The following is a 72,089-nucleotide window of genomic DNA, read 5'->3' as shown; positions in this document are numbered from 1 at the left end:
TAACCTGCCACATCCTTCCTCACTGTCAACAACTCCTCCGACTTCCGTATCATCCGCAAACTTGCTCACCCAACCTTCTAACCCCTCTTCCAGGTCATTTATAAAAATGACAATCAGCAATGGTCCCAAAACAGATCCTTGCGGAACACCGCTAGTGACGGCACTCCATGAAGAAACTTTGCCATCAACTACTACCCTCTGTCTTCTTCCATCCAGCCAATTCCTAATCCAAACCTCCAACTCACCCTCAATGCCATATCTCCGTATTTTCTGCAGTAGCCTACCATGGGGAACCTTATCAAACGCCTTACTAAAATCCATATATACCACACCTACCGCTTTCCCCTCATCAACCTCCTTCGTCACCTTTTCAAAGAATTCAATAAGGTTTGTGAGGCACGACCTGCCCTTCACAAAACCATGCTGACTATCCTTGATCACATTATTCCTATCCAGATGTGCATAAATCCTATCCCTTACAATTCTCTCTAAGACTTTGCCCACAACAGAAGTGAGACTCACCGGCCTATAGTTACTAGTCACCGGCCTAAAATTACAGTAACCTGAGATAGATCCCATCTGATCCAGGGGATTTGTCCATCGTAATAACCTCGAGTCTGCCCAACACTTCTTCCCTACTTATGTCAATGTGAACCAGACTAATCAAAATTCTATGACCAATTTCAAGATAAACCATGTTCCTCTACTCCGTGAACTGACGCCAAGTAATCATTCAGAATCTCACCAATTCTCTCAAGTTCGATACACAGCCTTCCTTCAATAACCTCTTGTGGACAAATCCTTTCTCTAGTTACCTGCTTGCTTCTTACATAAGAATAAAATGCTTTCAGAGCCTTCTTAATTCTGTTCGATAAAACTATTTCATGGCACATTTTAGCCCGCTTGCTTCCTCGTTTAAGACTGGTCCTCCTCTTCCGATCGTTGTGTAGTGCACGTTCTGTTATTAGCTGCCTCGACCTTATGTACACATCCCTTTTCCTCTTGGCAAGTCGTACATTTTCTCCTGTTATCCACGGTTCGCAAATCTTGTCATTCCTATCCTTTGTCTTCAACGGGACATGCCTATCCTGCACTATCTTCAACCTATCTTTGAAGCCTCCCACATATCAAATGTGGACTTCCCATCAAATAGCTATGTCAAATCCACATTTCCGAGCTCCTGCCAGTTTTGATATAATTGGCCTTGGCCCAGTTTAGTACTCTTCCATTCGGACCTCTCTCATCTTTATCAACTAGTATTCGAAAACTTACAGAATTCCGTTCACTGTTCCCAAAGAAATCTCCCACTGAAACTTCTACCACCTGTCCTCACTCGTTCCCCAGTACCGGGTCCAATATGGCCCCTACCCTCGTCGGACTATTGACATACTGCTCTAGAAAACTCTCCTGGACTCTTCTTACAAGTTCTACCCCATCCAGACCTCTGACGCTAAGTGTATCCCAGCCAATGTTAGGAGAATTATAATCTCCCATCACCACAACCCTATCGTCTCCACGTCCTTCCATAATCTGACTACGTGTTTGTTCTTCCACCTCACGCTCGCTTTTGGGAGGCCTGTCATAAAATTCCAACAGTGTAAGTGCACCCTTCTCAGCTCCACCCATAATGGATCACTAACCAAGACCTCCATAATGTCCTCCTTTAGCACAGTCGTGATATTATCTCTGACCATCAGTGCAACTCCACACCCCTTTTACTTCCCTTCCTCTCCTGTCTGAAGCGTTTATATCTGGAACATTTAGTTGTGAATCATCATGCCCATCCTTGCAACTAAGTCTCTGTGATTGTAATAACGTCATAATGGAGGAGAAAGTGAGGTCTGCAGATGCTGGAGATCAGAGCTGAAAATGTGTTGCTGGAAAAGCGCAGCAGGTCAGGCAGCATCCAGGGAACAGGAGAATCGACGTTTCGGGCATTAGCCCTTCTTCTCCTGAAGAAGGGCTTATGCCCGAAACGTCGATTCTCCGATAACGTCATAATCCCAGGCACCAATCGAAGCCCTAAGTTCATCTGCCTTACTCCTTGAATTAAATTAGATGCATTTCAAGCCACCAGTTATTTTGTGTTCATCTGCTCTCTGCCTACTCTTCCTTTTATTAATGCTATCTTCATGGTTCTTACAGTCTGCAATCTCCACCTCGTTGCCTACTTGTTTTCGCCTCTGGTTCCCAGTCCCATCCACATTGGTTTAAAACCTCCCCAACAGCAGTAGCAAATACTCCCTCAAGGACATAGGCTACGTTCTGGTTCAGATGTAGACTGTCCATTTTGTATTAGTCCACCTTCCACAGAACCCCTTCTTTTTTTTCATTTCTACGCTGGCTAGCACGTGGCATTGGTAGTCATTCTGAGATCACTACCTTTGAGGTCCTCCTCTTTAACTTCTCTCTCTGAATTCTTCTTTCAGGACTTCATCTCGTTTTCTAATTATATTGTTGATGCATAAATGCACCAAGACAACTGGCTGTTCAGCCTCCCCTTTTAGAATGTTCTGCAGCCGATCGGTGACATCCCTGACCTGAGCACCTGGGAAGCAACATACTGTCCAGGATTCCCGTTTTCGGCCACAGAACCACCAACATACTCCCTTCGATATAGAATCCTCTATGACCATGGCCCTACGAGTCTTTTTCCCGTCCTGCTGAACAGTACTGCCCGCCACGGTGCCATGATCTTGACAATTGCTGCCCTCCCCTGGTGAGCTAACTCACCCAACAATATCCAAAACGGTATACCTGTTTTGGAGGGAGATGACCACAGGGGACACCTGCACTGCCTTCCTACTCTTTTTCTAGCTTTTGGTCACCCACTCACTGCCTCCCTCAGCAATACTAACCTGCGGTGCAACCCAGTTCAATAAACGGGCTATCCACGACTTCCTCAGCAATGCAGATGCTCCACAATGAGTCCATCAGCATCTCCAGAGGTGTCATGCGGTCTAACAAGAGGTGCAGCTGGACACCCTTCTTTCAAGTGTAACAGTTAGGAACATCAGGCACGTTCCTGAGCTCCCACATCAAGCAAGAGGCACATGCCACGGGTCTGAGGTCCCCTGCCATTGTAAGCTTAGCTTTATGAGATAGAGAAGAACAGGAGAGAGAGAGAGAGAGAGAGAGAGAGAGAGAGAGAGAGAGTTGAAAAGGAAGGAGAGAGGTGAGAGAACATAGAATTTAGAACATTACCACAGTACAGGCCCTTTGGCCCTTGGCGTTGCTCTGACCTGTGAAACCAGTCTAAAGCCCATCTTTCCTGCAGTATTTCGCAAGATCGCTCAATGGTTAACATTGATGCCTCAAAGCGCGAGGGACCCACGTTTGATTCCAACCTCAGGCGACCATATGTGTGGAATTTGCGCATTCTATGCATGTCTGTGCGAATTTCCTCCCGGTCCTCTGGTTTCCTCCCACAATCTAATGATGTACAGGTGAATTGCATTGGCCAAGCTGAATTGCCCATAGTATCGGTTGTTAATCAGGGGTAAGTATAGGGGAATGTGTCTGGGTGGGTTACTCTTCAGAGGGTCAGTGTGGACTTGATGCACCAAAGAGCATGTTTTCACAATTTAGGCATACCATTTCTGGTTGCGTTTTGAAACATGTGTCTATCCAATACCCAGTTGGATACCTTTAATATTGGTGAGTCCACACCTGTTTCAGGCCGACTGTTCTACGCAGCTACTATTCTCGAAATAAAGAGACTACCTCTGACATCTGTCTAAAATCTATCACCCCTCAAATTTAAAGTTATGTTCCCTCATGACAGCCATCACCATCCGAGGAAAAAAGTTCTCACTGTCCAACCTATCTCAATCTATGATTATCTTTATGTCTCAATTTAGCCACCTCTCAACATTCTCTCTAAGGAAAACAAGCTCAAGTTGTTCAGTCTTTCCTCATAAGACCTGCACTCCATAGCAGACAACATCCCAGTATATATCCTCTGAATCTTTCCAAAGTTTTACATCCTTCCTATAATAGAACATAGAACATAGAACAATACAGCGCAGTACAGGCCCTTTGGCCCTCGATGTTGCGCCGATCCAAGCCCACCTAACCTATACTAACCCACTATCCTCCATATACCTATCCAATGCCCGCTTAAATGCCCATAAAGAGGGAGAGTCCACCACTGCTACTGGCACTGCTACTTCCGATAATGTGGTGATCGGAACTACACGCAATATTCCAGCCTAGCGGATCAGAGCTTTGCCCAGCTACTGCATGACCTCATGCCTCCAAAAGTCAATTCCTATACGAATAAAAGTAAACACAATGTCTGGCTTCTGAACAACCCTATAAACCTGGGTGGCAACTTTCAGGGATCAATGTACAGGAACACCAAGATCTCTCTGTTCATCTGCAACGCCAATGGTCTTATCATTATCCTAGCACCCTTCGTTACTGTTACTCCTTCCAAAGCGAATAAACTCACACTTGTCCGCATTAAACTCAGTTGACACCTCTCAGCCCAGCTCTTCAGTTCATCTATGTTCCTGTCTAAACTATAACCTCCTACGGCTCTGCCCACAGCTCCATCCACCTTAGTTTCATTTGCATGATTATTAACCAATCCTTCTACGCCCTGGTCCAGGTCATTTGTGAAAATGACAAACAGCATTGGACCCAAAAAGATCCTTGCGGTACACCACTAGTATTTGAATTCCCCAGGATGAACGTTTCCATCAACCAGCTCCCTCTGTCTGCTTTCAGCCAACCAATTTCTCATTCAACCGCTAAATCACCGTCAGTCCCATGCATCTGTATCTTGTGAAATGCAGCACATGGGGAAGCGTATCAAACGCCTTGTTGAAATCCATATACACCACAGCAACCACTTTACTCTCATGCACCTGTTTGGTCAGCTTCTCAAATAACTCAGTAAGATTTGTGAGGCAAAACCTACTGAAAAGAAAACCATGCTGACAATCCCGATTCAACTTATTCCTTTCTAGATGATTAAGAATACTATCTCTTACCTTTTCTTTCCAACACTTTACCCACAACCACAGTCAGGCTCACTGGTCTATAATTTCCAGGGTTGTCTGTACTTCCCTTCTAGAATAAGGGAACAATATTTGCAATGCTCCAGTCTTCCGGCACAATTCCATTTGACAATGACGACAGAAAAATGAAACTAATGGCTCTGCAGTCTCCTCCGTGACTTCCCAGAGAATCGTCGGATAAATCACATCTTGCCAAGAGGATTTATATTTTTTCAAACTTTTACAAATTGATAAGACCTCCTCCTTTTGAACGGCAATTCTATTTAGTCTAGTCGCTTGTATCTCAGTATTCTGCTCAACAACATTGTCTTTTTCCAGTGTGGAAGCCTGAGGGTTTTCCTTCACCCTATTCGGCAATGACTTCTCTGACGCTGTGAAGCAGCAGTGCTAACCACCGTGCTACCGTGCCGCCGGTTTCCTGTTTCAAACCTCAGCCCATATTGCCTCAGTACGTGAGACCTCAATCGTCATTTCTGCCACCATAATACTGTCCTTGATTAACAATCCCATCCACCCTCTCTTTTACCATGTTCTCTGTTCTTACTGAAACATATAAATTCCAGAACCCGAAACTCCCACTCCTGCCCCTGCTCGATCCATGTCTCCAAAATGGCCCCAATATCTAAATCCAAGGTACCAACGCACTCTGCAAGTTCACCCACTTTTTCCTAAACGCTCCTAGCGTTGAAGTAGACACTGCAAACCAACGTCTTGCTTGTGGGTGCCCTCTTGCGACCTTGACATATTATTTCTGACTTCATTACACACAATCTCCTGTATAGTGGAACTACAATTTATGTTTCCATCACCACTGCTTGCCGAAGAGCATTCACAAAATTCCTCCCGAGGATATCAGTACTCCTCTGGTTCAGTTAAATGCAATTCTGCTTGGAGACTTCTCACCTACTCCCATAATAGCCCCAATTGTCCCGGAATGCAAAATTCTCCCCGTAAATACGTGTTAAATTCCCCCCTCTCTCTATTCCTCACCTCGCCAGCACGTGCATGGGCAACAAACCAGACATAACAACTCTGTTTTATCCAGCTCGAAGTTTCCATTCTAACTCCATGAATTTTTGCCATAACATCCCATCTCTCTTTCTGCCTATGTCATTGTTGTCTATGTTGACCATGACTTTTGTATGCTGGCTCTCCCCTTCAAGAAACCCGAAAAGAGCTTCGGAGACATCACGAACCCTGGCACCTGTGAGGCAACACACCAACTATGAGTCTCTTTCATTCTCATAGAACCTCCTATCTGCCAACCTAACTCTGGATTTCCCCAAAGACTAATGCTGTGCCCCTCTTCCGCTTCCCTCTGAGCAACAGGGACAGACTGCGCCAAACACCTGTACTCCATTGCGTACTCCTGGTAAATCATCACCCCAACAGTCTCTGCCCAATTATGTGTCATCACTTACCCAGCAGCCCCGTGTTCGCTCCTGCATATAGCGTGCACATCGCCTTTACACAGTCTTTTTTTCCCGGCAGCAGTTACATTGGGAGGAGGGATAGCGAGGACCAGGTACCTGATGGGAAGGTAAATTTTAAGTACGTTTTTGTACTTAAAATTGACCTTCCCATCAGGTACCTGGTCCTCGCCATCCCTCCTCCCACTGTAACTGCCTCCGGGAAAAAAGACTTTGACTCACACACTTACGAACTCGACCAGACCACTCAAAACATTGTTAATCAGGCAGCCCAGATGATAACTTTGCAATTTGTATTGCTAAATATGCAATGAAAATACACAGAGAAAGTTAGCTCGGTTGACTACCAGGTTTTAAGCAGACAAAAAGATATGCACAAAATTACACAATTAAACAAAAAGAACAGAATAAAGAACCCCTACATAACTCAGTTTATGCAGACTAGATTTAAGTTTTCTGTTCCGAATACACACCACAGTCGCAATAAGCAAATTCCATTGAAAAACATAATATTTGGAACAAATGTTCACAAGTGAAAGTTAGAAGGGCAGAAAGAGACAGAGAGCTTCACAGCCTCTTTACACACAGCTGAAATCCTAACTAGTTCTGGTCTGAACTGTTCAGTTAGAGAGCTGCCCACTCCTCTTTCATGATGCAGGTGACTTCTGAAAAGTGACCAGTTTGGCCTGAAGTCTCACCTGTTTACATATAACGATAAACGGCGAGAAAAACGCATCCTCTCTTTACAAAACCAGTCTAATTAGCAACAAAAGACGTTTACGATTCCTCTGAAAGAAAAACAAAGACACAGTATCCTTGAGAAAAGGAACATTTTTTTTAGAAATACGGGACCAGCTTTGTTACACCTCCCCGCATATGACGAACCATCAATACCAAAACAGTGCTTTATTTGCAAAAGATAAAGCTTCAAAAACAAACTTAGTCTTTTAAAACACACATATACACTATCTAAACTGTGCACTTGCAATCATGCAAAACCACATGCGAATTCAAGCTGTGGCATATCCACGACAAAACGCATCTGTATCTCATTCAAGTCTCGATAATGAATCGGCAATCAAGTTTTTACAACCTGTCACATGCACAATTATCCATGTAAATACTGCACACTTCCCAACATCCACCTGCAAATAGCAACACTCTCCCACACACATCCCTGTGATTACCTACACCGTGGAGGGAATCCTCTTGTAAATACTGCCACAAACCCTGGGACATGCCCTGTAAACAACACTCTCCATATCCCTCCCCATAACTACTGACACACTCCCGGTTACACTTCTGTAAGTACTGACAATCTCTCTGGAACACCAATGTAAATACAACCATACTTTCTGGGACCCTGTAAATATCGAAAGAATCCCCTGGACCCCCGAATAAATATCAACACACTCACTGTGACTCTTCGTGGAAATAGCGACATACTTTCCAAAACCACTCTGTAAATACAGTCCCCGGTGACCCAATGGAAATACCGACACAGTCCCCGGAATCCCAGGGCACAGCTTGATAGCCAGAGACTTATTCCCTGGGCAGAAATTGTTAACACGAGGGGCCACAGTTTTAAGCTGTTTGGCGGAAAGTATCGAGGGGATGTCCGAGGCGGGTTCTTTTTGCAGAGTTGTGAGAGCATGGAATGCATTGCCAGCAGCAGTTGGAGAAGCGAGGTCATTGGGGATATTTAAGAGACTGCTGGACATGCATATGGTCACAGAAATTTCAGGGTTCGTACATTATGTTTACCTTACATGATGATCAATGGTCGGCACAACATCGTGGGTTGAAGGGCCTGTTCTGTGCTGTACTGTTCTAAGTTCTACATTCTATCTCCTGAAAGAACAAACACACTCCCCAGGGACAACCCTTTAAATACCGACACTCTCCTTGGGACCATACCGTAATAACTGACGCAATCCACGACCATCCTGTGAATGTGGACATACTGCTGAGGACCTTCCTGAAAATACCAACACACTCACCGGAAACCTCCTTTGAATCATGGCACACAATCCAGGGCCCCTCTGTAAATATTGACATACTCCACGGATTCCCCTTTAAATACCGCACACTCAATCAGACCCCTAGGTAAATACCAACATTAACCCCAGGACACTCCATGCAACACTGACACACTCCCCAGAACACCAGTGTAAATACACACACTGTCCCAGTGCACATTCACTGTAAATAGTAACACACTCCCTGGGAACCACCGTACGTACAACCACAGTCAACTGAACCAGTCCCCCGTAAACTCTGACACACAATCTATTTCTCCGCCATAAATACCCGGGGACCACTCGTGTAATTAGCGACACACTCCCCAGATTCTGCTTACAGTACCGATGCACCACAGAGGACCCCCTGCAAATATCGATGGTCTACCTGTGAACAGCCTTTGTAAAAAGCGACCCACTCCTTGGGACACCATTATCAATACAGAATGTCTCCCAGGACCCCCCTGTAAATATCCACACTGTGCCCGGGACCCCCTTGTCAAAACCAACACACTTCACGGGACCCCTGTTAATACTGACAGCCTCCAGTGGCACACCCCCTGGAAATATCGAAACATTCCCAGGCAACTCCCAGAAATGCTGCCATATTCTCCGGTATGCCCGGATAAAAACCAAAACATTCGAAAGGATGCCCCTTGTAAACACCGACACTCTCCCAGTACAGACAACTGTAAATATTGACAAACTCCTCGGGAACCCTTTAGTTAATAACAATACACTCCAAAGGGTGCATCTGTGAATACCATGACTCTCTCCATGAACACGGAGGAGATCGTGAGGACTGCAGATGCTGGTGATCAGAGCTGAAAATTGTGTTGCTGGAAGAGCGGAGTAGGTCAGGCAGCATCCAAAACGCTTATGCCCAAAACATCAATTCTCCTGCTCCTTGGATGCTGCCTGACCTGCTGCACTTTCCCAGCAGCACATTTTTCAGCTCCTCTCTCCATGAGCACCCCCTGTAAATAATGACACACATCCCAGGACCAACCTGTAAATACTGACACGCTACCCGGAACCCCTGTGTAAATAATGACATACTCTCCAGGAATTCCCCATAAATACTCACCCACTCCCCAGGGCGTCCATGTACATCTCCCTGCAGCCACCTGAAAATACTGACACAATCCCAGGGATCCCCATGTAAATACCTGCAAATACTCTGAGACCCCCCGGAAATACTGACACACTCACTTGGACACCTCTGCAGGGACCGCCACACTCTCTGATACCCTCTATAAAGATTGAAAAAATCGTCAGGTCACCCTTGTACATACAAACACACTGCCCCTAAACCCCTGTAACGAGTGACACACTCCCCCAGACATCGCCCCTCATCCCCCTGGACAAACTGACACACTTCCCATGACCCTGATCTAAATACCACACAGTCCCAGCGACCCCCTCTGTAAAAACTGACATAACACACAGAACCTCCTTCCCGTTAATACCGGCAGACTCCTCTGAACCCCCTGTGAATACTGAAGCAGTCCGAGGTGTACCGATGTAAATAACTATACTCTACCGGTGACACCCCTGCAAAACCTAACACACTCTCTGGGCCACCTGTGTAAGTACCACCACACTCGCTGGGATTCCCCTAAAAATATCGACACACCCCTTGAGACCCATCCTTCTAAATACTGACACACTCCCCAGGAACCACACCCCATCTTGGAAAAGCTGACGCACTCCCCAGCCTACCCATTGTAAATACTGAAACAATCCCTTGGAACGCCCTGTAAATTCCAACACACTCTCCGGGATGGTCCTGTAAATAATTGCACACTCCATGGACCCATGTCAAATACTGATATACTCCACAGGAGACCCGTGTGATTACAATGACAATCCCCAGGGCGGACTCTGTCAATGTCCGCACTCTTACAAGGCATGCCCCTGTAAATACTGACACACAACCCATGAAACCCCTATAAATACTCACACCTCTGTAAGTACCGCCCCACTCGTTTGGACACCCGTAAATACGGACACTTTCCTCGGGATACCCCATGCAAGTACCGACACACTCCCCATGACCCCCTCTGGAAATATTGGCACACACGCTGGGTCATCCCGTGTAAATGCTGAAACAATCTCCGGGAAAACCTGTAAATGCTAACACACTGCATGTGACTCCTTCCCTGCAAATACTGACACACTCCCCGGAAACCCCTCTGTATACACCAACACACTTCCCAGGATCCCCTGTAAATGCCAACACACTCACTGTCACCATCCAGTAGATAACACACTCCCTGGCAACCTCACCACCTCCCTTTAAATATTGTCCCCGGGACACACTGCAAATACTGACATAATGCCCGATATCCAACGTAAATACTGACACATTCCCTCGGAACCCGCCTGTAAATACTGACCTACTCCCCAGGACAACCATTATAAATACGGACTCTCCCCCCGGGATCATACCCCTGTAAATACTGACCAACTCCCTGGGGCCCCCTTGAAAATACCTACACACTCTCCGTGACGCCCTATATCTACTGAAACACTGTTCGGATCACCCCTTTAAATACCACCCATCCCGTAAAATCAACACTCTCCCAGGCCACACCGCTGTAAATACCAATACACTACCTGTGAAGCCTCTGTAAATACCAAAATAGTCCCCGGAACCCCCGTAAATACTGACACAATGCCCGGAACCCACCCCCATAAATACTGACACTCTGCCCGAGAGCCACCTGCTAATACTGACACGCTCTCTGGAACCCCCTTGCAATTACCGACACACTCCCTGCAACCTCCCTGCAAATAGCGACGCACTCCTTGGGAACCCCATTGTAAATAGCGACACTCTCCCCAGGATCCCTCAACCTGTAAATACCGATACTCTCTCCAGGACACCCTGTATTTGGTGACTCGCTCCCCAAGAGACTCCTGTAAATACCAACACATTCCCTGGGATCCCTTTGCAAATACAAGCACTCTCCCCTGATGTCCTGTCAGTAACTGCACACGCTCACAGACCCCCTTGTAAATACTAACACACTCCCTGTAACAACTCCTTTAAAACCAACACTCTCCCCGGCACACCTGTAAATAATAAGACACTTCCCGGAACCCTGCTTTAATCCTGGAAGCATCCCACGGGCATCATTTTTAAATATGCACTCAATCCCTCGGACAAACCATGCAAATACCAGACGCTGCCCAGGACCCACCATAAGTACTGACGCACATCTTGGGACACCACTGTTAATATCAACACACACATGTGGACCTCGCATAAATACCATCACCCTCCCTTGATCCCAATGGAAATATTTTCACTCTGCCCGGGACCCCATGGTAAATACCGACACAATGCCCAGGGTCCCTATGTCAACATTGACACAATCCCTGGCTCCACCCCATTTTAATGATGACACTTCCATTGGTTTCCCGCATAACATCCAACACACACCCAGGACTGATCCTGTAAATACTGACACTCTCCCTGGAAATCCCGGGTAAATACAGAAACAAACCCCGTGACCCCCTATAAATACCAATACACAGCCGTGGACCCCACTATAAATACCAGCACACTTCACAGGACCACCCCATAAATACTGGCACACTTTCCACGACAGACATGCAAATACTGACACATCCGATGGGAATTCATTAAATACTGACACTCTCACTGGGTACCCCCTGCAAATATTTTCATGCTCTCCGGGACCCACCTGCAAATAGCGACACACTGGCCAGGAGCAGATTATACATACCGACACACTCAACAGGATCCGATTTTAATAATTTCTCACTCCATGGGACCACATGAAAATATTGACACAATCCCCAGGACCCGTATAAATACTGCCACACTCCCCAGACTCCACTGCAAATAATGACACACTCACCAGTCCCCCCTGTAAAAGGTGACATACATCCCCAGGATCTCCTGGAACTACTGGCACACTGCTCAGAATGCACCCTTATAATATTGGCACAGTCCGCAGGACAACCTGTAAATAAAGAAACATTCCATTGGATCCCCCTGAAAATACTGCCACACTCACTGTGACTCCATTGAAGATACTGATAAACTCCCCGGGACGCCCCTGAAATTACCAAAACCCTCCCCGGGACACCTCTGTAAATACCAAAACATTCCCTGGAAAACCCATCAAATGTTCACACTTTCCCCGGGACTCTTGTGAATATAGGAACACACTCTGGTGGACACCCCCATAAATACTCGCATTCTTCCTGTGACCTCGCTGTAAATGCAGACATACTCTGGGACCCCCATCCTGGAACCTCACTGTAAATACAAACACATTCCCTGGGAGCCCCTGTAAATGTCAACACCCTCCCCAAGGACATCCCTTTTAAATACTGACACACTTCGCTGGACCTCCTCTGTTAATGCTGACACACTGTCTGGGACTGTCCTGCAAATATCGCTCACTGGGATACCCCTATGAATACTGGCACACTCCCCTATACACCACTGTAACTATTAACACACCCCCCGTGACCCCCTGTAAAATCTGACACACTTCCCCCGACTCATTGTAAATAAATGCACACTCCCCTTGACCACACGGTAAATACTGACACATTCCCTGGGAACGCCCTTTAAATAATGAAGCCTTGCTGGGACTGCCCTGGAAATCTCGGCACACCTTCCAGGACGCCCCCATAAATAACAACGCACTGACCTCGACACCCGTAAATACTGACACACTCTCTGTGCCCCATTGCAAATATCAACATAAACAGCGAACACCCTATAAATACCAAGACACTGTCCGGGAATGCCAACACAATACCTGGCAACCTTCCTCTAAGTACCGACATACTTTCTGGGACACCGCCTGTAAATGCTGCCACCCTCCCACGTCGCCTTTAAATACTGGCTCACTCCCTGGGATGACACTGCAAATACTGACACAATCCCTGGCTCCCCTCTGTAAATACCGACAGACGCCCCAGAACACCGCTGCAAGTACGAACACACTCCTCAGGACATGCTGTAAATACAGACACACTCCCCAGGACCTGCATTTAAGTACCGGCATACTCCCTGGGACCACCCTTGTAAATATTGCCACATTCTCTGGCAACTACCTGCAAGAACTGACACATACCGGTGACAACTCTGTAAATGTGTAAGTACTGACACATTTCCGCCTATGAATACCGTCACACTCCCCAGAACAACGCTGCAAATATGAACACTCTCCTCAGGACACGCTGTAAATACCGACGCACTCCTCAGGACCTGCATTTAAATACCGCCACACTCCCTGGTACCACTCTTGTAAATTTTGCCACATTCTCTGGCAACTAACAGTAAGAATCGACACACACTGGTGACAACTCTGTAGATATGGTCACACACAGCGAGACCGCCCCCACTCACCCCCAGTAACAACTGACGCATTTCCTGGGATTCCGTTTGTGAATACCGACGCACGCCCCTGGACCCCACTGTAAATAGTGACACACTCCCCGAAAACCACCTGTAAATATCAACACACTCGATGGAAACCCCCGTAAATCTGGACAAACTCCCCAGGACCCACACACAACAATTTTAACATCCCCAGGACCATCCGGTAAATACAGACACAATCCTCAAATACAGTCACACTCGAGGGATGAGACGGTAATCATTTACACACTCCCCCGAGCCCTTTGCAAACACTGACACACTCCTGGTTAACAGCCGTGTAAATACCGACTAACACTCCAGAACACCCCTGTTAATAATGATACACTCTGTGGACACCTGTGTAAATAACGACACAATCCCGTGACCCCTTGGTAAATACCGACACACTCCCCAGAAAGCACCAACAATTATGGGACAATTCCCGGGAACACGATGTAAGTACTGACAAAATCCTGGGGAGCACCTATGTAAATGGATAAATACTTCACGGGACCTCACTGTCAATAACAAGACTCATAGCGATTCCCCTGTAATCAACAACTGACTTCCCAATATCCCTTATGTAACAACCGATACAACCCGCATGCAAACTCCCTATTAAATACTGACATACTCCCCGCGGTGACCTGTAATCAATGACATACTCTCAAGAATTTCCCTGCAAAGACGGAGACATTCCCCACGATGCCCATTGTAAATACCAACACTCCCTGGGACAGCCCTCTCAATATTGAGTAGATAAAAACAAGGACTGCAGATGCTGGAAACCAGAGTCTAGAATAGAGTGGTGCTGGAAACGCGCAGCAGGTCAGGCAGCATCCGAGGAGCATGAAAATTGACGTTTCGGAGAAATGGACTTCATCAGTCTCCCCTCTCAGTGTTGACACTGTCCCCAGGATTCCCCTGTAAATATTGATGCACTTGCAAAGATCCCATTGTAAATACGGAGAAACACACCAAGACACCCCTGTAAATACTAACACACACTCTGGGAACCCACTGTAAATACTGACACACTCACAGAAACACCCCTGTAAATACCAACACAGTTCCTGGGAGACCAATTGTAAATCCCGCAACACTCACCAGACACTCACTGTAAATGCTGACTCATTCCCCGGGACCCCGTTGTAACACGCACCCTTAGGCTCTGCTTTAAACATTGACACAGTCCTGGGGAGACACTTCAAATATTGACACACTGTCCCGGACACCGCTATAAATGCTAACACTGACCGGGACCCATGCTGTAAATACGGACACATGTCCCAGGACCAACTTCTTAATGCTGACTCAGTGCCCGGGACTTCCCTGTAAAAACTGTCACACTCCCTGGGAGACCCCTATATACAGACACATTACCCGGGAGACTCCTCTAAACACCAAGTCACTCCAGGGGAACACGCCTGTAAATACCAACACACTACCCCAGCGCCCATTGTAAATAACGACACACTCACTGGGGCTCCCCTGTAAACAACAACAACCTCCCCGGGACCACCACTGTAAATACTGATACACTCCCCAGGCACATCCCTAGTTAATACCGACACACATACCAGGCACACCTCCTCTAAATACAGGCACACTCCCCGCAATCACCCTGCAAACACCGACCACTCCTCAGGATCCCCTATCATTAGCCATACACAAACCAGGACAGCTCTTTAAATGACCACACACCACCCAGGACCCTCCTGTAAGTATTGATACACTCCGAGGGACCCCCTGTAAATTCTGACACACTCACTGGGCACCATGGCAAACACAGTCCCCAGCTTTCCTGTAAATACAGAACTACTCTTCGGGAATCCCTGGAATTACTAATACATTCCTGGGAAACATGCCTGTAAATATCGGCAAACTCCCTGGGAATCCCTCTGAAAATACTGATACACTGCTCGGGACAATCCTTATAAATTCTAACACAGTCGCTGGTTCCCCCCTGTAAATACTAACACAATCCCTGCCACCCCACTGTAAACACTAACACAATACCTTCCCCCCCCCCACCCCCACCCACCAACCCCTAAAAAATGCCAACACACTTCCCGAGAATCCTTCTCAAAATACAGAGACAATCCTCAGGACTATAATTTCTGATATAGTCCCCGGATTCCCCAGTGCAAATACCAACACTCTCCCCAGGACACTCCTGTAAATACTAACACACTGCCCAGGACCCCACTGTAAGTGTCAAAACAGTCCTCGATCACACCCTTAGAAATGCAGTCTCACTCCACAGGCACTGCCCCTGTAAATACTGACAGACTGCCCAGAACACCCTCTGTAAGTACCAGCACCCTCCCTGGGACCCTCCTGTAAATACTGACACACTGTCCCTGGGAACCACTGTAAACACTGATACACTCTCCAGGACCTCTCTGAAACACTATCAGTGGCACGCCTGTAAGTATGGAAACACTCCCCAGGACATGCCAGCAAATACTGACACACCTCCTGGGACTCCACTGTAAATAACGACACACTCCCAAGAAACACCCTATAAATGCCAATAACGTCCCTATGACCTACCTGTATATATCGATGATCTCCCTGGGATCCACCTGTAGATACTGACACACTCCCCAGGAGGCCAATCTACACACGAACACACTCCTGTGGACCCCACTGAAAAAACTGAGACACTCCCCAGGACACACCTTCTAAATATTGGCACACAATCTGGAACCAGCCCTGTAAGTATCGATACTCTTCCTGGGACTTACTTGTAAATACCGACACGTTCATCGTGACGCACACGTAAATACCAACACACTCTTGGGACCACCCCTGTAAACAACAACAACCTTCCCGGGACCATCCTTGTAAATACCGATGCACTCGCCCGTGACAGACCCAGTAAAAGCGGGCACACTCCACAAGCACATTCCCTCTAAATACTGACACACTCCCCGGGTTCATCTTGTAAACTCTGACCACTCGTCAGAGCCCCTGTCAATAGAAACACATATCGTAGGACCACCCTTTAAATAGCGACACACTTCACAGAACTTTCCTTAAACACGTGCACACGCCCCGGGACACCCCTGTAAATTCTGGCACACACTCACTGGGAGCCACAGCAAATACTGACAAATTGTGTGCCCCATGGTGACCCTGTAAATACCTACCCACTCCCCGGGAACCAACACACTCCTGGCGAACACCCCTGTAAATACCGACATACACCCCGAGAGCCCACTGTAAATAACTGACACACTCCCTGCGAATCCCTCTAAAAGTACCGGCACAATCATCAGAACCACCCCTATAAATTCCGACACACTGTCCGGAAACCTCCTGTAAATATTGGCACACTCTCCGGGACACCCTGTAAGTTCTGACACACTCACTGGGAGCCACAGCAAATACCGACAAACTCCCCAGTGCCCATTGTAAATACAAACCTATTCATGCAAATCCCCTGGAATTACCAACACACTCCTGGGGAACACACGTTTTTGTATCAACATACTCCCCGGCAAACGGCTGTAAACAGCAACACAATACCCCAGTCCCCCGTGTAAATACTGACACTGTTTCCAGCATCCCCCTGTAAGTGCCAACACACTGCCCGGGACAGCACCTGTAAATACTGACACATTCCCCGGGACACCCCTGCCCATAGCAGCACACTCCACGTGACTTCCCTGTAATTACTGACATTCTCCCCAGGACAGCTTTACAAATAAGAACACGCTCTGCGGCATGACCCTTTTAAGTGCCAACATATTCCTTGGCAACCTACTGTTCATTTCAACAGACAGTTCTGGACGCCTCTGTAAACTCCGACCAACTCCCTGGACCACCCTGTAAATACTGATACTCTCCCCAGGATCCCAATATCAATACTGACACACTACCTGGTACGCTACCTGTAACTCCCAGGGATCCTATTTAGATATCTATACACACCTAGTCACCCCCTAAACACCCTGGACCCCAAATTACAAAACACTCACCAGAAAACCCCTGTATATCCAAACACACTCCACAGGACTCCCCAGCATACTGACATCCTCCCTGGGACACCCCCTGTCAATACCAACACACACCAGGACCCCCTTATAAATACTGACACACTCCCCAGGACCCCCTGAAAAAATGACCCCTGTAAATACTGACACACGTCCTTGGCACCATCTGTAATAGCGACTCAGTGCCGACGACCCCACTGTGAATACCAACACACTCCTTAGGAAACACCTGTAAATAGCAACACACTCCTCTGTACGTTTCCTTTAAATAATGACACATGTCCCAGGACCGAATTATAACTTCCGACTCATTACCCAGGACACCCCTGTAAATAATGACACATTCCATGGGAATCCCTTGTAAATCTGGAGACACTCCTCAGGACCCCCTGTCAATGACGATACACACCCTAGGACGAGCCTTTAAATACCGGCACACTCACTTGGACTTTTGTATGAATACGGTTACACACCCTGGACCCCAAAGTAGAAAGCACTCACCAGAAAACCCCTGTATATCCAGACACACTCCACAGGACTCCCCAGCATACTGCCATCCTCCCTGGGACACACCCTTTCAATACTGACACACACCAGGATCCCCTTGTAAATACTGACACACTCCCCAGGCACCCCTGTAAACAATGATACACTCCCTGGGAATCCCCTGTACATAATGATACACTCCCAAGGACCCCCTTATAAATACTGACACACTCTCCGGCACTGCCCTATTGATACCCACATACTCCCCAAGGTCCCTGTGTAAATATCAAAACACTATCTACAATGCCCTCCTCCCATAAATACTGACACACGCGCCAGGATCCCCCTGTAAATATTGACAGTCTCCGTGGGACCCCATGCTCACCCGTGTAAATATTGAGTCACACCCCGGGCACACCCATGTAAATACCAATACTCTGGTCAAGGTCCCCCTGTAAATATTAACACACGGCCCAGGACCCACCTGTAAATACCGACAAGCTTCCTGGTACGCCCTCTGTAAAAGCTGACACACTCTCAGTGAACGCCAATAAAAATCTACACACACCCCTGGTCACTCCATGAAACATCAACACACTCCTTGGGACCTTCCCTGTAAATACTGACACACAAACCAGGACACAGCTTTAAACTTCCCAGAACACCATTGTAAATGCCGACACACTACCTGGGACCGTCCTGTAAATAATGACAGACTTCCAGGGAACCCCCTGTAAATCTTGACATACTCCTAAGCACCTTCTGGTAACAGCGACCCAGAATCCAGAATAGGGATCCTGGCACAATCCCCTCGTCCGCCATGTAAATACGGACAGACCCCAGAGGACCTCCCTCGAAATACAAACATTTGTCCGTGGGACGCTTCCTGAATATACTGACACCTCCCCCCACCCCCCAGGAAAGCTTGTAAATACCGATTCAGCCCCCGTGACCTCCTGTAAATACAGACACCCCCCACTGGATCCCCTCCGTAAATATAGACACCCGCCACAAGCAGCCTCTTCAAAGACTGGCACATTCCCTGGGACCACCCTATAAATACTGACACACTCCCCAGGACTCCCATGTAAATAACGACATGCTCCTGAGGATAATCCTTACCAATAGTGACACTACTCAATACACCCCTGTAAATACCGACACACCTCCCTGGACTCCTGTGGGAATACCAACACACTACCTATGAAACCCCTGCAAATATTGAAACCTACCCCGGAACACACCTGTGAATACCAGAAAACTCAGCGGGAACCCCACCACCTCCATGTAAATACTGAGAAAGTCCTTGGCCACACCCGTGTATATACCAAAACTCTGGCTGGGCCCCCTTGTAAGTACTGATGTACTGCCCAGGACCCACCTGCAAACACCGGCACACTCCTCGGGACCCTTCGTAACGACGTACACATTCCCTGGGACCCCACAGTAAATACTGACACATTCCCCAAGGACCCCCCTGTAAATACCAACACAGACCCCAGCAGATGCCTGAAAATATCGATTCATTTCACGGGAGCCTCTGGTAAATACCGATGCACTCCCTGGGGCCTCCCCTGTAAATACTGACACCCACGTCTCCCAATCTCTCAATCTCTTCTTACCCATCTCTTTTCCTCTGTCTCTCTACCCCCTCTCTGTCTCTCTATCGCTCTCTCTGTCACCTTCCGACTCTCTCTTGCTCTCCTCTCTCCCAATCGCTCTCTATCTTTACACCCCACTTTTTCTCTCACTCTGTCTCTCGCACCCTCCCTCCTTCTCTCTCACTATACTCCCGCCAGGCACTCTCTTCACCCTCTCTCACACCTCCATGTCTCTCTCACTATCCCATTCCACTCTCTAAATCGACTCCTCTAAATCTCTCTCTACCTACCACCACTCTCCCTGTCCTTCAAACTTCTGTCTCAAACCCTTCCCCCCTCTCTATTCTCTCTTCCCTCTTCCCACTCTCTCTCTCAAACCCCTTCCACGGTCTACCTCTCAAACACCCTCCCACTCTCTCGCTATCCTCCTCCCACCCTGAGTCTATCTCTCTCTGTCCCCTCCCATTCTGTCTGTCTCCCTGACTCCGTCTCTCCCTCCACTCCCCAATTCTCTGTCTCAACCTGCCTTCTACTCTCACTGTACGTGGTCCCACTCTCTTTCTCAACGCCCGCCACATTTTTCTCCCCCTCTCTCTCAACATCTCTACTCTATCTGTCTGTACTCCCCCACTCTCTTCTGTCTACCTCCGACCACTGTCTCTTTCAACATCCCGCCCACTTTCTATCTCTCTTCCCCGTCACAATCTCTCTGTCTAACTCCCTCCCTCGCTATCTTCCTCCCATTCTGTCTCTCTACCAAACTCCCATTCTCCCTCACCCACACTTTCTTTCTCTCTCCCCTCTATCTCCCCCACTCCCACTTTCTCTCTATCACCACTCACCTCCCGCTCTCACTCTACTCTGCTCCCATCTCTCTCTCTTGCTATATCACCCTCTCTCTCCCCCTCCCTCTACCCACCCAAACTCTCTCCAACTAATCACTTCCTCCCACTCTCTCTCTCTGTCTGTCTCTTACTCCACCCCATCCCAGTATTTGTCTCTCTCACTCTCTCCCGCGACCCTCTCTCTGTCAATCCATCTATCTGACTCTCATTGTCTCTCTACCGTCTCACTCCCTCTCTCTGTCTGTCCTTCTGTCTGCTTCTCTCTCCACCCTCTTCCACTCTCTCCGTCCAGTCTCCACCTCTCTCCAGCCTCCAGCCTCATCCATCTACCTCTCTACTTCCTTTCCTTTGTCTGTCTCTGTCTCTCCCTCTCCATCCTCGTCCCACCTTCTCTCTCTACACTATTCCACACATTCTCTCAACCCCCTCCCGCGGTCTCTCTCCGGATTCCACCATTCTCTTTTTGTCTCTCCCTACCACCCTCCCACACTCTCTCTACCTTCGTCTCACGCTCTCATTCTGTCCCCCACTCCCTTTCTGACTGTCTCTCTCTTTACCGTGCCATTCTCTCAATCTACATACTCCCACGCTCCCTCTCTCTGCCCGTGCTCTCTCTCCATTTCTCTTTACCCCCTCCCTATCTCTCTTTCTACTCCTCTACCATTCCGTCTCTACCCTATTCCCACACTGTCTCTCAAAGTGCACCCATACTGGGTCTTCCCAAAGACTCTATCCCCCTCTCCTTCCCCTCTCTCTCCCTCTCTCACCCCTTCAACCCCTCTCTTCCCCAGTCCAACCTTTTGTTCTAACCGCCTCCCAATCTCTGTCGCTCCCTCTAACCCCCAATTTCTCTGTCTCTCGCTCCTTGTGTGTGTGTGTCTTTCTCTACCTTCTCCCAATCTCTCGCTATACGCCTCTCACATTCTCTCTCTACACACCCCTCGCACTCTCTCTCTGTACACCCCTCCCATTCTCTCTCTATTTCAGCTCCTTCTTTTTCTCTCTAAATCACTCCCACTCTGTCTCTCTTTGCACCCACTTACCAACTCGCGGTCTCTCTCACTCTTTCTCGACCACCCTTAAACTCTCTCCACTCCCGTTCCACTCTCCTTCTCTACCCCCTCTCCCTCTCTCTACTCGACTCTCTCTCTCCAACAGTCTCCCTCTCGCACGTATTCAATTTCTACCCCACTCTCACTCTCTCAATCTCAACCCTATCCCTCTCTCTCTAACTCACTTGCTTTCTCTCTCTTCCCACTCTCTCTCTGTCTTTCTCACCATCACCTTCCCACTCTCACCCAACCCTCGTCGAACTCTCCCTGTTACTCTTCCACTCTCCCACTTTCACTCTCTCTATCTTCCAGCCACTCTCAAGACAGGGCGTGTGGAGGTAGGAGGGAGAGAGAGGGATGGAGAAAGAGAGAGCGAGACGTAGGCGATTGAGTGGAGATGGGGCCAACTGCCTTGAGAGATCAATTCTGCTGAGACTATGTCGGAGTGGCGCACCCACAGGTGAAAACAACCCAGAGTGACTGAAACCCAACTCCTGAGCTCAGGCCCAGGGTCACTCCCCTTCCCTGAGGACCATGACTTGGGCCTGACTCTGTTTGTCTCCAGCTCAGCTTCTTCAACACAAAGACAAACGACAATATCGTTCACTCTGCTGCTCAACACTTTTTAATTAACATGATTTGTGTTTACAAGTTCAACTGATAGTTACAGTAAATGTGATGGCGCTTTTTTTGACTGGTCCCAGAGTTTACAGAAATATTGAAAAGTCTCCCTCGACACCCACACTACCCCCATCACCACAACCACTACCCCGTGGGAAATGGTTGGACAAACGAACGCTGTTGTAAGTCTGTTGCCATAGACCACAACCACGTGCGAGAGGGAGACTGTTAGAGAGAGAGAGTCGAGTAGAGAGAGGGAGAGGGGGTAGAGAAGGAGAGTGGAACGGGAGTGGAGAGAGTTTAAGGGTGGTCGAGAAATCTATGGTCCTTCACGTCTGAACTGAAGTGAGAAAATCCCGGATGGATTGATTAATGAGTTAATTTGATTGATTGATGAATTTGGGTAAAGGGGTATTTCAGCACCTTCTTCAGCTGCTGCCTGAAGTTAGTCTGGGTCACAGCATAAATTGCGGTGTTTGTGCAGCAACTGAGGAGCTGCAGCATGAAGCCTAATTCCCGCACAAAGGGATCTAGATACCCAGACCGATACCCAAAATCATGCATCCGGCTCCAAATAGAAAACACCATTAACGTTGACCATAACAGGACAAAATTGGCCGAGATCACAAACAGTAAAAGTATGGATTTTTTTCGATTTCTCATTTCTGTGTCAGACTGAGCGTCCCCATTGGAATGAGTCCGGAGTCTCCTGCGGGCTCTGCTGGTCACTAAAATGTGTCTGACGGTGAGAACATTGAGCAGCAGAATCAGGAGAAATGGGACACACGGGGTTAGAATGTTGTGCAGGAACTCGATTGTGACCCAGACCCAGGAAAACATAACAGCGAATGGTGTATTACAAAACCAAAGGGTGCTCCCCAGCCGATAATGAGCTGAGAACATAAAATACCAGAAAATATTCTTTAAACAGCTCAGCACAGTCACTGCTCCCAGAACCACAGCCGCCGTTTTCTCACTGCAATATTTACTTTTCAGCTTTTGGCAACAAATGGCCACAAACCGATCAAAGGTGAAAGTGACGGTGAACCAGACAGAACAGTCAGTGGCTGCATAAAGCAGGATGGCGTGGATATTACACACGGGGATGTCCCTCAAGAAATAAAACTGTTCCCGATAAACAATGGGAATGTGTCTCAGTATCAGGTCGAGGATAATGACCAGAAGATCCGCCACTGCCATGGCCCCCAGGTAACGTCTGACACATGGAGACAATCCACAATCTTTACAAAGCAGAACGTAGATCGTCACGACGTTAACTGTGAGGAATGAAAACAAACACATTATCCATCCGCCTGGAGGCAAAGTGATCAGTCTGATGGAGAATGCAGTCGGATTTTCGTCACTGCATTCGGAGATTTATTAAAATAATTGAGCTGAAATAACAAATGAGACGGAGCCAGAAACATGTGCCATAAAACTCAAGAAACTTTCATTCCCCGAACACACAGAAACACACACATAAGGACAGTTGTTTCTATAACATTCCCACACACTCAATCACTCGAGAGCAGGCACAGCTCACTTCTTTCCAGTTCCTGATATGTGGGGTGAAAACATTGTTGTCCTGGAGGATTCCCTCCCGGTTCGTTGAAGACAAATAGAGGTTGTAAGTTTCTGTCTTTTATTTTAAATTATAGTCGATCGTCTGTCATAAAGAAATGTAAACGCAGGGAAAGAAGTATTCACCCCTTGAGACCTGAAGGAACTTCGGAACAGTTTCTCGTTCTCCTTGGAGAGCGATCTCTTCACTCATGATCTTACCTTTTGCTCAGTTCACTCTCGTCCGGCCATTCACAAATAAAGTCAGGTATAGAATGTTCCAGGGAACATCAGTTACAGAATATTTCGGAGCATGTTGGGGTCAGAATTTTGCAAGATCCTCCTTAATGAAAATGCAGATGTTATCTCTTCTTCAACTATTTCCCCACTTCCTTTTCAATTTTGTCTCACACTCCAAGCTTGAAAATGTATTTGATATTCAGTTCCCAATATCGGTCGCTCTGTAGATATATCTCTTTAATACCATTAAATCTTATCAATTTCCCTGAATATATGGTTTGAATTACTCAGTCTGTTTTGAGAATGCAACACATATAGTTGGAGGAACTTTCATTCAGCTTTCTAACCGACAACTCCCTTCTCTATTGTTCCTTTATTCCTCACATTGACACAATCAATAAACAGTCTGTTATCGTCATACACACAGAATCGGACCTGATGGGTCATGTTTCGTGAAGCTCCATTGCCATTCCTGGGGATGACCTGTCCCATCGGCAGGACAGATCCACCAGTGGTGGCTATGCTGTGGGATATAGTCAGGAAAGGAGTTACTCTGGAATTCCTAAACATTGATTCCAGAACCCCTGAAATCACATGATAATACGTCAGAGATACCCAAGGAAATCTGATGATGGACACCTATTGGCTTTCACACCATCCCTCGGTGATAACTCAGTTCTCCTCGACGTTGAAAACAAGTCGGAGGAAGCACTGAGGGTGACAAGGGCACAGAACATATCCTGGGTGTAGGACCTCAATATCCATCACCAAGATTGTCTTCCCAGACGCACCAGTGACTGAGAAGATAGAGGTCTCAAATGCACAGCAGCCAGGTTGCGGGAACTGATGGCGAACCAACAAGAGGGAATCATTCTCACTCAGCCCCATGTCACAGATGGATCTGTCCAGAACAGTATCTGTAGGAACAGCCTTGCGCCACTTCTCCACGGAACACAGAAGCTTTTGACCTCTGTGTTGCTGGACAAAGCTACGCCAGGCTGTCTAAGTTTATTAAACTGGTAACCTTGCTTTAAACAGAACGTAGTCCGAGAGATTCTTCTGACTGGGCCATTAGTTTATTAAAGTAAGGCATCTTGATGCAATTCTGTTCATTCTTTTAACCGATCTCGAACCAAGAGGTCCCTTTGGAGGTGTCTTCAGCACTACCACCTGTGAAGTAGGACAAACGTCTAAAGGACCAACAACTGGAAACTGGGCATCCTTGAGGCATTGTGCACGATCAGCAGCTGCAACATCAAAGGCCTTCCCTCCATCATAAGGTCAGAAGTTGGCTGTTCACTGGTGGTTCCAAAATATTCAGCAACATTCACAACCGCACTGACACTGCAACAGGCTATTCAGCCAATTGCAGCAGATCTGTTGATCTCTCATATCTGTTACCCCAGAAATGGAAGGGAACATTCAGCCGTTCCAAGCTGCTACATAGGAATATGGAGAAGACGGTTTTCTGCGCCATGAGCAGGGATAAATTAGGGAACAATCAGTCTTTATTAATTTACTGAATATAGTGACACGGTGACCAGTGCTGGGGCCTTAACAATTTGCAACCAATGTCAACGTTTTCGGAAGTGCAAAAGTGTATTCTAACTAAGATAGACAGGAACATCATTTATCTGGAGGAGTTAGAGAATCTCTAACTGGATAGTAATGAACAACAATTTGGCAGCTGGAATATAACATGGGCATTCATGAACCTGTGACATTTTACAGACAAAAAGGCTGTATATTACGTAAATGGAGAGAGATTAAGGACTTACCAACATCGTACTGGAGAGTTCACTCTGACACGTTCAAAAATCGGAAGCGTTGCTTCATCTCTCTGATTATCTACTCCCTGATGTTTGTTGTGCTGTCAGTACACTCGGGATATTTTGATGGGGTTGGTTGGTGTGGGGAGTGGTGACGCACGGTGTGGAACGATGCTTTGGTGTGTATGAATGGCACGGCCTTCATCCAAGAGGCCATCCTTTCTTTCTACGTGGATCACTGAAGACGATGGGAATGGCTAACTGCTTCTGAGTGAAGAGACTGTGGCTGCTGCAAGAAAAGTGGGCATTCACCAACATAGAGTTATAGAGTCGTAGAGATGTACAGCATGGAAACAGACCCTTCGGTCCAACCCGTCCATGCCGACCAGATATCCCAACCCAATCTATTCCCAACTGCCAGCACCCGGCCCATATCCCTCCAAACCCTTCCTATTCATTTACCCAGTAGAATGCCTCTGAAATGTTGCAATTGTACCAGCCTCCACCACATCGTCTGGCAGCTCATTCCATACACGAACCACCCTCTGCATGAAAAAGTTGCCCCTTAGGTCTCTTTAATATTTTACCCCTCTCATCCTAAACCTATGCTCTCTAGTTCTGGACTCCCAGGTAAAAGACTTTGCCTATTTATCCTATCCATGCCCCACATAAATTTGTAAACCTCCATAAGGTCAACCCTCAGCCTCCGACGCTCCAGGGAAAACAGCCCCAGCCTGTTCAGCCTCTCCCTGTAGCTCAGATCCTCAAACCCTGGCAACATCCTTGAAAATCTTTTCTGAACCCTTTCAAGTTTCACGAAATCTTTCCGATAGGAACGAGACCAGAATTGCACGCAATATACCAACAGTGGCCAAACCAATGACCTGTACAGCCGCAGCATGACCTCCCAACACCTGTACCCAATACTCTGACCAATAAAGGAAAACATACCAAACGCCTTCTTCACTATCCTATCTATCTGCGACTCCACTTTCAGGAGCTATGAACCTGCACTCCAAGGTCTCTTTGTTCCACAACACTCCCTAGGATCTTACCATTAAGTGTATAAGTCCTGCTAAGATTTGCTTTCCCAAAATGCAGCATTGGCAACTCTGCAGATTACAGCAATGCACTCATCTATAAACCTGGAGTATATATCTGTCTCGAACCGGTAACGATGCAGACCACCGCATTACATTGATCTATAGACTCGGACGAGATACCTGCCCAAAAGGGGGAGCTGTGCAGACCACAGCAATGCATTGAACTGTAAACCCGGAATAGATAGCTGTCAAGCACGGAGAGCTATGCACACTTCAGCCGTACTTCTGTATCAAGGCCACTCTGATTAAAGCATTTTGGACGAGGTGAGATGATTTTTTATTCACTTTCTCTAACTTTCAATGCTTTTTTGATGTACTCTTCAAAATTAGAGTGAGGATTGACTGTCGAGTCCTGAAACAAACCCAATAGCAGCCTAAGTGCCATCAATGGTTATGTTGTTCTCCTTCGTCAATCTGTGTCAAGGACAGCATCACAAGGAATCGGACAAGAACGCTCTGAGTCTCTAAAGTTTTTTTTGAAGAAGGAGAAAAGCCGGGAAATGTCCTTACATGGCGGCAAGTTTGGAATGCTCCAGCCACAACTCTTCTGCTTCGCCCATTATTTGGTACTTTTTATTTTTATTCGGTTTTCGGGGTTAGCCCTGCTGCCTCAGAACACCAAGGTCCCAGTTTCAATCCCAATCTCACATGATTGTCTGTATGGAGTTTGCTCGTTCTCCCTGTGCCTGCGTGGTTTTCCTTCCGGGTGCTCCGGTTTCCTTCCATTATCCAAAAATGTGCAGGTCAGGTGAATTGGCCATGCTACATTGAACGTAGTGTTAGGTGCATTAGTCAGATGGAAATAGGTCTGGGTGGGTTACTCCTCGGAGGATTGGTGTGGACGTGTGTGTGTCGAACGGCTGTTTGCACACTGTAAGGAATCTAACCTAGGAGGAGTTTGCTTACCAATAGTTTAGTTTTATACAGTTACACTGAAAGGAAAGGAAGAGGTGAGTCCCAGACCGGAGGCTGATGCAGGGATGCAAGAATTCGAAATTGTGGTCGACGCACAATGCAGTCTGGAGTCAGGGTGCAGTACGGTCCAGAGATTGGACATGCTGCAGTCCTGACACTGGGCCAAGTGCAGTCCGGAGACTGAGCCTGGTGCAGTCTGGAGACTGGTTTCAGGGTGGTCTGTCGACTGGGTCTGACGTGGTCGGGAGATTGCGCCCTGTACAGTCTGGAGACTCGGACTGGCGTGGGAAGGAGATTGTGCCAGGTGTGATCTGGTAACTAGGCACAATGCGGCCGCGAGACTAGGCCTGATTCAGTGTGGAGACTGGGTCCGGTGCGATCTGGAGGCTGGGTCGGGTGAGGGCTAGAGACTGAGCCTCGTGACGTCTACAGACTCAGCACGGTCTGGTCTTATGACTCAGACCGGAGTGGTCTGGAGTCTCTGCCTGGTGTAGTCTGGAGAATGGGCCCGGCGCAGTCTGGGAACTTAGCCTTGCGTCGTCTGGAGACTTGGCCTATGTGGTCTGGAGACTGTGACCCGTGCAGTCTGAAGAAATCGAAGTGGAACGATCTGAAGACTGGACCCAGTACGGTCTGGAGACTGAGCGCTATGAGACCTGGAGACAGGGTTCGGTGTTGTCTGGAGACTGGGTCAAATGCGATCTGGAGACTTGGCCCAGTGCGGCCTGGATACTGTGGCTGGTGCGGTCTCGAAACTGGAGCTGCCGTGGTATTGAGACTGGGCCCCGTGCGGTCTGGAGACTGGAACCAGTGTGCCTAGAATCGAGGCCCGTTGCATTGTGGAGACTCTGCATTCAGCCCGCTGCAGTCTGTCGACTGAACCCAGCACCATCTGGACACTGGGCACAGTGTGGTCGGGAGACTAGGCCTGTTGCCATCTGGAGATTGGCCCAGTGTGGTCTGGTGACTGGGTCCAGTGCGGTCTGGAGTCTGGACCCATTGCAGACGGGAGACTGGGCCCACGGCTGTCTGTAGTCTCAGGCTGGTGGTGTCGGGAGACTGGTCGCGGTGAGGTGTGTAGACTGGGTCCTGTGCTGTCAGGAGTCTGGTCCCATTGCAGACTGGAGACTGGGTCTACGGTGGTCTATAGTCTCTGGCTGCTGGTGTCTGGAGACTGGTCTCGGTGAGGTCTGGAGACTGGACTTGGTGCGGTCTGGAGACTGGGCCCTGCTCAGAGTGGAGACTGTGACTGATGTGGGCTGTAGACTGGACCTGGTGGGGCCTGGGCACTGCGCCTGGTGTGGTCCGGTGAATGGAATGTAAGGACTGTAAATTGAGTCGTTTCTTTTTTTCCTTTTTCTTGTTGCTCTGGAATTTATTTTATTAATCTTTCAAAAATGTACCGAATATTTACGCATGTGTACCTAGGTAGAAAATGCCTCCAGGGTGGAACCAGGCTATGTGGCCCAAGTTCACACCGACACTTTGAATAATGACTACCCAGACCTATTCTCTCTGTCCTGTCACTCTGCATTTACTTGGGGAAATGTTGGACTGCAGATGTTGGAGATCAGAGTCGATAGAGTGATGCTGGAAACATGCAGCAGGTCAGATAACATCCGAGGTGCAGGAGAATCGAGTTTGCTCTCTGTTTCCTGTCAACTCTCCCATTCTAAGAAATGTCCATACATTAGCCTCATTCCCACAAGATTTTCACACAGAAGCATAGACTCTATATTATCAGAAATACAACAACGATCTACATTAGTCCCACTTTTCTACACCATGCCCATAGCCACAAATGTTATGACACTTCAGGCGCTCGCTCAGGGATGTTTCAACAGTTGAGGTTAACGTGACAATTCCACTCTCAGGACGTACATTCGAGACCCCAACACCCGCTGGGTGGAAAACAATTCTCAAATCCTCTCTAAACCTCAAGCCCTTCACTTTTACCTTGATCCTTTGACGAAAACGAACAGTTGCTGTCCATCCATCCTGTCCACGGTCCTGTTAATCATATATTTCTGAACTCAACTGTATCTGCTTCAAAGAAAACAGCCGATCTTATCCAACCTCTCTTCACAGCTGATATGCTCCATCGCTGGGATCATCCTGGTGAATCGCCTCTGCACGCGCTCCAGTGCAATCACATCGTTCCTGTAAAGTGGCACACCGCACTCCACATGATATTTCAGCTTGAACTAATTGAAGTGCTACGTCGTTCTTACAAGTGATACCTCAATGATGAAAGGTATGTCTAGAATCCTCCGTTAGCCATCTATTATCATGCCCTGTGGCATTCATGGATCTGTGGACAAGCATGCTCTGTGTTTCCTAGTTGGTGCCATTCATGGCGTTCTCCCCTTCTGGTTCCTTCTTCCAAAGTGCATCGCTCCATATTTATCAGGGTTACCTTCCATCTGCCATTCATCTGCCCATTTGAGCATATCTTCCTGTAACATAAGACCTTCCCCCTTACTTCCAACCACCTGGCCAATCTTAAATGTACTTATCATACTCCCCTCATCAGATAATTTTACTTTCTGAGGGATTACTCGGGAGAATGTTTATTGCACTTACTCTGTCATCACAATATTCTTTCTTAGATCGGGATACCAACACTGCACACAATACACCAAATACAGTCTCACCAATACTGTGCAACAGTTTCATGGTGGCTCAGCAGCTACATGTGGGAGGTAAGGGTCACCACCAGTGTCCCTGATGACTACGTGTGCGGGAACTGCACCCAACTTCAGCTCCTCGAAAACCGCGTTAGGGAACTGGAGCTGGAGCTGGATGAACTTCGGATCTATCGGGAGGCAGAAGGGGTTATTGAGAGGAGTTACAGGGAGGTAGTCACTCCTAAGGTACAAGAAAAAGGCAAACGGGTTACATTCAGGGGACGGAAAGGGAACAGGCAGGCAGTGCAGGGATCCCCTATGGCCATTCCGCTCAACAATAAGTATACAATTTTGGATACTGTTTTTGGGGGGGACGACTTACCAGGGGAAAGCAGTGGGGCGCAGGGCTCTGGCACAGAGTCTGTCCCTGATGCTCAGAAGGGCAAGGGGAAGAGGAGCAGAGCAGTAGTCATTGTGGACTCCATAGCTAGGGGCAAAGATAGGAGGTTTTGTGGGGAGGAGAGAGACTCACGGTTGTGTGTTGCCTCCCAGGTGCCAGGGTTCGTCATGTCTCTGATCGTGTTTTTGGGATCCTTAAGAGGGAGGGGGAGCAGCCCCAATTCGTGGTCCACATAGGCACCAATGACATGGGTCGGAAGAGAGATGGGGATTTAAGGCAGAAATTCAGGGAGCTAGGATGGAAGCACAGAGCTAGGACGAACAGAGTTGTTGTCTCTGGTTTGTTGCCCGTGTCACGTGCTAGTGAGGCAAGGAATAGGGAGAGAGAGGAGTTGAACACGTGACTACAGGGATGGTGCAGGAGGGAGGGTTTTGGATTCTTGGATAATTGGGGCTCGTTCTGGGGTACGTGCCACCTCAACAAGCAGGATGGTCTTCGTCTGAACCAGAGGGGTACCAATATCCTGAGGGAGAAATTCACTAAGGCTATTGGTGTGGTTTAAACTAGTCCAGCAGCAGGATGGGAACCAAAATTGTATTTTGAGTATAGAAAAGATTGAGAGTATGGAGGTCCGAAATCAAATTTCAGGGACGCAAGATAGCACCGGCAAGCAAAAAGTTGGTTTGAAATACGTCTACTTCAACACCAGGAGCGTCCGGAATAAGGTTTGTGAACGTGGGACGTTGATGTTATGGCCATTTCGGAGACATGGTTAGAGCAGGGACAGGAATGGTTGCTGCAGATTCCAGGATTTAGATATTTCAGTAAGAACAGAGAAGATGGTAAAAGAGTGGGAGGTGTGGCATTGTTGGTCAAGGACAGTATTACAGTTGCAGAAAAGATGATTGGAGACTCCTCAACTGAGATAGTACGGGCTGAGGTTAGAAACAGGAAAGGAGAGGTCACCCTGCTGGGAGTTTTCTATAGGCTTTTGAATTGTTCCTGAGATGTAGAGGAAAGGAGAACAAAGATGATTCTCGATAGAAGTGAGAGAGACAGTGTAGTTGTCATGGGGGACTACAACTTTCCAAATATTGACTGGGAACACTATAGTACGAGTACTATAGAATGGGCCTGTTTTTGTCCAGTGTGTGCAGGAGGAAGTCCTGACACGGTATGTCGACAGGCCAAGAAGGGGCGAAGCCACATCAGATTTGCTACTGGTTAATGAGCCCGGCCAGGTGTTTGACTTTGATGTCCGTGAGCACTTTGGTGAAAGCGATCACAAATTCTGTTATATTTACTTCAGTGATAGAAAGGGATAGCTGCATACCACTGGGCCAGAGTTACAGCTGTGGGAAAGACAATTACGATGCGATTAGGCAAGATTTAGGAAGCATAGGATGGGGAAGGAAACTGCAGGGGATAGGCACATTAGAAATGTGGTGCATATTCGAGGAAAAGCTACTGTGTGTCCGAGATAAGTATGTACCTGTCAGGCAGGGAGAAAGCTGTAGAGCATGGGAGCCGTAGTTTACAAAGGAAGTGGAATCTCTGGTCAAGAGTAAGAAGAAGGCTTATGTTAGGAAGAAATGTAAGGCTCAGTTAGGGCGCTTGAGGGTTATAAGGTAGCTAGGAAAGCTGTTTACAACTGTAAGCCTGCTTTATCTTTAAGGTTTGTCATCTATCCACCACTTTATAACAATATTCCATCAATAAAATCCCCTATTAAAATGATGTGCATTTAATTTTCAAAACCGGACAGAAGTTGTTGTCTCCTGTGTCTGTATTGCTCTGGCTGAGATCTCCCTGGGTCACTTTCCAATCTTTTTCTGCAAAGATGTTTCAAATCAAAAAGTTACCTTTGTTAGAGGGTATTATTTTCTGATATGGAGATGGCAGTTCGTCTCTCGCTCAGGCTCTCAAATTGCTAACTTCTTTATATCCCAAATATTGGATCGCCTCAATGGTTCAAGGTAGTGAAGAAACAAAACTCAAATTCGTTTGGGTTTTAGTATGCTGGGGCATATTTTAAACTGATTGGTTATAGTCCAGCTTTTGTGAAAACATAGCAAAAGAGCTCAGGTAATGTTTAACAGTCAAATGTAACATAATTTCGATTTTCCAGTACAATCTGAGACTGCTAGTCGGTCACATGACAGGTGTCTGCAAACTCTCAGCTTTCACTCTCCCTCACAGATTCATAACATGCCTTTAACTTCATAACACTAAATTCCAGATATCCATAATTGCTTCCGGCCTCTGCAGAACTTTCAGGAAATATAAAAGACAGTCAGCAACAGTACAATGAATACATCTATTGTTATATTTTCCTGACATTTTGATATGAAGTACAACTTGTCCCTCAGACTTTGCAGTACGTAATCTAGCTAAGTTTTCAAGTATTACCATGTTACTGATATGTCTTTACTGCAAAAAGTCTCAGATGATCATTTTATATTTCTGGGAGATTTTCTGGATCGTCCTCAAAGAAGACAGACGCAAGGTGACCGGTTAGTTTCTCCGCCATTTCTCCGTTATCCACAATAATGTTTCCTACACCCACAGCTTTTCTTTCACAATTGATCTTGCCTTTATTTTTTTTTGATAAATAGATGGTAAATTTGTCAGTCTTTGTGTTTCCTATTCTTTTGTGTCCTCTTCGTCATATCATTTTCAGTTCTAAGGCCCTCCGCTTCAGTGTTGTAAATTTCTCAGAATTCGCAGGTTTCATTCAGACGTGGAATTGTTTTGAATCTACTTCTTTTGATTTAATCCAATCTTTTAAGTTTTGATGTGAACCATCGTTCAGTCACCTCCCTTTTCTTTGCTGTTTGCACCTGAGAGAAATATATGAAGCCGCCAGACGTTGCAATATTTCTAGAGGTAACAACTATTGCTTGTCTACCACGACATTGTGTATTGTACTTTCCCTATTCTCTGCAACTTACTTGACCCTCGAGCCTCTGGGCTTCCATGATGTTTGACCCGACTGTTCATGAATTCTATATTGTATGCAGATACTGTGTAAAATGCAAGAGTCTTTTGTCACTATTTCTCAAAAACTGTTTCATGACAAGGTCATTAATCAGCTCTTCTGACCACATAACACGGAATAGGAAATAACCTGCTCTCTGGTTTGATTACAACATACCGGTCAACCTGCCTCAATTAACACTGATTGAAATTAGTTTTCACAGCATTAGCAGTCACTTAGTTAACGCAGTTTACTTGCAACTTGAGATCATCCATTATTATTGCAGTACCCTCGTTCTTGCACATCTAGTTTCCAGAGCATAATATGCACAAACTTTGAGCGACATTTTTTATTTAGATATGTAACTTAGCAATGTTTGCTTCTCTTTTCTATTTGTGAGCTCCACCCAAACTGGCTTTGTAGAATCTGAGGGCCATGGTCCGTTTAGTGTTAATGACAGGTTTGGCCAAAACATTCTGGGAGGGCCACCTCGATGATCTGAAGAAATGTCCAGCAATACAGGACAGCAACAATAACATTCCCCGCTTGATTAGTATAAATTTCACTGTATTCTGAGCCACTGAGTACGTTTCCCCCACTCCACCCCGACACCACGAAACACACAGGCTTATACACCAGATGGACAAAAGAAGACACACAAATACACAGACGCACAAACACATGAACAAACGCACACACGCACGCGCACAGACACACAGAGACAGACACTCGTGTCTTTAAGACGGGGGTAGATAATTTTTTGACAAATAAGGCTATCAAGCATTACAGAGAGAAGTCAGGAGAATTATGTTGATAAACCTCTGAGCTATTTTGAAATGGCATTTCAGACTCGATCGGCCGAATCGTCGAATTAATCTCCTTTTTTAAATCCCGTGTGTTGTCAAAATATCTGATATTCTCTTCCCGGGATAGGAGCGTGGCGAACTGGACACGTATTTGATTGGAACGAGTCAGTGGTAACATGGGCTAGGTTTTGAGGTCTGAATGGTTTATGTTTATTCTTAATTATTGTGTCCTTATATCTGAAACGATGTGACGATTTGATAATCAGTCAACACAGTCTTAAGGTAACGGGTCCCACAATTAATGAAGGATGTCCCTTTCACTTTCGTGTTGTGCTGTCTGTGATGTCCTCATCCTCAGGGAGCAGTGTAGACTCGGTTAGTGAAAATACTCAAGACTGAGTTCGACTGATATTTGCTGGGCAGGAGAGTCAACGTTTATTGGAACAGACAGGAGACGGATGGTCAGACACACTCTGATCTGCCATGAACATTCTGAACGATGCAACGGAATGGCGAACTGCTGCGACTCCTCCATGCGTTTTTACCCACAATCCACCCTCGAGACTGTTACAGAGGTCATGGTCCACCACATTCAACAGTCAGGATCGTTACCATGAGACGGGAGGAGAACATTCCGCCACTTGAAATACATAGAAATATCGAATGAAGTAATTTGGTTCTTTGAGTACATTACACAAGAAAGGAGGAGGTCATTCAACCCAGCCCAAGCTGCTACACAGGAAGCTGTCACTAACAGGAAATAGAGAGCAGAGATAAATCTTTACTTTCATGTTCCAAAGCTGTAACTTGTGTTAGTGCCTCCGATCACTGTGGTGTCATCAATGATCAAAAATCCGTGTCAAAGTTCAGGACGAAGCGACGGAATAAATTGAAGCTCAATTCGCTCTTCCTCCAAAATGGTCACTCAATATGTCGTCAAATACAGTTAGCAAGTCTGCATTGTGATTCCAGACAAATGCATTTAGTGAGCAAACCATCGACAGAAAGAGGATGAGTTGTGTATTCTGGCAGGATGAATAACACATTTGTAAACAATTTAAATGGAGAGAGATTGCATAATTCTGTGATACAGATGCTTTGTATATTTCTGGCTCATGAATCATATGTAGTTAACCTGCAGACACAACAAGTGATTTGGAAGATAAAGAGAATGAAGTTGTTTGCAGCAATGGATAACAGGATTAATTAGGAGAATCTTTTAATGCATCTGTATCGGGAGACTGCAAATGCTTGAGATCGGAATCGAAAAGTGTGCCACTGCAAGAGCCCAGCAGGTCAGGTAGCATCCGACGAGTAGGAGAGTCGACGTTTCTGGCATAAGGCCTTCATCAGGAACGTGCACAAAACGTCGACTCTAATGCTCCTTGCATGCTGCCTAACCTGCTTTGCACTTCTGGCATCAGTGTTTTCGACTCAGTATCTGTACAAAGTCATTGCTCAGAGCACATCTGACACATTATGTGCAATTGTGATCCCATAAACTAAAGAAAAGATATAATTGTTTCAGAAGATTCTGTTTACACGTTCCTGGAAAGAATACCTTTTCTAATGAAGCATTATCAGTTTAAGTCTCAGATAAGAAATCTTTTTGAAGCATGGTCGATTTTGAGAATAATAAGCTGGATACATATTTTCTCCTCTCAGCGAGACTAAAATTATGGAATAAAGTTTAAGAATAAGATGTATTGAATTTAACTCAGATATTAGGAAGATATCAAACGATTTTTAAGCATTAAACAGACACGTGAAAACATGTCATCAAATTATAAAGCAGGATTCTTTTTGCCAATGAAAGATATTGTGTAGTAAAACAGCAATGATGCATCTGCGTACGGTCCATTATCATCCAATCCAGAGAATGTTCACAAAGAGCGCACATGGCCCATTTTGTTGTTCAGTTGACATTATTGCATGTTTCAACACACACAGAGAGAAAACTGTTACCTCCCTGAGAAGGAGCAGCCTATTGCTCTCTTCCTCTTGTACTTTGTTCTGCCTGATAACAGAAAAACCCTGAATTATCTTCACCACTCGTGAAGATTGCACATGAAAGATTAATTGGCAACTTTGCTGTATATGAAGCAAAGGGAATTCGGCCAATTCCAACTGTTCTGGGTTAAAAAAAAATACATTGCCAGCAATTTGTCTGAGCAGAATAACTTCACATTACAGAATAACACTTGTGACATTCTTCCATTTTTTTCATTTGTTATGAGTGCAACGAATATGAAACTTTCGAAAGCTGTTGTTTTTTGTATTTTCTCTTATGATGTGTGTGTGCGTGTTTTTGTGTATCTCACATTCTCCCGAAAATGACCAAACTTGGCACTAATATTATTGGCCTTCTCACTAAACTTTGAAATGTGTTGTAACCAGTGGAGGTATGGGCTGTAAAAGGCATCAGGGACACTGGTGGGAACACGAATGAAAAATTCTGAAACGGCTGTTCAGGTGGGAATTCCCTTCTCCAGAACTTTGTGGTGCCTGGGTGTTTGCATTTATTCAATATTGTGTCTGTTAAATATTTGGCAGGCAATTGAATGAAGGAAAACTTATGCCTACAGAAATGTCTTGCTGAGACCACAACCAGATCAGTCATGATCGTCGTGCCTGGTAGAAAAGTGAAAAAGTAGCTAATGACCCACTCCTGGTCCTCATCAATTGTAACTCTGTTTTGTTGAGCCTTTCAAAGCGCCTTCACAGGAGCAGATGAAGGCCACTTCCTCACAATACCTGGTATGCAGTAACACAGGATATCATTCAGTCCCGCAAGACTGCAATGCACGGCCTTTTGAGGCTTGGAAAATGTGGTTTTAAATCCAGGCTCTGTTCAAAAGATGCTTCTCGTCTCTTTGCAGAGTGTGTCTCCTCTCTGCAACTGGTCCTTCATTCGTTGATCATGTTATAGACACAGATTCACTGTGAACACAGCCCCCAAACATCACCCAGAGATGATTCACAATATGTTTTGCTCTCTCGGACTGCATCATTCAGTAATAGAACTTTCACGAATATTGCAGCCATTAACTTTCTAATTACCACAATATGAGAACATGAGGAACTGAATAAGGTAATTCGGACGGTAAAGCATGCCGTGCAGTCGTATAAGATCATGGATGATCTACGGTTGAGATCAACTTCGCTTTAATTCTCAATTCGTCACAACCTGCAACTCCATAACAGGGCAAAAAAATCCATAGATCTCCTCTTTAAATACTTTTCGTGGTAGAACTCTCCGAGCTCTCTCGACCAGATAATTCCTGACAATCACTACCCTCTGTGGGAAGAAAACGCTACCAAACATACACCATAATCTAATGATATATTCAACGGAGGTGAATACAGAATCTCAAGGCAGAGTGACAAAAGGAACGCTGACAAAATTAAATTTACTCGGAATCAGGCGCAATCTCTCCACTGTTTGTGGTCATCCAGCGCCCAAAGGATGATGTTCGTGGTTGGTGGACATCAACCTTTTCAATCACAGGACATCTCTTCTGGGGATCATTAGCGTAGCTACCTCAGCAGAAACATCTTTGGCTGCTTCATCAATGTTTTTGCCCCATCACAAGATTAGAAGTGGAGATGGTCACTGAAGATCACGCAATGTTCAGAACAATCTGACCCCCTCAGTTCCTGAAGCAATATGTCCATAAGCAGCAAAACCTGGACACATTCAGGCTTATGCTGTTAAAATATTGGTAACATTCACGTAACAGCACTGCCAGACCCTGCACATTTCCACAGTTAAAATTGGAACTCATTCAGCATTTCAGGTTGGTTGCACGCGAATATGCAAAAAATATTTAACCCAACGAAACTACTGAACAGGAACAGTAACTGCCCTTTCAAACCCCTTGACTGTTACTCAGGAAGAGAAGGAACGTTGTCAGTGCATCGAACTATGAATCAAGAACAGGCGGAGCGCAAACAGGCATCTCAACCGGTTCCAAGGGGACCAGGAAGAGCGTAGTCAGACACTCAAAATCTGGTGCAGGAACAAGAGGATGTCATTGATGTTCCAACAGTTCAAATCAATGGAGCAGGGACTGCACTGATAGCTGAATCCATTATGCTAATCGTGGTTCCATTGTTATTCAACACATGATAATCTAACGTGGTTTGCTGGCAGTGAGGAGTTAAGCCAAATGTTTTGTGTCAAGTCTCAAGAACACATCTTCCATCTCCAAGAAGACAGACACATGTTCTGCGTGGAGGTAAGAAGCTGGGGGGAATAGTTTACTGTTTTAGAATGAAGGTAATGTGGCTGCTGTTGGATTGCAAATAACATGTGCGGGATCATACACCAACTGAACTGTATTAATGTGGGGAGCGTTTAATCAAAGATTGGCCCTCTCTCTCTCTCTCTCAATCGAAATGGGGAGTTGGGGTGGATGCCACTTAAATTATCGAGAATCATGTAAACCGATTTTAAAAAATCAATGGAATTTATCACCATCTCGATGCCTGCATATAACAAATGTTAATCCCCCCTCAAGGGTCAATGCATTAAAATCTAATTCTCCCACAGCGCTACAAATTAATCTTCACTCCGTCCTCATGGTACGATCATCTGTTGATACTCTTTTGCACTCTCTCTGTGGAAAGGAGGTCATTCCTTGTAAAGGAGATAAAATTTGTACACAATACCCCAAATATTGTATCAACAACACTCTCAAGGTTGATTGTAACAATTTTTGCCACCCTGTCCCCTCCCCAGCTGTCTCCGTTTCTTTCTTATGGCTTAAAATACCATTCCTTCTCTATGCACTATTACTGACCTGGAATTTGCAAGTTCATTGCATCTGTATGTCAGCATCAATAATATCTTTACAAGAGCTGCCTATGGAGACGAACATCACTCTCGGGAAGAATGAGGTAGAATACGCCTATAAGAGGGAATGGTCACCTACCTGAATGGAGATGAGCTGTCAGAATACAGAAACAGGCAGAAAAAGGAGCTATTTTTCCTTTTGTTCTTCTTTCACGGGCGTGTGCAGCCCTGGTCAGGCCAATATGTTATGCCTATCTTGAAGTGAGTGGATGTTTCAACTGTTCCTCAAGACAGTAAAGAATAAAACACATTGCGCTGGGTTTGCAGTCACATGGAGACCTGACCAAGGAAGGATCACCCATTGCCTTCTTTGAAGAACATGAAGAAAGCAATAGGGTTTTATATAACAAATAATAATGGTTGCTTTTAAATTCCAGCGATTTCTTTCATGAGCTATCAACCGATTGTTATTCTGTGGCTCTAGATAATGAGTCAATGACTTAAGCACCCGAAGCAGTCTTCTCATCTTTCAGATTCTGTGCAGAGGACAAGTTGAACATCTCAATTGCAATTATTTCGTAATGAACACATGGTTAGACGCGTCTTGAAATAGTTTTACCCCCATTTATAAAGGCACAAATTATGATTTATTCAGGAGCTGCACTGAGGCTGAGGACGAGACTGGGTTATCATAATGGTGGTACTGGGCAGGATAGGTGAGCGGGGAGGTTACGGAGATGTAAATATGTGCAGTCCAAAAATGATTTTTTAGTTTGAGAACAGTCTGGTTCCTCTTTGCATATCAGTGAGTAATTTGCAAATAGTAACTTGATTGTTATAATTTATAAGGGAAGAAATTTTTGAATGTCACTGAAGACATTGATTCCACTTTCCAAAATTTACGTATCATGTCCAGAAATTCAGTTCAACCCGGTTTAATAGACAAGCAGAATGCCTCACAAGGAGCACCAAGTGCAGTGAGGATGGTATAGTAATCACATTGAATACTTCAAAATGCATTTTGGATCCGCAATGTTAATGATATCCAAGCCTGAAAAGCCACTAAGGACCACAGCGAGTGGTGGTTGATGAAAAATATTCTGTCCGGAGTCCAGTTACTAGTGGTGTGCCACAAGGACCTGTTTTGGGATCACTGCTGTTTGTCATTTTTATAAATGACTTAGGCGCAGGCACGGGTGGATAGATTAGTAAATTTTCAGACGACACTAAAGTCGGAGGAGTATTGGTCAGTGTGGAAGAATGTTACAGGTTTCAGGGAGACTTGAATAAACTGCAGAATTCGGCTGAGAGGTGGCAAACAGAGTTCAATGCAGCTAAATGTGAGGTGATGCACTTTGGGGAGAATAACAGGAAGGCAGACAATGGAAAGATTCTTGGTAGTGTGGATGTGCAGAGGGATCATGGAGTCCATGTGCATAGATCTCTGCCACCCAGGTGGATAGTGCTGTTAAGAAGGCATACGTTGTGTTAGGTTTCATTTGTACAGTGATTGAGTTGCGGAATAGCTGTATTATGTTGCAACTATACAAAACGCTGGTGCGGCCACACTTGGAATATTGTGTACGGTTCTGGTTGCCACATTACAGGAAGGATGTGGAAGCATTGGAAAAGGTGCAGAGGAGATTTATCAGGATGTTACCTGGTCTGGAGGGAAGGTCTTATGAGGAAAAGTTGAGAGACTTGGGTCTGTTCTCATTGGAAAGAAGAAGGCTAAGGGGGCATTTGATAGAGACAGACAAGATGATCAGAGGATTAGATAGGGTAGACATTGAAAGAATTTTTTCCTCGGATAATGACGTCAGCTTGTACGAAGGGCACAATTACAAATTGAGAGATTATAGGTTCAAGACAGATGTCAGAGGCAGGTTCTTTATACAGAGAGAGGTAAGGGCGTGGAATGTCCTACCTGCTAATGTAGTCAACACAGCCACATTAGGAAGATTTAAACAATCCTTAGATGAGCACATGGATGATTTTGAGACAATGTAGGGGGACGAGCTGAGAATAGTTCACAGGTCGGAGCAACATCGAGGGCCGAAGGGCCTTTTATTCGCTGTATTGTTCTATGTTCTAAGCTTCTGAACCCCATTCTCCCACCTTCTCGCCGTAACGCTTGATCCACTTTACAATCAAGAACCTTATCTATCTCAGTCATAAACGCACTCAATGACATGGCCTCTACAACCTTCTGTGGCAACGAATTCCACAGATTCGACACTCTCTAGCTGAAGAACTTTTCATTATCTCCGTTCGGAAAGGACTCCCTTTTCTCGAAGGATGTGTCCTCTCACCTTAGCCTGTCCTCTGAATGTAAACATCATCCCAACATCTACTCTGTCCAGGTCAATCAGGATTCTGCAAGTTTCAATTCGATCCGCTCACATTCTTCTAATATCCATCAAACCCAAAACCCTGAAAGTCCTCATATGTATAGCTTTTCATTCCTGGGACAATTCTCGTGAAGCTTACATTGAAAAAAGTGCACTTCAGACTGTCAGTATCATTTCGATCAGTAACCTCTGCCTGTTTATTGTTGGTCTTATCTGTACTGGTATTAGTCTCCAACTCTTCCTCAGTCACTGCCCTTGTGGACTTCTTTGTCGGGTTCCCATTCCTCCACCACACTAGTTAAAACCTTCCTGAGTGGCAATATCAAACCTACCTGCCAGGAGATTGGTTCCAGTTCTGGTGCATTTCGTCCTTCTTGTGTCGGGGCTACCGACCCATTGATCCACATATCGGAAGCACTACCTCGTCTACCCAGCTCTTTGGCCATGTGTATAACTGCACTACTCTCCTGTTCTTAACCTCACTGCAATGTGGCATATTCTAGTCTCTCCAAAATCTATATATGTATTAAGCATAACTCTGCCCAGACCCATTTTTTCAATGGTTAGATTTGAAAACATAAATCAAATGTGACCTCAAAACCATGAAAGAAGATTCCATTGAATCATTTAATGATGACAAGATCTGATTATGTCAACTCCAAGAAAACTGTTTGACAAGATGTATCTATTGAATATCGATTTGCAGATGGACAAGGCAAAAAAAAAAGAAATTAATCCATAAGACCAGAAAATATCAGAGCAGGGATGCCATTCAGCCCTTTTCCTCTGCTTTGCTGTGCAATGAGATTTTAGCTATTCTATTCATTTCATCGGCAAGATCTTTATTCAGCATCACTCGCGGGTCAGAAAGTGCCCAGTGACTTTGCGAGCACAGCCGAAGTAAGGAGTATCCAGCGATAGGCGATGGGTTATGGGTTGCCCTAAGAGTGGCACAAGACAAGGCTGTATGCAGTGACGAATTGACTGAGAGACTGAGTGAGATGAAGTGGGAGACGATGGACGCTGTACTCACGTAAATGGCTGGGCAAGATTCCCAAACGACCAAACCAGCCTGAGCATCAGGACCGCTTTTACAACAAACGAGTGGCATTTGCCGCATTTCTCCATCGACCAAAAGCAATAATACTGCAAATGGTCGAAACCTGAACACATACAAAGACATACTGTGGAGAGAGTAAAAGAGTTAATGCTTCGAATGCAGGCATGGGAAGAAAGCACGAACTCCACACAGAGAGGCACCTGCGAATGGAAATCCAAGCAGGTCCTTGGCGCTGTGAGGCAGCAGTGCTGTGTCAACATGCCAGCCCATGATGGTTCATATGATTCGTCTAGGTTCATGCTTGTTTTCGACAGTCAGTTCAGTGGAACACTTTCATTCGGTCTGCGTAAGATTGGGAACGTTTTACAAAGCAGCAGATGGCAATTAAAAAGCAATAAGATGAAGAATATGAAATATGTAAGGTAGTTCACTAGAAAAGGAGATTGCAGGAGTTTGGTTAACTTATATAAAAAGAAGGGGGAAAAGTGAATATTGGATGATTAGAACATGAGGCTGTCTCTGGAGAAACGGAGAACGAACAATTCGTGGATGAACTGAATAGGTACTTTGCATCAGTCTTCAGAATGGAAGACACTAGTTTTATTTCAGAATCTCAAGAGAGTCAAGGCTAGAAATGAGTGTAGTGATCTGCACTGAGAAGAAGGTGCTGGGGAAGCTGGAATGTTCAAAGATGGGTAAACCATAAAGACTGGAAGGATGACAACATAACGTTCTGAAGGATATATCGGAGGAGATTGTAGAGCTTTTCGTGAATGTTCAGGAATACCTCACCTGGGAGAATCTCAAAGAACTGGAAAATGTGTAATGCAAAATCTCTGAGTAGGTAAGGAAGGAAAAGAAACAAATAATGATAGGTCGGTTAGCCTGTCATTGATCATTACTAGGGTATTGAGTCCATTATTAACGTTGAGATTTCAGATACCTTGAAGGTGCATGGTAAAATAGGGCTGAATCTGCATGTCTTAGTCACGTAGAGGTCCTGCGTGAGAAGTCTGTCAAAAGTTTTCAGAAAATAAAGAGCAGGTTTGACAATGTAGAGCTGAGATTTGAGTGGCTCATAGAAGGTCTGTTAAATTTGAATCTGTGTTAACTGAATATTGTCAATTTATTCGTTACAACTTGCATAGGTGGTAATACAAAAACAGTTGAAAATGTAAAAACAATCAAATACAAAACTGATTAAATAAAATAAGAATGGAGGGTCAGGTTATGTGTTGCTTCTTTATGATGTGGGAGCTGGTGGACCCCATTGTCGTTCCCAGTTAACATATCTGGGTGAGTGTTGGTTGCTGGATGAAATCTTGCTCAGAGTCGTTGGGCTGGAGTCTGACCTTTAGAAATTGCGATACATCAGGAAGGAGAGTGATCTTGATGTTTGTGACAGGAGACAGTCACACTCCTTCGAGTAACCAACTTAAATTTAGTGAAATGGAGGGAGTGGCTGTGAATCAAGAAGGGAGAGGGATCCAGGGTAGCGTTGCGGGAGCCTGAGTGCCTAATCTTGTTTATGAGGTTTTCTCCCTGTGTGGACAGGAATGGGGACGAGCAGGAGAATGAGCTGCCTGACTGCTGCACTGTGGATACAACGAGCCAGTCAAGTAGGGGAAGAGAAGAGAAATGTTGTTGTAATCGGGGAGAGCATAGTTAGAAGCAGTGACACCTTGCTCTTAGCGTGTTTTGAGAAGATGTGTAGCTCAAATTGAGGTTCTGCATGCAAGTTTGCTCGCTGAACTGGAAGCTTCATTTTCAGACGTTACATTACCATACTAGTTAATATTTTCAGTGAGTCTCCAGACGAAGCTTCGTCCGGTGGCTGACTGAAGATGTTACCGAGTATGGTGATGAAAGGTCTGAAAATGAACCTTTCAGCTCAGCGAGCAAACTTACATTCGTACACCTTTCCCTGTTACCATGATCGAGAATGCTGAAGGTTATGTTGCCTGTCTGGTGCTTGGGTTCGGGATATCTCAGAGGGACTTGGAGTGGTAGGGTCCACGTAGACACAAACGACATAGATTAAAACGACGGTAGAGTTTCTGTTGAAGGATATGAACGTCTAGGAGTTAAGTTAAAAGCAGAACCAAACATTTAATAACCTCTGGATTACTACCTGAGCCACAAGCTAGTTGGCACAGTGTCAACAAGAAAAAGCAGATAAATGCGTGGCTCAATAATTGTCATGGAAAAATCGGTTTGAATTCTTGGGATAAAGGCACCAGTCCTGGGGAAGTAAGGTCTTGTTACATAAGGATGGTCTTTGTCTTTACCGTGCTGGAACCAGATCCCAAGTGAATCGCAATGCTAGGGCTGGGAAAAAGGCTTTAAACTAATTATGGGGCTTCTGTGTGTGTGTGACATCGCATGATCTGTCCTCAGCAAGTAACTAACTGAAAGCAATCGGGATCGTAACTTTATTGTAATGTCCTGTGTACACTGGGGTAACACTCAACCAGCAAGATCTGACATTCCTGACACTTCAGACCAAACTGTGAAAACATAATACATATGTTGATATTTTACAGGACAAGTTCAACCATGGTTTTGGAAGGCACTAGCAAGAGAGAATTTATTTGTCATCCGCAATAAGCTCTGGGGAATATGTTGGGGATCTGCCTTCCTGAACCGTCTCTGTTTAAGTGGTGCAGATACACACACAGATTTAAGGTGATTACAAGAGTTTTAGCAAATGTTAATGAAAGAACAATATATTAGTCCTCATTCAAAATGGCATGTTACTTGGAAGACAACTTGTAGGTATTGGTTTCCCATTGCTCACTGAGGAAATTACCAACATAGAGTTTCCATCCGATTCCCATTGATCACAGTGAAATTGTACTTTGATAATGATGGAAGTTACTTTGGTCCCACCTCAAATGACATTGGAACATCAATTAAAATAATAAAGAGCAAAATGGCAGAACACATCTTGTTGGAACAATATGCTCACTGTCCTCACAATGTTTTAAGGAATACTGATGCTTGGACTTCTGATTCTGAGCAGGGGTTTTTCTATGTGTGATGAGGCTGTTTGGTTAAGCGCTGTGACAGACAGAGGGAAAGAAGCTCCACTCTGTGCCAGTGCATCTGACAGTGGCAGACACACACTATTGCCTCATCCTGTTACACATTGATCATCTCGGTGTCATCATTTACTGATGATCAATAGCAAAACAGAAGCCAAAAGATTCCATCTTCCCTGTTGAAAAGCAAAAAGTGAAACGGAAGGCCTTTGGGAATTGAAACGAACTGGACAATTAGTGTAACTTGCAGTGGTGAGCGGCAGAAGAATTGTATGAAGGGAAATCGTTTGTAGTAGGTACGTAGCAGAAAAGGGGATCGTCTAAGGAAAGTCGGAAATTAAAGAAACAATACAAAAGAGGAGGAGGAGCGGCAGATGCAGTTTTAGTGGCAAGAAAGGCTTATATTTGGAGAAGTGAGATCAGGTGAGAAAACATCACTGTTCAGGAAAATCATTGAAAATCTTCTATTTGTTTTCTATCACGTGATTCTTGTTGCGATTGTACATTCATTCTGTATTTCGGTGTCTCCATCGAGTTCGTCTCTGCTGTGGTCTTTCAACATTTTTGAAGGTTTTTTTTAACAATTTGTGCAACAGAGGCCGTTTGTTCTCAGAATTTACTTCCAATTCAAATGAGGTATGAGAATATAATTTCATCTTCTGAAATTTATCTAGAATGTGCCATCTAATTGAATCTTTATCCTCATCACACTCGTCCAGTCAACAAACAATGTGTCCATCTTGACGATGACAAAATTCTTCAGCTCTGACTACTGCAGCGAAATTGATAAACAACACAGACCAGTGCCATGTAAAGTACAAGTATTGAATTGCAAGGTACCAAACCCCAGTCCATCCTAAATTATTTACAAGCTTAATGAATACAACATGCAGTGGGGCACAGTGTAAAGGTGAATTCAGCTCAATGTTAGAAATGCTATTTGTGGCTCCCTTATAAACGACCTTAACTACTCACTCTGTAAATTCACCAAAGTAAGAACAGCAAGAGACTGGAATTCTTAATTCTTCTTCTGTGAATAACAACTGGAGAACAGGAAGGAAATAAAGACAGGCTTGTGATGTTCATAAATGATAATGTTGAGAATGTGGAAGATGGGGACAGTAGAATGATAAATCATGCTGTAGATGACACAATGATCAGCCGGGTGGATCGCAGTGAGGAGGGAAGTATTAGCTTACAGGACTGAGCAAACCAATTATGCATATAGCCAGATCAATGGCCAATAAAATATAACGCTGATAAATGTGAGATGATGCACGGCAGAAGTAACAAGACAAGACAGTACTCAAACTATGAAGGGGAGGGGAGTTTGCTCGGCTTTTCTTTGCAATAGGGAAGGCTGAGGAGTTGTATTAAAGCAGAAGGTGTAGGGGCAGGCTGAGCAGACAACAGCTGCTCCCTTTAGTCAAAGGGTTAATAACAAAGGAACACAGACTTAAAGTAAGAGGGATGAGATTGAGAGAGGACATGTGGAATTTCTTTGGAACCAGGAGGGTGGTATGTGTCTCGAATGCACTGTCTCGGCTACTTCACAAACTTTTCAATGCCTTTGAATATGTACTTATTGGTGCAGACTCAATAGGCCTCTTTTTCATTTTATGATTCTATATAGTTTTAGCCATGAACATTCTGGTACATTCTGAAGAAATAACCAATGACACTTGCAGGTTTGTTCCGTTGACTGCAATCAATCAGTGACTATGTTAAAAACTAGCATAACCTCATGAAGCATCAGTATTTACTCAACCTACACCAGCCCGGCAATCTCTGGGAATATCCAGGTTCATTCACATGCTCAGTGCAAATATCGGCCAACAAAAGGACGAACATTTTTTCAGATGTTTCCCCCAATTATTTTACCAACAACAATTTCATGGATGCAGCTTTTCCTTCATTATAATCGGATTTTCAACTTTAACGTTGTTATTTCTTTGAATCAAAACAAATCCCTTCCCAGGCGTTCGCTTCGACAAGCAGGACGTTTTCCTGTGTCTTTCTGTTCATCACAGCATTCACCACTCCACTCGACCTCAACATCCAAAACCAAACTGTTTCCTTGATCCACTTCTAAGTTTCTGTTACTTGAAAGTGTGATTACAAATAGAACGTTAGAATTTGCGACAGACTACATTGAGACAGGAGCGAAATACTAGTGCCCCAATTGAACCCAAACCCATTCGTCTGCACCATATTACAGTCCTCAGGTACTGCAGCAGGCTGTGTCCCTATTCTGAAATATATGGACAGGATATAGATTTTGCTGATGAGCAGCAAACTAAAATAGCTCTTTAATTTGACCAGGCAGTAAAATCTTTCAAAGAGAAGAGAATCCAAAAGCCTTCCTTTGTCATCAGTGGCATAAACAAAATCCAACGATAAATATCGTGTGTGTAACTATTGATCAGAAATTTAACTGAACCAGCTGTGCACAAACAACATTTCAGGTGCTAGTAATTCTGTTGAGAGTAACTCACCTCCATAAGACCCCCCCCCCAAATCTACACATTATCTATATGGCAACAGGCAGGGAGAGAAAATAAAGACACCCTGGTACCTGGAAAAACTGTTATCGAGGAGAAAGCAGGCGGCTCGTTTAACATTCCATTCATCACCAGTAATACTGACTCACTGCAACATTGACACACAAGATACACTGCTGTGACTCCATCCCAACAGCACTGTAGATTAACAATGCCAACTGAAGTGGAACCTCTCTTGGGCCATTAATGCTGGCCTAGCTTCGTTAAATTCCCAAATGAATGAAAACGAAAACTCAATTTTCCAGCAATTATTGAAGACTGTAGAGATATTTCATTGATCTGATGAACTTGTCACTGTCTCCGAAGTTGTCTGATTTATTTACAGAAACCATTTCTTGCAAAATTCAAAGAGAAGACCAACTGACAACTGACGTCACAGGTTCATGTTTCAACTGTACAAAGCTTTCATGTGGCCGTACTTGGGGTATTGCGTAGAGTTCTGATTGTCGCATTATAGGAAGAATGAGGAAGGTTCGGAATGGGTTCAGAGGAGATTTGCTAGGATGTTGTCTGATATGGAGGGTAAGTCTTACGATTAATAGCTGAGGGAACTGAGGCTATTTTCGTTTGGGACAAAAAGTTGGAAAGGTAACTTAATTGAGACGTATAATGTAAATTTTAATTTATTGAGGAGTGGCACGATGGCTTAGTGGTTAGCCTTGCTGTTTCACAACGCCAGACATTCGCGTTCGATTCCTGTGTGGAGTATGCACGTTGTCCCTGTGTTTGCGTGGGTTTCCTCTAGGTGCTCCGGTTTAGTCATTTCAGGTTATTTGTCCATTGTGTTATGTGCATCAATGATGGATAAATATAGGAAAGGGGAATGAGTAGAGGTGGTATACTCTGCGAAGGTACCGAAGGGCATGTTTCCACACTGTAGAGAATTGTAATCTGATGATTGGATAACGAGAGACTTTTTCTTCAGATGGTGGAAACTAGCTCGAGGGGTTATAACTTGGAATTGAGTGGCAGTAGATATAACACAGATGTCAGCGATAGTTCCATAACTCAGAGAGTAGTAGAGGCATGGAAAGTCCTGTCTGTCACAGAAGCAAATCCACCAAATTTAACGGCATTTATATGGTCATTTGATAACCATATGAACTAGATTGGAATAGTGTAGGTTAGATGGGCTTCAGATTGGTTTCACAGGTCAGTGCAACACAGAGGGCCGAAGGGCCTGAACTGTTCTATGTTCTGTATTGTATAAAACAAAGTAACAGAGCATTTAAGAAACAGCTGAATAAGCAATTAAAACGCCAGGGCTCCAGTTCTGGAGGTAAGTGGAATGAATGTAGTTTTTTGGTTTTTGGCTGGAATAAATATGTTGGGACTATTGTTATGCAATTTGGCTCTATGACCTTCAATGTTAAAATCGAAGGATGTAGTCTCATTATTTCCATCGCTGTTAGCAGCAAATGTTGAGGGATACAATCTCCATGATCACACAGCATCTTGGCCTGTCCCTTCATTGTCACTTGTACAGAATCCTGTACTGCTCTTTGAGACATATCTGTAATGTCCCTGCATCACGAGGATCTCTGCGATTCACCAGCATATTCTGAAGGGAAATTAGACACAGGCAATAAATGCTAGTCGAGCTGATTGAATTTACAGCACAAAAACAAAGGAAAATAATCTGCACTATAAAGTCATCCATTAGACCTGATCTGATTCCTAAAGCAGTTTAAATAAGGCTGTCACTTTGTCCTATGTCTCTGACCTTCTGTAACACCATAAAACTTCCACAGGTGATTTCCCAGTGCTGTTTAAAATCACATTTAGAAGTTGTGCTCGTCATTCAGATAGGGAGAGTCATTATGGCCAAGAGAATGCTTTCATTATTTGTTCGTATCTAACAACAATAGAAACGTAGAAACTAAGATCAGGAGTAAGTGATTGGACAACTTGAACTATGTCAGCCGTGCAAGATTATCGTTGATTATCTGATTGTGGTCTCCATGACACATTTCTGTCACGCCTTATAACGTTAGTGCATCATTCATAGTCAATAAACTGCGTCTGTGGAAAGAATAATCAATGTGTTACCTTCTGTCATTCTCTGAGAAGAGGGTTTCACATATGCACGACCCTTTGAGTAGGTTAAAACAATCACCATCTCCTTTACTGCGATATTCTCCAGTTTCACATTCCATTCATTTCTGGAAATCTCTTGCACAAATTGAAATATTGTTTCAGCGTTCAACTTGAAAATACTGCTTAGAATATTATGGATTTCAACGGGATCATGTGCCATTTGTCTGAACTCCCATAGATCCAGGACTTATCTGGACAAGACTTTATCCTGAGATAAATGCTCCTCACAGGGGTCAGTTGAATGAATATTTTCGAGACTGCTTTTTATGTCATTATGCTCACAGCACTCTCGATGTGGTCCCACTATTTCCCTGCAAAACTGTAGAAAATCCTCTCTACTTATGAATCTATTCTGTTTCAGAAGGTATTAACATTTGCATTACATCGTAATAACATGACAATCTATTTATCGAGGCGCGGGATGGTGGCTCAGTGGTTATCACTGCTGCCTCACAGTGACAGGGACGTGGGTTCGATTCCAGCCTTGGGCGACTGTCTGTGTGTTGTTTACCCGTTCTCCCGTGTATGCGTGGATTTCTTCCTACAATCCCAACATATGCTGGTTACATGAATTGGCCATACTCAATTGCCAATATTGTAAGTGAGGTGCATTTGTCAGGGGTAAGTACAGGATAGTAGAGTAGAGGAATGCATTCAAATTGGTTACTCCTGGGAGGGTCGGTGTGAAACTGTTGCCTGGGTAAAACTGCTGCTTGGACCAAATACCTGAATGACTTTTCTGCATTGTGTCAATTTGGGCACCTAAAAACTGCTTACCCACAGACGTTTTTTTTCTCTGTTTTACGCACGAAAAGCTATTTACATCTTCAAAGGGCATCACAGTGTTACCCCCAATTTAACAAGTTTGCCATTTTTACACACCAATTTCGTGACAATAGACTGATGTCCACTTCTTATCTTCACTTTCTTATTTTTTCAATGTTTATATTGTTCCATAACAGAGCCAGAGTTTGTTTTTGTCAAAAATAAGATACTATGGCCACATTCCAGTGGAATTTACAATATAATATTTTCAGCACAGTGTCCAAACTATCAGTTTGCAGCAATGCTAACATTTTTTTAAGCCTCATCATAGACAGTCAGGAGGCTGGAAGAACAAAGCAGGACAGGTAGCTTTAGGAGGTGGACAAGTCAATGTTAGGGTGTAACCCAGAAACGTCGATTTCTCCACCTTCTGAAGCTGCCTGACTTGTTGTGTTCTTACACTCTCTCGTTTGTCTATTATGGATTCGAGCATTTGCAGTTTTATTGTCTATTACAGGCCCATCACCCAGTTCCAAGCCTGCAGCTGCAGAAAAGAAACGTTAGATCTCGAACGAATGGTCAACTCTCTTCGTTTCCAACCTAACCAGTCATTTTCCCCTTCAAAGACACGAAACGTCGACATTTCCACCTCCTGATGTTACCTGGTTTATTGCGTTTTCCACACTCCTGCCTGTATAATCTTGGCAGCAAAACATGGGAGCATTGCTACAACCTGACAGTCTGGACACGGTGTAAATGTCTTGCATTGCGAATTCCATTGGAATGTGGCCACAATATTTCTGAACATGGGAGTTAAGATTAATCTGTCTGACTGCAACATTTTGATTTTGTTTTCTCTATGCAATGAAACATCATGAATTGGGATGAGAAAAACGGCCATTCCAGGATTGCTCTGGCAACCAACAAGACCTGATTGTGGTCATATCTCTACATGTCTGTCTTATGTCTCATACACCGAGCCATCTTGCACCTCCCTCAACCAAACCTCTCGGTTGCCGCTACCCCAACAATTGAGAATGACTAAAAAACATAGAACTGCCGACGGAACAATATTGGAACATGGGAATTAGGAGTGGGAGTAGGCAATTCTTGTCCACTGCACCATGTCATATGACCATGTCTAATCTTGTCCCGGTCTCAATTGCATTTTTCTCTTTGATCCCGACAACTCTTTACCCTGCTTTTCATCAGAAACACATATATATTTCTTTCTTCATTCTGTGGATTGACTCTGCCTCCAAGACACATTTCGGTAATGACTTACATAGATTGATAATCCTCTGGGAGAAGGAGCTTTTCCTCATCTCAGTCTTGAACAGACCTCCTCTCACTCTATGTTTATGACGACATGCTCGAGACGGTCCTATAAGGGGACATCATTTCAATGTCCACCTTTTGTCGGAAAAGTCGATTCTCCTGCTCCTGGGATGCTGCCTGACCGGCTGTGCTTTTCCAGCACCACACCCTCGACACAAATCTAAGGTAGCCCGTTCTTGGATTGGTTCCATGGCATGTTGCTCTCAGAAATAATCCTTCACACACTATATTAATCGTTCTTCGAGGCTACCCTTGCGATATTGATTAATTGAGGCACAATGCATGTTCATTCCATGGTTGTGTCCTTGTTCCAAGCTCTCATTATTTTCTACATCAGAATTATATTTGGTGGGGTAGGGGGGAGGGGGCACAGTAGCTGAAAATTACTCTTCCCAAGTTATTTATTTCCTTGCTTTTTATCTGTACCTCTACTCATTTTCGTCTTGTTCCTTGATGCCAATATCATGTCTGAGTACAATCTTGATGTCACCCTTAATAAATATATGGATTCCACCTCCTGTACCTTCATGTCTATCCTTCCGGAATACTGTATGCCCTTGGACATTTAACTGCAATTCCTGATCTTCCTGTAACCATGATTCAATAATCCCTGCCAGGTCATACCCAGTTTTCTCAGTTTGTGCTGTCAGCTCATCAATTGCATTCGAAGTATTGCGTACTTCGAGGTACAAGATTTTTAAAATTGTTTCATTTATTTGTCTTTCCCCTTTAATAATTTGTTGTGCACTAGCTTCTTAATCTCACAAACCTCACACACTCACATCGCCCACACTGTCCATCCTTATTTGTAAATTCCTGGCAAAACTACACCACACCTCCATCATTTATTCGGACACAATTCCTTCCCTCACCATAGTAATTAGACTGGCTGTACCTGATCTTCTATTCACCTCTACCTTCCGCTCAGTATCTGACCTGCTATAATGATTCCCACCCTCCTGGTTTATTAGTTTACTCCACTTGACTTGTACTAGCAAACCTTCTGACAAGGATGTTGGATCTCCTCCGGTTAAAGTCCAAACTGTCCTTTTTGTACAGGTCCCACCTGGCCTGGAACGGATACAAATGGTACAAAAACCTGAAATCCTCACCCCTGACTAGCTCTTTAATCTTATCTTAAACTACGCTATTTTCTCAGTCCTTAGATCTTTACCATTTGACATGGGAAGTAATCCAGAGATTATAGTGACTTGTCCTCTCTCTGTCTGTCTATCTCTCTCACTCACAATCTCTGTATATCTATCTATCTATCTATCTATCTATCTATCTATCTATCTATCTATCTATCTATCTATCTATCTATCTATCTATCTATCTATCTATCTATCTATCTATCTATCTATCTATCTATCTATCTATCTATCTATCTATCTATCTATCTATCTATCTATCTATCTATCTATCTATCTATCTATCTATCTATCTATCTATCTATCTATCTATCTATCTATCTATCTATCTATCTATCTATCTATCCATCTATCCATCTATCTATCTCACACACACACACACACATATACAGACAAATATATAGACACACATAGATAGACACATTACATCGTTGAAGAATGCCAGTAACCTTATAAATAGTCAGAAACATAATTGGAATGAAGGATTTAGTTAAAGGAGGGACAACGAAATTGGATTAATTCTTTCTGGAGCGGAATAAAGATATGAATTGATTGTTGTGCTCAACATTATGAAAAGCATTTGCAGGAAAAAAACAGGAATAGTTTCATTTGTTTGGCATCACAGCATCTCCGAGTTCCAGTTTCAAGACTGTCTGGAAAAAGAGCTCGGGGTGAGATAAAGAAACATTTCTTTATTGAGAAAGGTGTTAGAATGTTGAATGCACTGCTTCGGAGAGTTGTGGATGAATATACAAAAGAGAACATGATATATATTTCGAAGTTATGAATCTCGAAGGATAGGGCTGGCAAATGGGAGAGCTTGGAAGACTTTCGGGAGGTGATGCACACACAGTGGCCCAATGACCTCCTCCTGCACATTAAAGTTTTGTACTCTATCATGTACAGATTCTACTGTTATGAACATGAAGTCGTATACTGTACCGTTAAGCGAGTATGAAAGCTGCTTTGCAATGAGAGCTTTTAGACATCTGTCATGTGACTAAATGGTGGTCTCAGAGGGTATTGGACAATTGAAAATATTTAACATTTATCTGTGAAAAACTACTTGCGTTTTCGGTGTTTTGTCCATCCGAATTTAACCAATCAATTTACATTTAGCCCCAGGACACTAAAACCCAATCGAGTTTGAATTTCCTGTTTTAATAACATCAAACCAATGAGAAGTTCTGACCTTTGGGGGACACAGAAGCCGGCATTTTGAGAGTTAGTCAGAGAGCGACCAACTGTCAACGTCAGGGTATCTGCCAAGAAATTACTGTTTTGACAAACATTCGAATTTAGTCAATCAGTTTAAATTATGCCCCAGGATACTAAAACCGATTTGAAGTTGAATTTATTGCTTTTGCCAACCTCGAACAAATGGGACGATTCGATTTTCGGAGTATAAAGAAGCCGGCAGTTTGGCTAGTTTGATAGAGACCAACTACCATCTAGAGAGACAATGCCATGCAAAACATTCTCTCCCAAAGGTACCTTTTTCTTATGAAACATCATTTTCCCACTTAAAAAGGGACTTAACTCGAGAGTCCGGCCTCCATTTTCAACAGAGCGCCGAGGAGAGTAGGAAGAGAGCAGAGCGGGCTGTAGGTCTGTTTTTTTCGCTCTTAACAAGCGACTTACCTCAAGAGTTCGGCCTCCATTTTGAATAGACCGGCGGAGAAAGAGGGTGGAGTGAAGCGAGGGCTGCCGGGTAGGTCAGTTTCTTCCCACTTTAAAAACAGGATTTATCTCGAGAGTTGAGATTCCATTTCGAATAGACGAGTGAATAGAGAGGGCGGAGAGAAGCAGGGCCCGCTGGGAACAGGGAGGGTAGAAAAAGAGGCGGGGGTGAAGCATTGCTAATCAGAGATTGCATCACAGTTACAGAAAAAAATGTTGTCGAAAAAGGTGTGTCGGTTGAGTCAGTAGGGGTGGAAGTTCGGAACAGCTATGGAGCAGTCACCTATTTGGCAGGTGTCTGAAGATACCTAAAAGCCTTGGAGAGACTGAAGAACGCATAGGTTGGCAGATTTTTGAAAAATACAGATGTAGCAGAGTTGTTTTTAATGGTTACTTTAACTTTCCAAATATTGACTGGATCCACCTTCTTGCAGATGATGTAGGTGGAACCATTTCTGTCAGGTGTGTTCAGGAGGTCCTCCTTACTCAGTATGTCGACAGGACGCCGGGGGAGAGGCCATTTTCGATTTGGTGCTTGGCAATGAGCCAAGACTAGTGTCAGATGTCACGATGGGAGAACACTTTGGGGACAGTGACCACAAACGCCTCACATTTGTCTGAGTCTTGTAGAGGGAAAGGAGCAGTTTACAACGGAAAATATTTAATTGGAGAAAAGGAAATTATGTGTCTGTCAGACAGGAGTTACGAAGTGCACATTGGGAGCAATTGTTCCACTGAAAGATCACAACAGACACGTTGAGCTTGTTAAAGGAGCAGTTGTTGCGAGTAATGCACAATTTGTTTCCTCGGAGAGAGGCAAGAAGCAGTAAGATTATATAGTTTGGATGACGAGAACAGAGGAGGTTCCCGTCAAAGGGAAGAAGGCTGCTTAGGTAAGGTGGAGCAAGCAAGGATCTCGCACAGCTTTACAGGATTACAGGCTTACTGGAGATGAGCTCAAAAATGGACTGAGGAGAGCCAGAAGGAGACATGAAAAAGCCTTGGCAGGAAGGAGTAAGGAGAACCCCAGAGCATTTCAATCATACGTGAGGAATAAGAGAATGGTCAGGGAGAACTTCGGGCCGGTCAGGTATAGCATAGGGAACGTGTCCGTCGAGTCTGAGCAGATAAGCGAAGCCCTTAATGAGAGTTTTGCTTCCGTTTTCACAAAGGAAAGGGACCTGCTGGTGAATGAGAACTTTGAGGAGCTGGGAACAGGCTTGAACAGATAGATTGATGAAGTTGGTGTGCTGGAGGGTTTGCCAAACATTAAGGTTGATAAGTACCTAGGGCCAGACTAGATTTACCTTAGGTTGCTCCGGGAAGTGAGAAAGGATGTTGCCAAGCCGCTGGCAAAGACCTTTGCTTCCTCACTCGCCATGTGATTCATACCAGACGATTGGAGGGAGGCGAATGTTGTTCCTCTTTTCAAGAAGGGGAATAGAGAAATTCCTGGCAATTACAGAGCAGTCAGTCTTACGTCTGTGATTAGCAAAGCTTTGGAAAAAAATCTGAGGGATAGGATTTATGACTGTTTGGAAAAGCATAGCGTGATTAAAGGCAGTGAGCATGGCTTTGTGAGGGGCAGGTCGTGCTTCAAAAATCTTTTTGAGTTCTTTGAGGAAATAGCACGACAGATTGATGAAGGTCGAGCAGTGGATATGGTGAATATGGACTTCAGCAAGGCATTTAACAAGTTGCCCCATGGTCGGCTCATTAATAAAGTCAGCAAGAATGGAATACTGGGAGATATGGCTGTCTTGATTCTGAATTGGTTGGCTTCCAGAAGGAAGGGACTGGCTGTAGATAGAACGTATTCTGCCTGGAGTTCAGTGGTAAGTGGTGCCCGTCGAGTTCTGTTCTTGTTTCTCTGCTTTTTGTAGTTTGTTTAAATGACTTGGGTGAGGAGGTTGGCGGGTAGGTGAGTAAATTTGCTGATGACACAATGGTTGGAGTTGCTGTTGATTGTATCAAGGATCATTGCAAGCTCCAGCGCGACATAGACTGGATGTAGAACTGGGCTGAGAAATGGCAGTTGGAGACTTTGGGGAGGGTGTAGAGAACGTTTACCAGGATGTTGCCTTTACTGGAGGACTTGTGTTATGAAGAGAAGTTGACTAAACTCAGACGTTTCTCTCTGGAGAGAAGGAGGAAGAATGGTGATCTGGTCGAGGTATACAAGGTAATGAAAGGCATGAATAATGTCAATAACCAGAGACTTCTCCCCAGGACACGAGGGGTCATAGTTTTAAGATATTAGGAGGAAGCTATAGAGGAGAAATCAGAAGTAGGTTCATTGCACAGAGAGTTGTGAATGCATAGAATTCATTGCCAGCGGTGATGGTGCAAGCAGAGTCATTAAGTAATTGCTGGACATGCACATTGACAGTAGTGAATTGAGGAGTGCGTATGTTAGGAATAATCCTCGGCACCACATCGTGGGCCGAACAGCCGGTTCTGTGCTGTACTTTTCTCAGTTCTCTGTTCCAAAATCCCGAAAATCACCCATGGAGCTCAACAGCCTTGGGATGTCAGACACCAACAACGACAGGCCGCTGTGTGGTTTTGAAATTAAGTTGATGCAATTTTAGTACATGTTTATTTGGATAGTATGTTGTTATAGAGTTGAAGGCAGGTAATAAGTATTTAAGGGAAAGGGTGCTTAGAGTTGTAAATAGTAGAATTTATGAGTTCTCTGTCCTACTTTAACGGATTATAAAGCGAGTTGAGCTTTTCTGGGTGTTTGAGTGAAGTAACAGGTTTCACAGCAGTGATCTAACACGACGTAAGGTCAGTATCCGATTACTTCCAGTGGTAAATGCTGGGAAATTACCTGATTATATTTGGTGCAAAACCGTTTAAAATGCAAGTGTTGCAAGGTCAGCTTCATTATGAAGTTAAACAAAAATAGACAACACTATATTAAAGTCCAATAGATTTATTTGGAAGTGCTGACTATTGGAGCACTGCTCATTCATTGTATCTACCTGCTCTCAAAGCCCGTGTTTCCAAATCAACCTGTTGGATTTTAACCTGGTGTTGTCAGATGTTTAACTTCTGCCACCCCAGTCCAACATCAGCTCCCCTACAACATTATGAAGTCTAATTATTACTAAGCGCATGAATAAGTTAATTGTTATTATCCTATCACAAAAACAAATATTTCATTGCTTTGACATAAAAGTGTTTGAAAAGGCTTGACTTTTCACTCACACAAAAATAAGTTCATCTTTTTTTTCACTAACTATATTTGACATTAATATCATTCATTCTAAAATTGCAAGTTTTCAAATTATTGCTCGCGAAAATTTAATAAGTCTAATCAATTATTTAGACTAATATTCATGGTGCATGTTGAATTATTGCGATTTCTACATTGTTCGCAAATAGCTGAAGCTCGTATATTCCAGTGAGGGAGTGAATTGATTGGTCATAGTTAAATTTATAAGAACGTTACTTCTATTTAATCATTCAATTGTTTGCTCACTCTGAATACGAAATCATTCAGAGGCCAACCACTTTCCAAATGTTGGAGGGACAATGTTTTCACTTGGTAATGAATACGCAATTATGATCAAAACAATGTTCAGATAGAAAGTATTTTATTCAATATAAAAAAATGCATTCCTCATTTTTTGTCATAAAATGTTGACAGTTTATATTTTAGTTCTGTAAACATGGAATCAACCCAACTGTTTTCAGAGATGATGCAATTACTGTTCAGTTGAAAATTATAGTTCACGTCTTGCAGAACTTCGCGGCTTTTAAACTCAATTAGCTTGCTCATGAAAGCCAACACACCATATATCTTCTTAATAACATTATCAACTTGGGTGGCAACATTGAGAGAGCTGTGCACACGTGACACAAGATCCGACTGTTCCTCGACATTGCCAGGAATCCTGCCTTCAATTTTGTTTTCTGCATTCAATTTCAACCTTCCAAAGTCAATGACTTCACACTATTCCTGTTTTAGCTCCAACTGCCACTTATCAGCCGAGTTCTGCATTCTGTCAATGTCCCCTTGCAACGTACAACAGCGCTCCACACTATGCACAACTCCACCAACCTTCGTATCATCGGCAAGCTGACTAACACACGCTTCCACTGTCTTGTGCAAGTCATTTATGAAACGCATAGAAAGCAAAGCTCCCAGAATAGATCCCTGTGGATTTCCACTGGTCACCGAGCTCCAGGCTGATAACGTTCCATCTGCCAACACACTCTTTCTTCTATGGGCCAGCCAATTGTTTATCCATAAGACAAGGCTTCCCTGTATCCCATGCCTCCTTACTTTCTCAATGAGCCTACCATGGGGAAACTTATCGAAGGCCTTGCAAAGATCCATGTACACCGCATACACTGCTCTGTCTTCATCAATGTGTTTTGTCACATCGTCAAAGAATTCAAAAAGTTTGTGAGTCATCATCTCGCCCTCACAACACCACGCTGATTATCACTAATCAAACTGCAGTTTTGTAAGTAATTATAAATCCTGTCATTCAGAAATCTCTCCAAACTTTTGCCCATCACTGATATAAGACTTACCCGACTGCAATTCGCATGGATATCCCAATTCCGTTGCATGAACAAGGGAATAACATTTGTTACCTCCAAAATCTGGCAGCACTCCACTGGTCCGTGAGGACGCAAAGATCTTCGCTATAGACGCAACTGACTCTTCACTCGCTTCCTGGAGTAATCTAGGGTATATCCCGTCTGGCCCAGGGGATCTATCGACCCTTATGTGTGTACTTCAAACGCTTTGTAAATTATCTCCACTTGTCCTCTTCACAATGACCTGTTCAACCAATGAATTGACTGCTTTCCATTTCACAGATGCTCTCCATACGGCATTATACAAAGTGATGCTTCCTGAACAAGTGCAGTTCTCAATATCCTTTGCATCATGGAAGACATCAATGCTTTCATCATGAAGGACTTATGCACTCCTCGTATGCTGCCTGACCTGCTGTGCTTTACCAGGGTCAGAGGTTTCTCATCTGACTCTCCACCAACTGCAGTCCTCACATTCTCCATTACTGAGGGGTGAGTCAAAGTGTGCTGTGCTGGAAAAGCTTAGCCGTTGAGGCAGAATCTGAAGAACAGGAGAATCGACATTTTGAGCATAGGTCCTTCATCAGGAATGAGGCATGAGACCCATGGGGGCTGAGAGATAAATGGGAGGAGTGTGGGGCTGGGCTAAGGTAGTTGGGAATACGATGGGTTGATGAATGTGGGTGTGAATGTGATAGGTCGGAGAGGAAGGTCAAGTGCATAGGTATGAAGGAAGCTGAGCATTTCAAGAGGGCATTGTGAAGATGGAAGTTTGGAAATGAGGAATCTGGTGAAACCTGCAATTATCCCGTGTTGCAGGAGAGCCCCAAGGCGGACGTTGAGGCATTTTTCCTCCAGGCATTGCATAGTTAGGATTTTGGGGTGAAGTAGGCACAGGACTTGCATGTCCTTGGCGGAACGCGAGGTGGGGTTTAAAGTGTTCGGTCACGGAGCGGTGCGATTGTTTCATGTTTATGTCCCCCAGGTGTTCTCTGAAATGTTCTACAAATTGGCTTCCGGTCTTACCAGTGTAGAGGAGACCACACTGGGAGCAACAGACACTGTTAATGACGTGTGTGGAACTACAGCTAAATCTCTGTCGAATGTGGAAAGATCATTTGGTGGCTTGGATGCAGGTGAGGGAGGAGGTCTGGGCGCAAGTTTTGCACTTCCTGCATTGGCCGGCGAAGGTGTCGGGAACAGAGGGTGGGTTGATCGGTGGTTTGGACCTAACAAGGGAGTCGCAGAGGGAATAGTCTCTCTGGAAGATAGATCAGAATGGGGAACGACAGTAAGGCCCAGAAATATAATGATGTTCAATTAAGTAATGCAAAGAGGAGATATATTAAAAATAAAGGAAAATTCAAAGAAACGTAATTATTATTCAAACATAAAAGGCCGAGTAGTGGGGTCCGTTTGTAAGTGGCCGAAGTGGTGGAAGACTTTGTAATGACTCCAAATTTTTGTGGGGTGGAAAATGAGTGCCAGTGTGGTTTTATCTTTGTTGCGATTGGGGGGGCTGGAGTTCAAGCACAGAGATGCGAGACGTGGAAGAGTTGCGCAGAAGTGGACCATTGACCATGTGGGATGGAAACTTGCAGTCTTTAAAGACAGAGGTCATCTGGGATGTTCTGTGGTGGAATTGGTCCTGCTCGGAGCAGGTGCGGCAGAGGCGGTGGAATTGGGAATTAGGGATAGAGTTTTGACAGGAGGCAGGATGTGAGGAGATGTGGTCCAGGTGGTTGTGGGAATTGGTGAGTTTGTAGTCCATGAATTTTCGGTCGCTGGAGATGGAGATTAAGAGGGCTGGGAAGGGGAGGGAGGTGTCCAAGATGGTCCTGATGAACGCAAGTTCGGGTGAAAGGTGATAGTGAAGTTAATGAACTGTTCAGTATCCTCGTGGGAGCACGGGGCGCTCCGAATACAATCATTGACATAGCAGATGACAAGGTGGGGAATAGTAGCTGTGCAGCTTTGAGCTTCCTCAAAGATAGCAACTGCCCCTCCTCCACGGTCGATTGTGCTTTTCGGAGTATCTCTCCCATTTACTGCACATCCACGCTTGAACCCCACCCGTCCAATCACAACACAGTAACAGCTTGTCCACACATTCCACCCGACCAACCTCCCCCACCGCCAATTTCACCAGCTACAAACCGACCCCACCACCAGATATATATTTCCCTCCCCAGTCCTATCTGCGTTCTGCAGAAACCATTCTTTCTGTGCCTCCCTTGACAGGTCGACACAACCCCATTAAACCATTCTCAATTCCCAGCACCTTCCCATGCCAACGCAAGAAGTACAAAAACTGCCCCACACCTCCACACTTACCTCTGTCCAAGGCGCTGAAGGAACCTTCCTCATTCCAACCACCAATCTCTCCGACCTATCTCCTTGAACACCACCTTCAACTATGTATCTCATTCCTAACTCCCACACCCCTCTAATGTATGTTACAGACCCCTTGGGGGACCAGCCGCATTCCTGTTGAAAGCTTTATGCTTGAAACATAGATTTTCCTGTTCCTCGGGTGCTGCCTCACCGGCTGTGTTCTTCCAGTATCACACATTTCGGGTTTGATCTCCAGCTTCTGCAGTCCTCACTTTCTCCTCCATTAGTGGTGTTTGGCACAGTGGCTCAGTGGTAAGCACAGCAGCCTCATAGCCCATGGGACCCGGCTCCGAATTTCAACCTCGGATAAATGTTTGGAATTTGTATATTGTCCCTGTGACTGTGAGGGTTTCCTCGTACAATCGAACAATCTGCAGGTCAGCTGGATTGGCCATGTTAAAATTGCCAGTATATTGGGTGCATTAGTCAGGGTAAATATAGAGAAGTAAGGGAATGGGCCAGGCTGGCTGACGCTTCGGAGGCTTGTTGTGGACTCTCTGGTTCAAAGTACCTGTTTCCAGACTATAGGGTTTCTAAGTACTTTTGGCTGTCGCCGCTGCATACTGAGTGGAGAATTAATCACCAGAAATTTATGGTATATTGAGGTGATAGCTCAGTTCTGGAAAGTTGCATTTGATGAACACGTTGTTTTAAAAAAAGAAATTAGAATTCAACAAATTTTCATTCAGAATTAGATTACAGTTTTGGTTCACGGATTGAACATCCTGATAACAAACAGGGAATGTGTATTGAACTCAGAGGTACAGAGATTCGGGGTGCTATATGCCAGGCTGGATGCCCTTTACCTTAATACTGGGAGTATTACTGGGCAGGCAGATGTTGTAAGGGAATGAGTTTACATGTCAAACTGTGACATTATTGCCATCACAGAGATGTGGTTGAGGGATGTCAGGTTTGACAACTCTATATTCTGTGGTGCAGGAGCAATTGGCAGGACATGAGAGGGCATAAAAGAGGACATGGTGTTGTTTCATTCATTATGGAGTAAGTGACTGTAGTAAGAACGGAAGATGCCTGGGAAGGGTCTCAAAATGAGGCTTTGTGGGTGGAGCGTAGGATCAATACAATGACAGACACACTGCTCTGGACAGACACAAGATAATACAGGAGCACACAAATAATCCATTTACAAAGGTGTGCAAAAATAGGATAATTATATTCAGACAGTTCAAACAGACATTTATTGGGGTAGTGATGACTTCCTAAGAAGGGACAGAGAGTTTGAAATGTATTCCAGACAGCTTCTTCTATTAACATGTCGAAGATGCAACAAAGGGCAATGGAAAGCTTTGCCCTCTTTGTGGCGAATGAAGCCAGGCAGTATTGGGGGAGCATTTTTGGTCCAGTGTCAGTGACACATTCATTTAAATTTTGGTCAGGAAAAGACAAAAATGAAGGTTTGAAAAATAAAATGTTTTGGATTGGGGAGGCAGATTTTATTAAAAGTTAGACAGGATCTCACCAAAGTACAGTCCCTGCTCGGTAAAACTGTAGCAAACATCGTGGGTCGGATCACATGATCAAAATGGAAATGATGAGAGTGTCAGCCCAACATGATATGCCGAAGATAAAAATTAGGAAAACAAGTCCAGAGAACCTTTGATGTCGACAATTATTCGGAACTGAATTTAAAAGGAAAGAGAAGCTCAAAGCAGGTATCGAGTGAGCAGGTCAATTGCGACCCTTTCAGAGTAGTGAATGTGTAGGAATAAAGTTAAAAAAAGAGTAGAAGTGCGAAAAGGAATGTGATAAAAGATTAGCAAGAATACAAATATATTTCATTGGTTTATTAAAGGAAAGATGGTAACAAGGGAAAGCATGCTGAGTGCTCAAGACCGAGAAGGCAATCTGTGCACGGACTGGAGATTATGTTAAAGACGTACTACATATCGATTTTCACTTTGGAGAAGCAGTTCCGGGATTAAGGGAGAGTGACCGTGTAATCCTTGAGCATTTGACAGAGAAGTTCAGGACGAATTGTAAATTCATGTTGGAGAAACAGTGGGCAATTCCCAGATCCGGATGAGCTGTATCTTCGGCTGGTGTGGAAGACGAGGGAGAAGCTTACAGGTTTCTTAGCGAGCAAACCTACACCCTAAACCTCAACCTGAGCTACAAACCTTCACAAACCTTGCAAAAACATGGTTTCTTTTTGTTTTGCCTCTGGCCGCAGAGAGTTGCGATAGGTCAGGATAAAATCTAATATACGTTCAACTTTCACAGAATATTAGAAATAAGACAAGGCATTAAAAACCATCAAATCTCACATTATTAGTCGGGGGACAGTTGTAGAAAATTCTGAAGGCTCTTTCCGCTGGATCATTAAATGTCTTGAAGGCTGAGATAGACAGTCTTTTAAACAAGGGTAATGGGGAAATCGCAGACAAAATGTAATGGAGGACTATAAGAATAAAAATAATTTGATTGAAAGGAAAAGCAGTCTCATTGAGCAGATGGGCATTGAGATGCTCCTATGTCGTATGGTATTCACTGGAATATCAACCTCTCTCGCTTTGGAGTGAGACACAGAAGTTGGTGGGAATATCTAACAATTTCAGAGTGTGGCTGCTGTCAAGTTTTGAATATCGTGATGTTCAGCACAGGGTCACACACATTGAGGCGGTGAAAGTTCATTCAGAGCCTGGAGCTCTGTCTCAACCAACTGGTGGACTCCACAGAGATAAGTAAACTATCATAGAGTCAGAGATTCTTACAGCATGGAGACAGGCCCTTCATCCCAATCTGGACCATGTAGACCAAAATGTTCATCCACTCTAATCCCATTTCCCTGCCCTTAGCCCATGCCATTCTAAACCTTTCCTTTCTATATATTTGTCTAAATGTGAAAACATGTAACAAAGGAAAACACATGTTATATTTGATGCTATCAATCTTTTCTTTTGGAAATAATGAATGTTGGTCTATAACGCTCAACTTTTAATGCAATCACCTTTTAGCCTTTTTAGCAATACGGATTAAACACTCATTTCCTTCACACGCTCTTCATGCTACCATCACCAAAGGGATTAGTTCGGTGAAACTCCTTTTCATTGTCTCTCTAATGGAAAGGAGATCATTCCTTATCAAGGACAGAAGGGATGTACACAGTGCCCCAGTGTCTCATCAGTATTCTACCACTGCAGGAAGGTGTCTTCACTCCTCTACTTGAATCATTTCGCAATGAAGCACAGCATGCAATTTACTGTGCTGATTACTTCTGTCCGTGAATCATGACCAAGGAAATCCAGCTCCATTTCTCCAAGAGCACTTCCCACCAACTCACCTTCTAATATATATAAATTAAGAAGGATGGTACGTTTTGCTCAGTCATTTCTTTGCTTGTGAACAGCTATACTTCAAGCACAGCCTCACTAACAGCAACACCAGTTTTGCAAGCAGAGACGCGTGGGGAGACGATAGCCCTGCGGTATTAATCCCAATACCTAAGTAATGACCTAGAGCCAGGATTCGAATCCCACCATGACAAATGTTGGAATTTGAGTTCAAAAATGTATAATGAATTAAGAATCGAATAAAAATACGAAACAACTTTGGATTGTCAGAAACACCTTCCTGGCCCGCATTCTCATGTCCTTCACGGGAAGAAACTGCCATCTTCACCTGGTAGAACTTACAATTGACTCCAGAGCCACAGCAATGTGTTTGACACTCACTTGCCTTTTGAAATGGCCAAGCCGGCACTTAGTTATATCAGTCACTACAAAGTCACAAAGAAATGAAACCAGACAGATCTAAGCACTGACTACTGACAGCCCACGGACTGCAGTGCGTGGGGGAAGGCAATTCAACAACACCTTCTCAAGGACAATAAGGGAAGGGAATTAAGTGTTGGCCCAGAATCCCATGAAGGAAGAAAAGAACATCACACTCAGGGAAGAAATATAAAGGTACATAACTCCATTTAAACAGGAACTTTGATGTTTAGCCGACATAATATTCGGGAATATGGGGACAAGAGAAAAATAAATAACACTAATTTTGTTTGCTATTTCCATTCCACCTGATCATCAATAGTCATCTTGTTTGCTATTTTTCTATCTTTCTCTTTCTCTATCTGTTCAAATCAACTCTTCTTCCCTCCACAATAGACGTTCCTGTCAACAGCATCAATCTCACTATTCCCCATCTGTGTTCAGTTCTCACGTCTGGATAGTCGAATCGAAATGCCAATTATGTTTCTCTCTCGAGCCGATGTTGCCTAAACTTCCTCGGTTTCTCTAGTACTTCCTCTTGCTTTTTATTTTTGATCTCTAGAATCATTATTTGTTTTATTTAACCTTTAATTTTGTCATTACATAGGACGCCTGCAACACTGGCAACGATATTCATTCGTTGTGCTCACGAAACGCATATTATTGAGGCCACTCCTTAAGGTAGCACAGAGGAAAGTATATTGCTGTTGTTCGGAAGTCAATCTTAATCTAGACCAGGTAATAATGTTAGATTTCTTTACCAAAGGACATCAGTGAATAGAAAAACTTATATGCTGTTAGTGTTATCGTTGCCATTGGAGAAATTCGCTTTTATTTCCATTTCCTGTCAATTGAATTTAAGTTCTGACATCATCTGTGGTCGCACTTGATGCATGGCTTTCTTATAATAAGATTAAAAATGGTTTGAATGGTTCTGCATTACATTTCCAGCAACATTATTACTCTGAAACAGTGCCCCTATCATGAAAATACTGTCAAGAATAAGGATAGTGATCGAAATATTTGCAACTGAAAAAGTGCTGAGAAGAGAGTTGGAACCGTAAAGTCTGAATTTTACCAAGGCATAGATAGTCATTTATTTTGCAACAACACGAACACAGTGGTCGAGACTGGGGAAATTACGAATCCGGTCGTGGAGAGGTTTGGCAATGGAAGGAGTATCGAGTCATAAACCAATTCAGGGCAAAAAGCGATCTCGGGATTGTGAACATTCTTGTTGTCAGATCTTTGTCTGGTGGAGGTGGAGGTCTTAAATATGCAGGTAATGAATGAGTTTGTGGTTGAAACTGAAATCAATAGTTTCCATCTTTACAAATGCAATAGAAATAGCAATGAAGTTCACCATGGTTTATTGGATTAATAAATGGATAGCGACAGCGAGACTTACCAGGAACACCAACAATAGCGAGGATGGGATAGTAGCCCGCCTGAATAATCAGCAGTAAAGAGTATATTCGCCATGGCAATGTTGCCCAAGGCGCGGAAATCCAGGAAAGACCCAAGAATAAACTCCTGTCCATTGTTGTGAAGTTCCACTCTAATGTTCCCAGATTTTGAACATTCTTCCACTTGTCTCTGCAGCTGCTGACCCCTGTTAGTTTTTGAGGTGGTGCATCTGCTGCGACAATCGGATAACACATTGCAAGAAACCCTTATTAATAAGAGAGAGAAAATCTCCAGTGACACAATTCGAATCCATGGAGACTGATGTTAATCACAGTTATGGAACAAACAGTTCTTGCTAACTCCTTCCAGCATAGACTTTCGGTTCACACTAATAACTGGATTGGACTGGATGTTGACATATCTGGCCATTGGTATCATCTCCCATCGTCAATTATCTTGTGAATTTAATTGTAAGGGGGAATGATGCATGTTTACTTACCGCAGGCTGGATTATTGCGCAGTACAGTCCCAACAATATGATCTTTCCTTATTTTTAATTTCTACCGATATATTTTCACTGAACGATTTTTTTTCAGAATTACCTTTCTTAGTTACAGTTAATTTATTTCTTCATCAAAAATGCAAGGATCCTATCCCATACAATTCAGAATTATCGTATATTCTGACTCTCTCATCTTTATTTTCTAACTGATGTGCTCTCATCACATTCATAACCTTTTCCATCCATCCTACCATTTACACTGCTACTTAGGATACCCCCACTTCCCATCTCAAACAATATAATGTCTCCCTACATCGAGTGAGCAAATCTCCCTGCCGAGATATTTGTCGCCTTTCGTTTTAGATTAGACCAGTACTTTGTGAACAGGTATTTTGTATCCAAAACACATTCCAATTTCGCGAAAACGTAAATCTCTGAACAACTCACCAGCTCTTCAGCCATTGATTTTTCTCCTTTAGTCTTTTTTCCCTTACCCCAGTTGAGTTTGGCATTCAGAATACAACAGAAATTACTATTTCTACTGTTTATTTTTTACTCTTCTGCCTCACCTTTTAAATTCTGTCTGTACTGCTTTAACCCTTACCCTGGAAATACCATTCCCTACCAACATTACAATAATTCTCAATCTCACCTTTAACAACATGCTTGAAATGTTTCGAAATGTTCAGTTCTTAATCCTCGCACTGGAGAAGTCACATACCAGCCTGAGTTTAACCTCACTGCAACAGAGTCTCCTAGTTATGGCCCTGACAGGAGAGTGCCTGTAGCAATAAATGTACTAAATATTGTCAAATGCTGACTAATATAAGAAGCGTTCCGAGAACCCAAGAACTGACCACTCTTCCATTTCCGACGGAGACTCTAACCCTTTCAACAGTTCCAAGAAGGGAACATTTGTTTGATTCACAAAGAGTCACCTGAGACTTTTGAACTACTTTGTTATCTTTCATGACAGTCACCCATCAATCCGACTGATTTTGCTGGATAATACGTTTTTATAAATATTCTAGACTTCCCTCTCTAGATATAGCCTTCATAAAGTTATGCATAAAGGCATAACACGATTTGTTGACTTTCATTACCTACAGAGAATAATGTTCAAATGGAAAAATATGAATACATGTATGTGTATATATCAAACGTATAAAATTAAACAAAATCAGCCATTTAGTGAATTAAATGATGAAGAAAATTCCTCTTCCGTAAATAACGCAAAGAAAAATATTTTGTACAGTGCTGAACACACGTAAGACGCTCCAGGAATACAGCACAGCTTTTTACGTAAAAAATCGATTGTTTTTTGAAACTAAAACCTTTTGCAGTGTCAAGAAAAAGAAATCTTTAAAAATATATATACTATAGACTTTTCTAAATTCATTGTAGACCACCCTTAGAAAGCTCGATGAAAAACAAATTGTTTGAAAATAAATAACAATTTTATTTTGCTTGAATGGCCTTTTCTGTTTTGTTTTTGAATGGTAATAAAACAACATGGAAAAATAATGTTATATTAATAAACTACAAGGACTATATTAACTGTAATAAATACGACTATAATAAATCTTTAACTTTGCCTGCTATCTGAGGAGCTGCTGTAAGATCCATAATGGTCTCAGAATACTTTTAATACATCTTCTTATACAATATGGACAACAGTGGGCGTATATTCTCATAATTTACTTCCAATTCAAGGTAGACTTGACGATATCGATTGATCTCTTATCCTGTGTCTATAATGTAGAATTTAACAGAATCTTTATCCTTGTAACTATAGCTCTTTCAAACAAACTTATAAGTCTATGTGCATCCCCGCTCACGAAAAATTCCATCAGATCTAAATATTGCAGGGAATGTTACAAAGAACAATATTCAGGTTCACGTAAATTTCAAATGTTGCAGTGCAAGGCACCTAAACCTAGTCTAATATTAATTGCACACAAGCCATATGAATAAAGCATACAGAAGGGCAAAGTATAAAAAGGGAATTCAGCTCCATGTCCAATATAGAATTTGTGGCTCCCTCAGAAAAAGACCTCAACTGCATCACCCTGTAAATTCACCAACATATGAAGAACAAGAAACATGAATTCTCAATTTTTCTTCTGTGAATAACATCTGAAGCACGGGAAGAAAATCAAGGCTTATTTATGAGCTTCATAAATTATGATGATGTGAACGTGACAGATGGTGTTTGGGTGTATTGATAAACAATGGTACGGTTGACACAACGATTCGCTGTGTGGATCACCGTGAGGGGGCAAGTGTTCAGTTAGAGGACGGTATAAACTGTTTTTTTGGGTGGCCACATCAATTCCGGATTAATTTGAACACTGATAAATGCGAGGTTTTGTTTTTGAGCAGTAACAAGACAAGAGAGTGCTCAAACTGAGTAGAAGCTCGATTTGATTTTGAAACAGAGGAGGTTGAGACGGCTTCCTGTTCAAGAGCACGAGGGGCATAGACAGGGTGAACAAAGAGCACCGATTACCTATTCCGATTACCCGAAGGTTCAATAACAAGGAGATATACTTTTAAAGTGAAAGTGGTCTCATCATCAATCTGTAAAACTTCGAATTAACTTATCTACTTCGAAATAAAATCGGTTTAAAAATAGTTCAACATTTATGTTGCCTCCCAAAAAGCTTGTCGTTCATGCAGTTTGTTTTTGTTGACCCGGGTGCCCCATTCCTTCTGCCTCAGTTTCGCAATCTAGCCATTGAAATATGTCACTGCTTTTCCATTCAACTCGTCAACGTGCTCCAACAGGCATATTTTCCCAACTTTGATCCAAAGACTCACCTAAACCTCTTTATAGAATCATATCCACTTCGTATTTTCCATTTATAACCTTTCTGAATTTTGCATTCTTCCACAACACATTTAAAATATTTTTCCAAAGATATAGATTATGGCCACATTCCAATTGAATTGATAATGTGATATTTTGTACTCAGTATCAAACCTATCAAGTTGCTACAATGTTGAAGTCATTAGGAGTCCCGTAACCCATTTCCCAGCCTACAGTTGCAGAAAATAATCATTAAATCTCAAAAGAATGGCGAAATGTTTACTTCTTATCAAAATGTTCATTTGTCCCTTTATTATGAAATCGGCATGTTAGTTATCGATTATCTGTCTGACTGTAGCGTTTCGATTTGATTTAGTCATGGCAACTAAACATCAGGAATTAAGAACAGGGAACGTCCACCCATTTGCCAGACCTTCTCTGGCAATCAGCAAGGGCTTACTGCGGTCTTTTGTCCACATTAATGTCTTTTCCCGGATACACAGAGCAACCTGCACTTCCGTCAACCAAACCCTTTGGCTCCTGACATCCCAACAACCAATGGTGAATAAAATCCCAAGAACTACATTTGTAACAAGAGCAGAACAAAATGGAAAGTAGCAGTGGGAATAGGAAAATCATCTCTTCGACTCACTGCAAAGTTTAATGTGATCATTGCCAAAGTAACCCTGATCTCATTTGCCTGCTTGTGCCCACAGCCCTAACCCTGATCGTCATCAGAAAAATATCTATTTCAATCTTGAATCGATGATTGATTCTACCTCCACGACACTCTGGTGTAATGAGTTCACAAGTGGACAATACTCTGAGAGTAGTTTCACCTCAACTGAACTTTAAGCCTACCTACCCTCACTTTATATCTATGACTACTTGTTCGAGAACTGTCTCACAAGGGGCACCTTTCCAATATCCACCTGATGAATACCCTTCATACTTTCTTTGTG

At 44.1% G+C, this 72,089-nt stretch overlaps 1 protein-coding gene across 1 annotated transcript; it reads right to left on the bottom strand.

The window, feature by feature from the left end:
* Nucleotides 1-22,857: 22,857 nt before the first annotated feature.
* On the bottom strand, nt 22,858-67,950 carry LOC148138028 (putative G protein-coupled receptor 139). Its single transcript, XM_087982097.1, has 2 exons — nt 67,818-67,950; nt 22,858-23,765 (listed from the first exon to the last, which is right to left on the bottom strand). Exons 1-2 carry the CDS (start codon nt 67,948-67,950, stop codon nt 22,858-22,860), a joined length of 1,041 nt encoding a protein of 346 aa, XP_087838223.1.
* Between the last annotated feature and the right edge of the window lie 4,139 nt (nt 67,951-72,089).

The sequence above is a fragment of the Chiloscyllium plagiosum genome, unplaced genomic scaffold (genome assembly GCF_037043375.1).
Source record: "Chiloscyllium plagiosum isolate Xiang-an unplaced genomic scaffold, Cpla_swu_hap1 HiC_scaffold_42, whole genome shotgun sequence".
NCBI classification, from domain to species: domain Eukaryota; kingdom Metazoa; phylum Chordata; class Chondrichthyes; order Orectolobiformes; family Hemiscylliidae; genus Chiloscyllium; species Chiloscyllium plagiosum.
This window is presented reverse-complemented; position numbering and strand designations above follow the sequence as displayed.

Excerpts from the sequence above, each read along its gene's own strand:
- LOC148138028 (XM_087982097.1), bottom strand. The coding sequence starts at position 67,950 with ATGGACAGGAGTTTATTCTTGGGTCTTTCCTGGATTTCCGCGCCTTGG. Across the intron at positions 23,766-67,817 it reads CGCTATTGTTGGTGTTCCTG|TTAACGTCGTGACGATCTAC; the intron begins GTAAGTCTCGCT and ends CATTCCTCACAG.